This window comes from Nerophis lumbriciformis, linkage group LG25, assembly GCF_033978685.3.
Source record: "Nerophis lumbriciformis linkage group LG25, RoL_Nlum_v2.1, whole genome shotgun sequence".
Lineage (NCBI taxonomy): Eukaryota > Metazoa > Chordata > Actinopteri > Syngnathiformes > Syngnathidae > Nerophis > Nerophis lumbriciformis.
The window spans coordinates 19,040,008-19,112,096 of record NC_084572.2 but is presented as its reverse complement, the minus strand read 5'-3'; positions in this window follow the sequence as shown (position 1 = coordinate 19,112,096).

Here is a 72,089-nt window from a genome sequence, read left to right as displayed (position 1 = left end):
CTTTTGTTTCATCTGACCACAGAACTTTCCTCCAGAAGGTCTTATCTTTGTCCATGTGATGTCAGATGAAACAAAAATTGAGCTGTTTGGCCACAATACCCAGCAATATGTTTGGAGGAGAAAAGGTGAGGCCTTTAATCCCAGGAACACCATTCCTACCTTGTGGTTTTGCTGCCAGTGGAACTGGTGCTATACAGACAGTAAATGGGACAGTGAAAAAAGGAGGATTACCTCCAAATTCTTCAGGACAACCTAAAATCATCAGCCCGGAGGTTGGGTCTTGGGCGCAGTTGGGTGTTCCGACAGGACAATTTCCCCAAACACAAGTAAAAAGTGGTAAAGGAATGGCTAAATCAGGCTAGAATTAAGGTTTTAAAAAGGCCTTCCCAAAGTCCTGACTTAAAAGTGTGGACAATGCTGAAGAAACAAGTCCATGTCAGAAAACCAACACATTTAGCTGAACTGCACCAATTTTGTCAAGAGAAGTGGTCAAAAATTCAACCAGAAGCTTGCCAGAAGCTTGTGGATGGCTACCAAAAGCGCCTTATTACAGTGAAACTTGCCAAGGGACATGTAACCACATATTAACATTGCTGTATGTATACTTTTGACCCAGCAGATTTGCTCACATTTTCAGTAGACCCATAATAAATTCATAAAAGAACCAAACTTCATGAATGTTTTTTGTGACCAACAAGTATGTGCTCCAATCACTCTATCACAAACAAATAAGAGTTGTAGAAATTATTGTAAACTCAAGACAGCCATGACATTATTTTCTTTACAAATGTATGCAAACTTTTGATCACAACTGTATGTGTGTACAAAGGTTATTATGGAGAATTTAAACCATTAACGCTGTGGTTCTTAACCTTGTTGGAGGTACCGAACCCCACCAGTTTCATATGCGCATTCACCAAACCCTTCTTTAGTGAAAAATATATATATATATTTTTTTTTCAAATTCAAGACAAACGTATATGTTTTTGGTAACACTTTAGTATGGGGAACATATTCTAAGTAACAAAGACTTAATTTTGAGTTTTTTGGACACTAAGGGAACATATTCTAAGTAACAAAGACTTAATTTAGAGTTATTTGGTTAGGGTTAGGGTTGGAATGTTAGGGCCAGGTTTAGAGGGTTAGGGCTATAATAAGGCCATGCCGAAAAAGGCATTAATAAGTACTTAATAATGACTAGTTAAGAGCCAATATGTTACTAATTTGCATTTTAATAAGCAACTAGTTAATGGTGAATATGTTCCCCATACTAAAGTGTTACCATGTTTTTTTTACTGGTGCACAAAATGAACCGTGCATGAACATCACCTTGTTCAAAGAACAAAACCAACACAGTGCATAAACTCACAACAAATTACACACCTGCAAATCAGTGTGACTTCTGCTGTTGCCGCATCCGGGAGAAGTTTTTATTTACACGATGAGTCGGGTGTGTCTTGACCTCCGCCGAACCCCTGAGCCTGACTCACCGAACCCCTAGGGTTTGATCGAACCCAGGTTAAGAACCACTGCATTAACGTAACAGCATCACTAATTTATCAAGTCAATTCAGCAAATCACCGGACAAAATGAAAATAATTACATTACTACCAATTTGTAAGAGGGACACAACTTAATAAAGTACAGACCAGTTTCTGTCTCAAATTTTCCAAATTTACAGAGAAAAATGTTGAATCTGGTGCCATGAATTAGAACACTTCAGTGCAACCTCGGCTTATGAGTTTCCATGCTTACGAATTTTTTGGGATACAGTATGAGTTAACTGTTATGCTTTTGATTGCCCTCAAAAAGGTACGTTACAATCCTCCCCACCGCTAGTTGGCATAGCAAATTTCACTTTGAACTCTGTAAGATCTGACCAAAACATCCTGTAAAAAGCTAGTTAATACCCAGCAAAATATAACATAATGTGGAACGATGACTTGAGATACAAGTATTTGTTGTTCAAAGCTCTGTCAGAGAACCAATTAAACTCATAAGCTGAGGGACTGCTGTACTAAGAGGAAAGTTTCTCCAAATAAGGATGTTGTTGATCCTGTAATAAGTTTTAACAAAGAGTGCCAGTGTCTTTGGCCTCTTCTCTATTAGGTGCCCTTCTGTTGAGCGTTTTTCCGGAATTACCGTGGAGATAACGATTGCCATTCCGTGGTGGGAAAATAAAATGTCAGTTTAGATAAATTGCTGCTACTACTACTAAATTGGTACTCCTGACCCCTTCAATATCCTGCTGGGATTCCCTCAGGAGCAGCTGTTGTTGCATATGCAACTCATCACTGCACTTTTTTAAGTTGCACTTGCAACAACAAAGTTTTTCACATCTATTTGATTATACTAAGCACGATCAAATCAGCTGTTTTATTGTTCATCGTTATCATTAGTTTAATGTGGGTGTGTCTTATTGTGTTGGGTACTTGTGTACCACAAATGTGTGCAGATCAGTGGTTGTAGTAATTACCTACCTAAAAAAAAAAGTGTCCGTATCTTAACATTTTCGATCTTCTGCCTTTAATTATTGGAATTTTTTTTTTTTTTGTGATTATTTTTTTCACCTGATAAGTCCCCACTAATTTCGGCCAAACTACCAGTATCACTCAAATTGATACTTGTTAGGAATGTCAAATGCCCTCTACATAAAATATCTTTAAGCAGTAATGTATTTGATATTTTGGAAGATGTGCTTAGTAATAGTGTCCTGACAAAAATGTTTTACTTCCGATACTATACGGAGCCTTGAGTAATTGCAGATACCAATATGGATCCGAAACGATATCGTAAGAATTCATATACCGTATTTTTCGGAGTATAAGTCGCTCTGAAGTATAAGTCGCACCGGCCGAAAATGCATAATAAAGAAGGAAAAAAACATATATAGTCGCACTGGAGTATAAGTCGCTTTTTTGGGGGAAATTTATTTGACAAAACCCAACACCAAGAATAGACATTTGAAAGGCAATTTAAAATAAATAAAGAATAGTGAACAACAGGCTGAATAAGTGTACGTTATATGAGGCATAAATAACCAACTGAGAACGTGCCTGGTATGTTAACGTAACATATTATGGTAAGAGTCATTCAAATAACTATAACATATAGAACATGGTATACGTTTACCAAACAATCTGTCACTCCTAATCGCTAAATCCCATGAAATCTTATACGTCTAGTCTCTTACGTGAATGAGCTAAATAATATTATTTGATATTTTACGGTAATGTGTTAATAATTTCACACATAAGTCGCTCCTGTATAAGTCGCACCCCCGGCCAAACTATGAAAAAAACTGCGACTTATAGTCCGAAAAATACGGTACTTGTATTATTTTGTGTGGAAGTTAGAAAAGGTTTGATCGAGTGAACTTAGTCAGACGTAGAACAAGGGTGGGTATGAAAAACAATAACCCATTTATTATTAACAGTCTGGAATAGGCTTGAAGTCTTTAAGTTGAAGTGAAGTGGTAATTTGCTTTTGTCAACACCTAATGGTCCAATAATTCATGATGTTAAAAGTTAAAGTTGAAGTACCAATGATTGTCACACACACACTAGGTGTGGTGAGATTGTCCTCTGCATTTGACCCATCACCCTCACCCCCTAGGAGGTGAGGGGAGCAGTGAGCAGCAGCGGTGGCCACGCCCAGGAATCACTTTTGGTGATTTAACCCCCAATTCCAATCCTTGATGCTGAGTGCCAAGCAGGGAGGTAATGGGTCCCATTTTTAAAGTCTTTGGTATAACTCACAACCTACCGATCTCAGGGCAGACACTCTAACCACTAAGCCACAAAGCAGCATTGAGTAACTTTTCGACCTTCATAAAATTTTTCATTACTTTTGGGATGATACATCGACTTACAACAAGTTCAATGACAACTTTGAGAGGATGTGTATCGCTTTCACTGGCATTTTAGCAATTTTGAGGTGTTTCTGCCACCTAAAAAACTACAAATGTTAAGACTGCTTTACGGCATATGTCACTCCCTCTTTTCCCATTTGCTAAAAAGACGGAGGTCGATGACAAATCCTATGTGCCGCCAGAAACCTAAAAGAAGAAGAAGAAGAACGCCTATGTGCAAATTCTGCTATCATGGTAGAAGCTACAAAATGACCAAAGAAACGAAAAGTTTTTTTCTGAGGATCCAAAAAAAGAAAAAGGGAGAATTCAGGCTTTCACTCGCTGGCATGAGCTCAAAGATGAGGAGGGAATTTAGACTGATTCTGCCCTGGCTATGTTCCTGCTTAACTAGTAAGTAACTTTCGATGCTCAAATCAAAATGATAATGCTAATGTTAGCTATCAAAAATGTGTATGTTAGCAATAAATAGCCACTAGCTTGATAGTTCGCAGCTCCACACTGACACGGCCAGTCAAGCAACAACCTCAAAAGTACTGTATAAAGAAAAAACAATGCGATGACTGCATACGCAAATATAAAGTTTGAGTAAAATATATTGGTGGTGGAAAGATCAGTCATACTGAATCATTGTGGTATTATTGCGTCAGTTTGACGCTATATGCGCTTGTCCTCATGGGAAATGTGGGCTTCCTTTTGGCAAAACACTACCACTTTGGTCCACTGGTACCGCCAAAGTAAAAACATAATCTATGCAACATTTTGACCAAAGAACCACCATTACATGTTATGTAGACCACATGGAAGTGTTTTCAATTTAGAAAGAATAAATAATAATATGACTCCCTTAATGCGCCCTATAATCCGGTGCTCCTTATATATGAAAAAAGATCAAAAATAGACCATTAATCGGCAGTGCACTTTATAATCCGGTGCGCCCTAAGGTCCGGAAAATACGGTGCATGTATATTCTGCAGTAGCTTAAAATAGCCAAATTTTCACAACTGCATGTGACTTTACTACGGTATATGAAACCTGCAGGACCAAAATAGACATTATAAATAAGTGATTCCATGTACTTTTGTGCACACTTTTTTGTGTTCTTTAATGTTTCTTTCTTTTTACATTGTTTTTGTGGACTTTATGAAACTGCGCTACAACCACATATTTTCCCCATTGTGGGATGAATCATGCAAAACTTTAAAGTTAAAGTTAAAGTACCACTGATTGTCACACACACACTAGGTGTGGTGAAATGTGTCCTCTGCATTTGACCCATCCCCTTGTTCACCCCCTGGGAGGTGAGGGGAGCAGTGAGCAGCAGCGGTGGCCGCGCCAGGGAATCATTTTTGGTGATTTAACCCCCAATTCCAAACTTTGATGCTAAGTGCCAAGCAGGGAGGTAATGGGTCCCATTTTTATAGTCTCTGGTATGAATCGGCCGGGGTTTGAACTCAGAACCTACCGGGTTCAGAGTCTATATCTAAAACACTTCCTTGTGTTCTAGATGAGTGTTCCTCAACCACCAGGCGGTGGCCCGGTACCGGTCTGTGGATCGATTGGTACCGGGCCGCACAAGAATTAAAAAAAAAAAAAAAAAAAAAGTATTTTTATTTTTATTAAATCAACATAAAAAACACAAGATACACTTACAATTAGTGCATCTCCCCAAAAAACCTTCCTCCCCCATTACACTCATTCGCACAAAAGGGTTGTTTCTTTCTGTTATTAATATTTCTGGTTCCTACATTATTTATCAATATGGATCAATACAGTCTGCCGGGATACAGTCCGTAAGCACACATGATTGTATTTTTTTATGACAAAAAAAATAAATAAAATCCGGTCCGTGGGACAAATTACAAAAAGGTTGGGGACCACTGGTCTAGATAATATGTCTCGGATATGCTTTGGTGTAAATGTTGCACAAATATTTTCTTTTTATTTGTCTGCAAGACATTTGATTGTGGAGGCCTTCCCAGATCGCAAACGAAACCACATACCACCTACTCCAAAAGTATCATAATTTAAATTTGGAAAAATCACACATTTGAATAAATGAAGAATTCAGGCGCAAAAAACGATATTGAGTTGTGAGTACCGCCAACTAGTTTACCCCATTCTCTACCAAGAGGTAAAATCAAATTGTCCGCAAAAGCGACTTTTTTTTCGCATTTCACTATTGAATATTCCGTTTTACTTTAGAAATCGACAAGCGCCCTGCTGTCTTTCTGGCACAAATGGACAAATCCATCACGACCAATCTTAAAATTTAAAGACCTCATCCAATATCATGGCCCGGGTTTGCTGGCTTCGTGTCTGTTCTGCCATGATTGTAACTGAATTAAAAGATCAACAATGTGTCTCTCTCTGGTGTGCAATGCCAGATGTGGGCCTCCACCAACTACCGTATTTTCCGCACTATAAGGCGCACCTAAAAACCACAAATTTTCTCAAAAGCTGACAGTGCGCCTTATAATCCGGTGCGCCTTATATATGGGTTAATATTAATATTAATTTTCATAAAGTTTAGGTCTCGCAACTACGGTAAACAGCCGCCATCTTTTTTCCCCGTAGAAGAAGCGCGCGGTGCATGCTGGGATATGTGACGTTTCATTTCCATTTGTGTGTTTATGTAAAGACCCCAAAATGGCTCCTATTAAGTGTGTTGTCTGTCTAATTATAAATAATGCAGACGAGGCGTGTTAATTGAGTTCTCAACGTTTACTCACAGCGTGCTCATAACCACATTCTAACTCCCAGCATACAACAACGCTTCTCAGGGCTACCGCGCATGCTCGTCACTATCGTTGCATGCTGGGTAGTGTAGTTGTTATATTTGCTAGCTCATAACATCACATTAAGAGACACGCTTACGCGCTTAATTCAATACTCGCCGTCATTCCGGGTGGATTGACAAAAGACCTCCAGCCGCTAGATATTGGTGTCAACAGGGCATTCGAAGCTAGACTGCTAACTGCGTGGGAACAGTGGATGACAGAAGGCGAACACACGTTAAAGTTAAAGTTAAAGTACCAATGATTGTCACACACACACTAGGTGTGGCGAGATTATTCTCTGCATTTGACCCATCACCCTTGATCACCCCCTGGGAGGTGAGGGGAGCAGTGGGCAGCAGTGGTGGCCGCGCCCGGGAATCATTTTGGTGATTTAACCCCCAATTCCAACCCTTGATGCTGAGTGCCAAGCAGGGAGGTAATGGGTCCCATTTTTATAGTCTTTGGTATGACTCGGCCGGGGTTTGAACTCACAACCTACCGATCTCAGGGCGGACACTCTAACCACTAGGCCACTGAGTAGGTGACGTTCACCAAGACAGGGAGACAGCGCCGGACGACATACGCCAACATCTGCCAGTGGATCGTAAATGCCTGGGCAGATATTTCGGTCACAACTGTGGTCCGAGCTTTCCGGAAGGCAGGATTCACAGAACTGCTAGACAACAACAGCGACACTGACTTCGATTACTTCGACGAGACGGAGCCGGCCATTTTGGATCCCACATTCGCCCAACTTTTCAATTCGGACACCGAAAGGGAAGAATTCGAGGGATTTATGAATGAAGAATAACTTCAGAAAGTGAGCGTTATGTTTATTTTGTGTGTTGTGACATTAACGTTCGAGCAACATTATTTTGCTATTGCTCTGCACTATTTTGAATTTTACTATGTTTGTGATTGCACATTTGCGTACATTTTGGGAGTGAACAGAGTTGTTAGAACGCTGGTTTTTAATATATTATTAAAGTTTGACTGACCTATCTGACTGTTTTTTTGACATTCCTTTAGCGCAGTTAGATGCGGCTTACAACACGGGGCGGCTTATAGGTGGACAAAGTTTTGAAATATGCCGTTCATTGAAGGCGCGGCTTATAACCCAGGGCGCCTTATGGTGCGGAAAATACGGTACATGGCATTTGAACCTGAACGCAGCACGTCGAGGTCTTTCCGATGGACTGCTGTGTCTATCATGGTTCTTGCGTTGGCGTTGTATTGCCTCAGAAATTGTAATCTTTGTCCTCCGCTGGCTTTCTTCCCGGGAATTTTCCCGTTGAGGCAGAGATCTTCTATGGCTTCTTTGCGGATGATGTGCCCCACGGAAATTGTTCTGGCCGCATCTTATATTTTGGAGGAGCTGTCTCTCCTTCTGGACTCGCTTTAGGACTTCGTCATTGGTAACACTTTCTTCCACTAATGAGTAACTTTGATTAAATCAGTGAGCGTGTGGTGCCCTCGCCTACTGGTTGCAAAAAGAGACGCTGTCCAAATACATCTGAACGTTCTGTGAGCAAGAAAGTGGAAAAAAAATCCTGTCTACTGCCTGTGTACATAATGTACAGATATGTGTGTAGCCACTTCTCTCTCGAATGACAAACTGAATCATGTGTTTACTCTGCTGTTGTTGTCTTATGGTGCAGCTGTCAATGTAATGACGTCAGAAATCACCAAACAAGGTGTTTGTTTGAATGAAATCAATTCATTAAAGTGATAGAATAAGCATTTCTCAGGAAAAACATACAGTATTTTTCCGACTATAAGTCGCAGTTTTTTTTCATAGTTTGGCCGGTGGTGCGACTTATACTCAGGAGCGACTTATGTGTGAAATTATTAACACATTACCGTAAAATATCAAATAATATTATTTAGCTCATTCACGTAAGAGACTAGACGTATAAGATTTCATCGGATTTAGCGATTAGGAGTGACAGATTGTTTGGTAAACGTGTAGCATGTTCTATATGTTGTAGTTATTTGAATGACTCTTAACATAATATGTTACATTAACATACCAGGCACGTTCTCAGTTGGTTATTTATGCGTCATTGTTACGTTCCACGTAGTGGTGGTTTGTTTGTTTTGTGTTTATTCTTCTATTTGTTTGTACAGGTCACACTCATTCACTGCCTCTGCTGCCAATCAACCGGTTCCTGTTCCCAGCTGCTCCTCGTTTCACCTGTTAATCAGCCAGCCAATCCCGGACCACCATTCATCCTCCCAGCCTGTTTAAAATCACCTGCTCACCACTGGATCAAGGGGGATTCTTTTTCTGACATGCTGTGTGGAACTTTGAGAGACGCTACTTTGTCTTTGGCGCTATTTTGTTTTGTAATCATTTTTGTTAGGCTTTTTGCTACACTTGTGTCGCTTGGTTTTTTTTGTCTTCATTTTTCTTGACCTTTCAACTTTAGTAAGTATCTGCAGCCTAGTCTTGGGAAAGGTTAGACAGAGGCCTCTATACACTACACACTAGTGATGGGTTGATGAAGCCTCATGAAGCGTTTCGACACATTGCAAAACTGTATTGATACTGTGTCGATACTGTGTCACTAAATACTGACATCTGCTGGACATTAAAAATCCCTACAGGCAACCTATGGACCGACTCAACTGACACTGATTTTATGACCTAGTACAGTGGTTCTCAAATGGGGGTACGCGTACCCCTGGGGGTACTTGAAGGTATGCCAAGGGGTACGTGAGATTTTTTTAAAAATATTCTAAAAATAGCAACAATTCAAAAATCCTTTATAAATATATTTATTGAATAATACTTCAACAAAATATGAATGTAAGTTCATAAACTCCGTGAAACACAAGCTCAGGTTTGTCACTAAAATGTCTGTCAAAAAGAACTGTGAAAATAAATGCAACAATGTAATATTCAGTGTTGACAGCTAGATTTTTTGTGGACATGTTCCATAAATATTGATGTTAAAGATTTATTTTTTTTTGTGAAGAAATGTTTACAATTAAGTTCATGAATCCAGATGGAGCTCTAATACAATCCCCAAAGAGGGAACTTTAAGTTGATTATTACTTCTAGGTGTAGAAATCTTTATTTATAATTGAATCACTTGTTTATTTTTCAACAAGTTTTTAGCTATTTTTATATCTTTTTTTCCAAATAGTTCAAGAAAGACCACTACAAATGAGCAATATTTTGCACTGTTAGACAATTTAATAAATCAGAAACTGATGACATAGTGCTGTATTTTACTTCATCTTTTTTTTTTCAACCAAAAATGCTTTGCTCTGATTAGGGGGTACTTGAATTTAAAAAGAATTCACAGGGGGTGCATTGCTGAAAAAAGGTTGAGAACCACTGACCTAGTGTATACAATAATATAAACCAAGTCATTGTATTTCATTTAAGATTATTTCATAACTTCATTTAAATAAAAATATATTTTTTGTCTTTTTTTAGATACAGTCAATAAATAATGTGAACATGTATCATAACATGGAAATCTAAGAGAACGTGTTGTGAATGAGGATGCTTGTGGACCTGGAAATTATTATTATTTTTTTTTTACACATTTTTATTTTAAAAAAAAAACAGTTTTTCCAATGTATTCAATTTTAGACGCTTTCTCTTCTTAGTTATTATTTCTCCGGCTGTAGAAAAGACCCGCTCACAGGGCACAGAGGAGGCGTCAGTGCGACACAGTTCGCGTATCGGTCACGTGACCAAAACAGCTCATGATCGGTCACGTGACTTTCTAAAAGCGATACGCGCACCGACACAGGGTTTCGCTCTATGAGCTCGACGCACGCGCCGATGCATCGGTGTTGCCGGACCCATCACTACTACACACGTAGGATTTGTTTGTGTATAGAGACACCAGGCTTAGTGGTGGCTGTCACCCTTGTATGTTTTGGACCCCCTCTTTGGCTAGAGTAGATAGGTAGGTTTTTGGTTTGTGCTAATTAAATAGCTTCAGTTAGTCAGCTTACCTTTTCTTTTCTTGAGGTGTAGTTTGGTATGTTTTGTTCATTTCTTTGACAGCACCTGTATTCCCAAGCTAGGCTAGTGTTGTCTTGTTGTAACCCCCCCTTGGTTACTTTTCAATAACACTAGTTTTTGTTTTCAATTCTTGGCTTCGGTGTCTTTAATTTACAACTTATTTGGTTTATACACTTTTATGTTGCGTTCCCCTATAATCCCTAGACGCTGAGCCGTCAGTGAACGTAACGTCATATAACGTACACTTATTCAGCCTGTTGTTCACTATTCTGTATTTATTTTAAATTGCCTTTCAAATGTCCATTCTTGGTGTTGGGTTTTATCAAATAAATTTCCCCCAAAAATGCGACTTATAGTCCAGTGCGACTTATATATGTTTTTTCCCTTCTTTATTGTGCATTTTCGGCCGGTGCGACTTATACTCCGGAGCGACTTATACTACGAAAAATACGGTATCTGTTTTTATACATTTTTTAGGGGCATGCTGGCACCATATAGGATTAGTCTGTTTTTTGGAGTTAAAAGTTCAAGTTAAAGTGCCAATGATTGTCACACACACACGAGGTGTGGCAAAATTAATCTCTGCATTTGGCCCATCACCCTTGTTCACCCCCTGGGAGTTATCTTTTTTAGCAGGGAAATATGTACACAATTATCAAAATTCCATCTTTGTAATAAATGTGCATTTTTCAAATTGAGGCTATCATTTTTGGTTGTTAGAAAGAAGTTAATTGCAACCCACATCAGTAGGACGGATGTCTCATGAAAAGCCCCACAAAAAGCATTGATTTTAGACCAGTTCATCTGCCGTCTCTTTTCTGCTCTGCCCCCTTCTCCTGCGTGGAGAGGTTATTAGGTGACCACAAATGACGCGCTAGCTGTTCAAAGTCGGGACCCGGGGGTGGGGTGGATCACTCCTCTGTGAATCAGTTGGGGACGTCTCTGCGCTGCTGACTTGTCTCCACTCAAGATGATCCCCTGCTGGCACCACTATGGACTGCACTTTCACACTATTAACTAGATCCACTCGACATCCATTGCACCGGTTGTCCAAGGTTTTTCATTGTTCCCATTAGGTTGAGTTTTTTTCTCGCCCTCATGTGGGATCTGAGCCGAGGATGTCGTTGTGGCTTGTGCAGCCCTTTGAGACACTTGTGGTTAAGGGCTACATAAATAAACTTTGATTGATTGATTGATTGATGATGTACTAAAAACAACAAACATTGAGATACCGTGTTTGCGTCTGAACTCTTCATATATCTTAAATCATCACTGCTATGTTGTTCAAGACACAATCAAAATTAAACTAAATAAACATTACACAGATTCACCCGGTCACAACATTAGGCACACCTGCACACTCTGATCAATTCGGACTATGCCAGAAAAGCTTCTTTTAGCAGCGTTTATGCTCCTCCCCCTCTGAATGTGAGCTCAACCTAAAGTCCAAATAAAAATGTCTACCTTGCTGTGATGTCACAACGTAGCCTGTAAACGTAGGCATCCAAAACGGCATGCGAGCTCATGCCAAAATGCATGAACCTTAGGATGTGATGCTTTGGCAATGTTTAAAACAAGAGTATGCAACAGTGTAACATTTATAGATCACAAAAGACGAAATGTATCATCAGTTCCCTTTCATTTTAAACATTAATGTTGAAACAACTGACATGTTTTCAACTTTATTTCATTATTGAACTTCAAATGAATATCAATGTTGATGCCAGCTGTATGTATTGAATGTGTGTCTGTTTATTAGTCCTGGAGTATGTTTGTGTTGACTGAAGGGTTAAACCAGTGTTTTTCAACCACTGTGCCGCAGTACACTGGTGTGCCGTGAGATACAGTCTGGTGTGCTGTGAGAGATGATCTAATTTCACCTATTTGGGTTAAAAATATTTTTTGCAAACCAGTAATTATAGTCTGCAATCCAATCCAATCCACTTTATTCATATAGCACATTTAAACAACAAAATGTTTCCAAAGTGCTGCACAACAATATTAAAAACAATATTCAAATATTATCCTTAGCTCCACCAATGACTGAATAAAAACACAAAAAAAAAATACATATAAAAGCAATATAAAAACCAATATAAAATAAATATGATTAAAAACGATTTTTAAGGGTAAAACCAATTAAAACAGTAAATAGAAATCAAAACAGAGGACCACACAACTCACGTAGTGTTAAAAGCCAGAGAATAAAAGTGAGCCTTAAGACGAGACTTAAAACACTCCACTGTGGGAGCAGTTCGAACATGGAGGGGCAGAGTGTTCCAGAGCTTAGGGTTGACCACAGAGAAGGCCCTGTCTCCCCTGGTTTTAAGTCTGATCTTGGGCACCACGAGTTGGAGCTGGCTCTCGTGTGATGTGTTGTTGAGTGTCGGTGCTGTCTAGAGCTCGGCAGAGTAACCGTGTAATACTCTTCCATATCAGTAGGTGGCAGCCGGTAGCTAATTGCTTTGTAGATGACGGAAACAACGGGAGGCAGTGTGAAGGTAAAAAGGTGTCTAATGCTTAAACCAAAAATAAACAAAAGGTGAGTGCCCCTAAGAAAAGGCATTGAAGCTTAGGGAAGGCTATGCAGAACGGAACTAAAACTGAACTGGCTACAATGTAAGCAAAAACAGAATGCTGGACGACAGCAAAGACTTACTGTGGAGCAAAGACGGCGTCCACAACGTACATCCGAACATGACATGACAATCAACAATGTCCCCACAAAGAAGGATAAAAACAACTTAAATAGTCTTGATTGCTAAAACAAAATAGATGTGGGAAATATCGCTCAAAGGAAGACATGAAACTGCTACAGGAAAATACCAAAAAAAAGAGAAAAAGCCACCAAAATAGGAGCGCAAGAGAAGAACTAAAACACCACACACAGGAAACAGCAAAAAAATTCAAAATAAGTCAGGGTGTAATGTGACAGGTGGTGACAGTACACCTACTTTGAGACAAGAGCTATAGTGATGCATGCTTGGTTATGCTTTAAAATCATATCCAACAATTGCGACAACAATGTTTTACTGTCAACTGCGTTTCCTTTTTGAATGATGTCTGCTGGTGGTGTCCCTCGCAGAAAATGTGCCTTGGCTCAAAAAAGGTTGAAAAACACTGGGTTAAACGCACAATCCTCTCCGTTTTACTTAGCAAATAACAAATAACGCTTGCACAGTATTTCTCACACCTCCAAGCCGTGCCAATTAGTAACTGATAAAAAAGAAAAAACAACAACAATATGTGAAGTACCTACTGAAGAATGTCAAGCAAATATTCCTCAGTAAAAGCATGGGATTTTAGGTAATCATGTTCCATCTCAGAGCAAGCTGTTTGCTCCCTGATCTCTGTCAGACTCCAAGTCCGACGATCTTTCAGGGTTTTCCTCCCTCTGCTCCAGTCAACCGGCTCTCAGTTAGCCTGTTGAACTGAGGACTGATGCCGCCCAAGGGTTCTGCCAGCATGCGTTTAGCTGAAACGGATCACTCTCTGCCTGCATGAATATATTAAGCCCTTCTGCTGCTATTATCCTTAACAGGGTTACTGCAATCGAGTGCTCCTTCTGTGCTTTTTTTTACTGTACCACACAATGAGCTGATTCTTGCATTCTTGTTGCACGACATCTGTTCATAGCTATTATTTTTACTGGGTTATGTGATGATGCATTTGCAGGCCGAAACCACCGGCAGCTTCCCCTTTGCATCCAGTCTTAATTGATTCGTACCATGCATCCCCCCCAGTCACATTTTAACATGATCATGTGCTTTCTGTCCGCTGGATTTAGGACAGCGCCCAGGGTGGCCCTAAAGACACTTGGTACCTTGAAAATGCACATTCTGCCGCTCTCCCCCAAAAGTTTGTGGAGATCTGCCCATCTGTCATCCTGTGTGTCATCACTGCCTGCGAGCCACACGAAAAGAAATGTGCATGATTTCATGCACGAGGAGCCTTGCGTCTGCACTTATTAATACGTGGTTTAGAGTGTGTTGTACCCCACTCGCTGACAGATGGGAACCTCAGGCACATCGCCGGGGGTCTCTCTTTGAAGCAGCCAGCCTCGCCTCCCTCCTCCTCCATCATGTGTGCTCGCCAGGCAACGGCGGAGACGGCTCCAGCCCAGTGTTAGACATAATAACGCAGAGTGAGATGGTAAAGAAGCGCAGATGCAATATTCATGTGAAAATTACAAGGCTGTCAGCAGTGTAGCGTGGCACTGTGGCATTTAGGAATATGTTAGCATTCTTAATATACCAGCGTGCTGAGGTGTTTTGTCTTTAGCGCAGTTGCTGTGTTGGCCAATGCCCTCATATTGTTTCGACTTCATTTTGTATTTCGTAACAACTGTTAGCATGCAAGTGTACAAAAGTGAAACACACACAGAATTGTCCTATTTGCATGAGAAAAATGGCTAGCAGGTAATAACACCAGCAGCTTTGCCATCCATCCATCTTCTTCCGCTTATCCGAGGTCGGGTCGCGGGGGCAGCAGCCTAAGCAGGGAAGCCCAGACTTTTCTCTCCCCCGCCACTTCGTCCAGCTCTTCCCGGGGGATCCCGAGGCGATCCCAGGCCAGCAGGGAGACATCGTCTTCCCAACGTGTCCTGGGTCTTCCCTGTGGCCTCCTACTGGTTGGACGTGCCCTAAACACCTCCCAAAGGAGGCGTTCGGGTGGCATCCTGACCAGATGCCCGAACCACCTCATCTGGCTCCTCTCAATGTGGAGGAGCAGCGGCTTTACTTTGAGCTTCTCCCGGATGACAGAGCTTCTCACCCTATCTCTAAGGGAGAGCCCCGCCACCCGGTGGAGGAAACTCATTTCGGCCGCTTGTACCCGTGATCTTGTCCTTTCGGTCATAACCCAAAGCTCATGACCATAGGTGAGGATGGGAACGTAGATCGACCGGTAAATTGTGAGCTTTGCCTTCCGGCTCAGCTCCTTCTTCACCACAACGGATCGATACAGCGTCCGCATTACTGAAGATGTCGCACCGATCCGCCTGTCGATCTCACGATCCACTTTTCCCTCACTTGTGAACAAGACTCCTTGGTACTTGAACTCCTCCACTTGGGGCAGGGTCTCCTCCCCAACCCGGAGATGGCACTCCACCCTTTTCCGGGCGAGAACCATGGACTCTGTGATTCCCATCCCAGTCGCTTCACACTCGGCTGCGGACCGATCCAGTGAAAGCTGAAGATCCTGGCCAGATGAAGCCATCAGGACCACATCATCTGCAAAAAGCAGAGACCTAATCCTGCAGCCACCAAACCGGATCCCCTCAACGCCTTGACTACGCCGAAAAATTCTGCTCATAAAAGTTATGAACAGAATCGGTGACAAAAGGCAACCTTGGCGGAGTCCAACCCTCACTGGAAACGTGTCCGACTTACTGCCAGCAATGCGGATCAAGCTCTGACACTGATCATACAGGGAGCGGACAGCCACAATCAGACAGTCCGATACCCCATACTCTCTGAGCACTCCCCACAGGACTTCCCGAGGGACACGGTCGAATGCCTTCTCTAAGTCCACAAAGCACATGTAAACTGGTTGGGCAAACTCCCATGCACCCTCAAGGACCCTGCCGAGAGTATAGAGCTGGTCCACAGTTCCACGACCAGGACGAAAACCACACTGTTCCTCCTGAATCCGAGGTTCGACTATCCGGCGTAGCCTCCTCTCCAGTACACCTGAATAGACCTTACCGGGAAGGCTGAGGAGTGTGATCCCACGATAGTTGGAACACACCCTCCGATTCCCCTTCTTAAAGAGAGGAACCACCACCCCACCACCCAGCAGCTTTGTTTTAGTCAAATCAAACTTTCTGTCATTATCTGTGGTCTGGATCATGTTTTTGCTATTTTTTGTTAGTTTTAAGACTCCATTAGTTCCTCTTTTTGTTCACCCTTGTTTGCTTTAGTTTCCGTGGCGACTTATGATTTTCACCTGCCTCTTGCGTTCGGGACACACCTGTTTCTAATCAGGAGACCATTATTTTATTTAACTTGCGGCGTTCCCCAGGGTTCGGTTCTTGGCCCTGCACTCTTTAGTAAGTACATGCTACCGCCTTCACTGTTATGCTGATGACACCCAACTCTACATGCCCCTAAAGCTGACCAACACGCCGGATTGTAGTCAGCTGGAGGCGTGTCTTAATGAAATTAAACAATGGATGTCCGCAATTTTTTGCAACTCAACGCCAAGAAAACGGAAATGCTGATTATCGGTCCGGTAAAGAATCTGGGTATTATCTTCGACCCAACTCTCTCGTTTGAGTCACACATTAAGAGTGTTACTAAAACGGCCTTCTTTCATCTCCGTAATATTGCAAAAATTAGTTCCATTTTGTCCACTAGCGACGCTGAGATCATTATTCATGCGTTCATTACGTCTCGTCTCGATTACTGTAACTTATTATTTTCGGGTCTCCCTATGTCTAGCATTAAAAGATTACAGTTGGTACAAAATGCGGCTGCTAGACTTTTGACAAGAACAAGAAAGTTTGATCATATTACGCCTATACTGGCTCCTGCACTGGCTTCCTGTGCACTTAAGATGTGACTTTAAGGTTTTACTACTTACGTATAAAATACTACACGGTCTAGCTCCAGCCTATCTTGCCGATTGTATTGTACCATATGTCCCGGCAAGAAATCTGCGTTCAAAGAACTCCGGCTTATTAGTGATTCCCAGAGCCCAAAAAAAGTCTGCGGGCTATAGAGTGTTTTCTATTCGGGCTCCAGTACTATGTAATGCCCTCCCGGTAACAGTTAGAGATGCTACCACAGTAGAAGCATTTAAGTCCCATCTTAAAACTCATTTGTATACTCTAGCCTTTAAATAGACCCCCTTTTTAGACCAGTTGATCTGCCGTTTCTTTTCTTTTCTCCTCTGCCCCCCTCTCCCTTGTGGAGGGAGAGTTACACAGGTCCGGTGGCCATGGATGAAGTGCTGGCTGTCCAGAGTCGGGACCTGGGGTGGACCGCTCGCCTGTGCATCGGTTGGGGACATCTCTGCGCTGCTGACCCGTCTCCGCTCGGGATGGTTTCCTGCTGGCCCCACTAAGGACTGGACTCTCACTATTATATTGGATCCACTATGGACTGGACTTTCGCTGATATGTTGGATCCACTATGGTCTGGACCTTCACAATATTATGTCAGACCCACTCAACGTCCATTGCTTTTGGTTACCCACATATGCGGTCCTCTCCAAGGTTTCTCATAGTCATTCACATCGACGTCCCACTGGGGTGAGTTTTTCTTTGGGCTCTGTACCGAGGATGTCGTTGTGGCTTGTGCAGCCCTTTGAGACACTTGTGATTTAGGGCTGTATAAATAAACATTGATTGATGATGATTGATTGATTTAAGCCTGTATTTGCCAGTTAGTCGTCCTGGCGTCATTGCTTGTTTTCATGCGTTACCATAGTTCATGCTGCTCGTTTCTTACCACAGTAAGTTTTGTTCTTGCTATGCCATAGTTCATGCTAAGTGTTAAGTTTTTTGTTCTTTAGCCTCTCGTGCGGACGCCACGCTTTCCTTTTGTTTTTGTCTTTTGTAAGGTGTAAGATTTTGAATAATTAAAAATGTTCTTACCTTTGCGCCTTGTCCGAAATAGTCCGATTGCATCCCGGGAGAACAATCATCGTAGTAAGTTGCGTAAACCCCCTCGTTTTGACACTTACTCGGGTTCAGTGACATGTATTTACTATTAAAATAATGGTTTATTTTAAAGAACGTGCGGAACAAAGTCACATGAAAGAACAACACGCTGACACAATTCGTAATGTCTCAAAAGGAGTAAGAAAAAGTGAGGCATATTTAATCTTACCCCTTTTTCAGAGTCTCCACAGTTTTATCAGATAATAAACGAGGTGTGTCCCGATCCGATATTGATATTGAATAATGGTCCAATATTGGCCTGCATGTACAAAACCCAAAACCAGTGAAGTTGTCAAGTTGTGTAATTCATAAATAAAAATAGAATGCAATGATTTGCAAATCCTTTTCAACTTATATTCAATTGAATAGACTGCAAAGACAAGATACTTAAGGTTCGAACTGAGAAACTTATTTTGCAAATAATCATTAACTTAGAATTTAATGGCAGAAACACATTGCAAAAAAGTTGGCACAGGGGCATGTTTACCACTGTGTTACATGGCCTTTCCTTTTAACAGCACTCAGTAAACGTTTGGGAACTGAGGAGACACATTTTTTAAGCTTTTCAGGTGTAAATATTTCCCATTCTTGCTTGATGTACAGCTTAAGTTGTTCAACAGTCCGGGGTCTCCGTTGTGGTATTTTAGGCTTCATATTGCGCCAAACATTTTCAATGGGAGACAGGTCTGGACTACAGGCAGGCCAGACTAGTACCCGCACTCTTTTACTAGGAAGCCACGCTGTTGTAACACGTGACTTGGCATTGTCTTGCTGAAATAAGCAGGAGCGTCCATGATAACGTTGCTTGGATGGCAACATATGTTGCTCCAAAACCTGTATGTACCTTTCAGCATTAATGGTGCCTTCACAGATGTGTAAGTTACCCATGTCTTGGGCACTAATACACCCCCATACCATCACAGAGGCTGGCTTTGGAACTTTGCGCCTAAAACAATCCGGACGTCCACAGTGTCCAAAAATTTAAATGTGGACTTGTCAGACCACAGAACACTTTTCCACTTTGCATCAGTCCATCCATCATCCATACTTGCGGCATTTCTGGGTGTTGTTGATAAATGGCTTTCACTTTGAGTAGTAGAGTTTTAACTTGCACTTACAGATGTAGCGACAAACTGTAGTTACTGACAATGGTTTTTGAAGTGGTCCTGAGCCCATGTGGTGATATCCTTTACACACTGATGTCGCTTTTTGATGCAGTACCACCTGAGGGATCGAGGCTCCGTAATATCATCGCTTACATGCAGTGATATCTCCAGATTTTCTAAACTTTTAGATGATATTACGGACTGTAGATGGTGAAATCCCTAAATTCATTGCAACAGCTCATTGAGAAATGTTGTTCTTAAACTGTTTGACAATTTGCTCACGCATTTGTTCACAAAGTGGTGACCCTCGCCCCATCTGTGTTTGTGAATGACTGAGCATTTCATGGAAGCTGCTTTTATACCCAATCATGGCACCCACCTGTTCCCAATTAGCCTGTTCACCTGTGGGATGTTCCAAATTAATGTTTGATGAGCATTCCTCAACTTTATCAGTCTTTTTTGCCACTTGTGCCAGCTTTTTTGAAACATGTTGCAGGCATCAAATTCCAAATGAGCTAACATTTGCACAAATTAACAAAGTTTTTCCAGTTCGAACGTTAAGTATCTTGTCTTTGCAGTCTATTCAATTGAATATAGTTTGAAAAGGATTAGCAAGTCATTGTATTCTGTTTTTATTTACGATTTACACAACGTGCCAACTTCACTGGTTTTGGGTTTTGAATAATGTCCGATACAAGCAGTGCTGCGGCGTGTTTACTTGTGCAAAGCTAAATAGCCAGGTAACATCTAAATGTCCTCCAATAGGCACACAAGGTTGGTCTTCTCCTGTATTTTAGTCAAGTCATTTACAAAATGTAAACATGGTAGGCTATAAGCTACTACGAGCAAGCAGCTGCACAACAGCTTAGCACAGAATAGCACACAAACTAGACATATGTAGTAACTGTCCTTAATTGAACAATATTCCAGTGTAAAACAGCACATTTGACAATATAAACATGTATCAAATAATTATAGTTGTATATTACGTACACATACAAAATATCCTAGGCAGAAGCGAATTAAAAAATATTCAGTAACAAATATGTCTGCGTCATTTAACTCACTAACTTACTTACCACTCCACTTCAACGACAGCCATTACAGACTGTTAATAATACATAGGTTAGTGTTTTTCATACCGACAATTGTTTCTCTGTTTAATTAATTTCTCTTGATCAAACATTTTAACATACCACATGACAAAATAAAACTGCAAAAAAGTTGTATCAGGATACCAATACTGCACACGACAGCTACAGTAGGAAAGGGATTCAAATGGCCCCAGTTCTGGGTGGACCTCGCGTGAGGGGAAGAAAGTGGCTGAATCATTGTGCAATGCAGTGTGCTGAAAATGATGGAAAGCACCACTATACGTAGCAACTGATGCTGTGGTCAAAGTTGGAGTTGCCACACAAAACACATTTTAAGATATTTAACACAAAGTGGATAGTGCACCACACTAATTTGTCACATTTCGTGTGTCAGGGAATGCGTGACAAATGGGGCCACATGAATCCCTTTCCTACTGTACAAACATAAACACAATACTTAATTAACACTCCGGAATATCTCAACCAAAACTACATAATTTTCCATGTAAAGACTGAATATTAGTCTAAACTCCTGTATTGGATTATTAGACTGAAAAGTATAGAGAGGGAGGGCTTAAGTGAGCTTCCAGGTGCTTGTTGCTATGATCTCTTTTTAGAGAAGAAGCAAGTGGTTTTTTTTATTTATTTGTCTTATTTTTTACAATTAGTAGTGCAAATGTGTCAGCTAGGTATCAACAAGTAATATAAGAAGTTGGTTTGTTCAACCAACAAACTGTGTTACATGCTGTTTTCTTTCCTCGGTGGTGCCTTTAGGTCAACCATCAAATATCCACAGCAGGTAACTTGCCAAACAACATAAAAGAGCAATTTTCAGTAAGCAATTTTCAGAGAAAGGAAGAGAAAGTGCAAAGTTAAAATAAATGCCTTTTTTTTTTTCCAACTTGAGGAAATAAAAGCAGAATGGAAGTGTATTTCGACAGCACTGATTATTAATGAAAATTGTCCAGGGCTGAAACACAAAGGACGTGTGTTTTGAGTGTGGGCGTTTAAAATAAGAAGAGTGAAACATACAGTGTGTGGACTTCAAATCAGAAATGTCCTTGTATCATGCTGGGCGCCACATTGCCTGCAAGCCAAACTCCAAATGTGTCATTATTAATACCGCGGAGATGATTGAATTGCTTTGATTTTTGAAGATCAAAACGGACAAGTATTAATTGCCGCGGCCAATCGAGACTCCACCATATTGGGTTTTCCAGCAAAAAGTCTGTATTCACTTGGCAATAGTTTTCACAAAGTAAAAGTTACAGCTTGAGTTAGATGCTTTGGTTGGTAACAAAGCATGTACATTAAATGAAAACATTAATAAACTGGCAATTGAAGTAGTTTTTCATCTTAGCAGGTGGTGGACTTTTGAATGCAGCAGATTGGCTGTACAATTATGGAAAGCATGAACATCTAAATGGTAAAAATATGTTTGAGATTCTTGGGCTTGCAAATATGAGGTGTGTCTTAAAAGTTCCAGGACTGGTGTCCCAAAATATATGTTTCCAATCAAAAGTAAACGTTGCCCCTTTGGATCTGTACAACGTGGATGTGCATTTTAATTTTTTCCCAACCCTAACTGTCAACTGGAGTGGTCTGAGAAGATCTCAAAGGAGCCGAAGTGAACTCAGTAGCAAGAAACATCAGCATCCCCTTGACTGTTTGAGTTCATTTCGAACTTTTTGCAGCACCAATACTTTTAGGGAAAGTCTGTTTTTGGGTACATTGGAACTAATTGGAGTTCTGTTGGTGGTAATTTGGGAAATTTGGCCATTCTTTATTTCCTGAGTCTCTGGACCATTTTGGTTAAAGGTAGATAGGCCCTGATCTGTTTATGGGCATTTCTGGTTAAAAAGCACTCCTGAAAGTCCCAGACTCATTTTATAAGTGTTTGGTTTAGTTTTTAAGGAACGTGTCCTGGCACTGTAGGACTTAGACATACGTTGTCATGTTTTCCAAACCTCAACCCTAATCCAGTTTTCCAAGAATAGCTGGGGCAGTCTGCTGAAGAGGCCTTGGAAGGGTCCCAGAAGGTCCGAAACGGACCAAATAATGGCCCAGCCCCCCGTCCTATGTGAGCACATTCTGCTGGGGCCACCCGGGCTTTTTTTGGTGGAACCTGGTACTTTAAGAGTTTGGTCCTCTTTGGCATTATATCATTTCGGGGAGTGATGGCCCATTTCCCTATATGTCACTTTGAGGCTGGAAGACTACAGATAAAAAGAAGATTAGGCCCTTTAGAGTCCGAGCACCCTTTTAGAAATGTACAAACTCCTGCTCAGATTTTGTCTTTCCTTGAGGGAAGACAAGTTCCTTTGGAAATTACAAGTTTCTTGGACAGGTTGGGGCACTTATCCACTTAGAGCTGGAGCTTTCAGGGTCATATTTTTCCCCCCAGAAGTGTCCCCAAACAGATCGATGCCTATCTATTCATATACAAGATAGCCTATGGACTCAGGAAAGGATGAACAAACCCAAGGTCCCAAATTCACCCCAAAAAGGACCGTTTTTTTCCAAAGATCCCAGGAATGAAACAGCCTTTTTGAAAGAATCCCAGGTCAATCAAGGGCTAAGTCCTTTTTGGGTGAGCCTGTGACCTAGGATTTTCTTGGATACAAGTAGACAGGCCCCAATCCCAGTGGATTGGGGCCTCTCCATCAACCTGCGTCCATTCTCCCTTTTCTGTCAAACACTGTGTCTGCTTGTAAGTACCGCAGGATTGTGCACTGCCGAACATGCTCCTCTGCTTGTAAACCAGCAATGTCATGACGTGACGGTGCTTTTCAAACAGAGTATAGTACCATTTTTTATTCATTAGTATCACGATACTATACCAGTTCCGGTATACCGTACAACCCTAAATTGTGGTTGTTTATGTTGCACTCATACATACTCTGCTTATGACTGGATTTGGGGGGCATAGCTTGGTTGGTAGAGTGGCCGTGCCAGCAACTTGAGGGTTCCAGGTTCAATCCCTGCTTCTGCCAACCTAGTCACTGCCGTTGTGTCCTTGGGCAAGACACTTTACCCACCTGCTCCCACACTGGTTTAAAAATATAACTTAGATATTGGGTTTCACAATGTAAAGCGCTTTGAGTCAATAGAGAAAAGCGCTATATAAATAGAATTCACTTCACTTCACTTCACTTTTACTATCATTCTACTTTTGAGTGTATTCCACATTCCATCACGTTTTTCAAAGACAAGTAACACATCTTTGAGAGCATTTGAAATGCAAAACTCACCCATCCTTCCATTCATCCTTTCATCCATTTCCTACCGCTTGTCCCTCTGGCTTTCTCGCACATCCAAAAACATGCACTTGAGGATAGGCTGATTGGCAACACTAAAAATTGCCCTTTGTGTGACTGTGAGTGTGAATGGTTGTCTGTCTATCTGTGCTAGCGCTGCAATGAGGTGGCGATTTTTGACAAAGCACACATGTGTCTATCCCCAAACAAGTCAAAGCTGCATTCCTACAATTGTGCATACTAGCTCAGTTAGTCTGGATCAAAGTGAAATCCTGGGTGTTTTGAAAGTCAAAGCAAAAACAAGAATACCATCTGGTGGTAGTTACACAATTACTCAAAACATGCATTGTTCTTGACAAACTAGTTTTTGGGTGTGATGCGTTTTCAACTTTTTCACTGCCAATATTAGAACCTTAAGTATTGAATAATCCGCGACCCCAAGAGGTACAATGGTAGAAAATGGATGGATGGATGGGTGGATGGATATCAGCATGAACCATACACACCTTTATTATTTTGTAGTGCGGAATATTAGAAAAGGCCCAGTCAAGTGATAATACTGTACTCAAAAAACATTAACCGGCAACAGTAGGTATGAGAAAATCGGAACCATTGTTAAAGTCAAAGGCTTTTACTTTGGCTGCTGACGTTTGCGGTGTCATTTCCGGTTTTCAGAGGTGTAGGCCTACATTCAGAGTAGTAGCTGTATTATTATCTATCGAAACTCTTTAAAAACATACTTGTTAATTCCCTGTTCGTAACTGCTTACTCTTTGCTGTATAGTAACACTTATCCAGCTACACTTATGTTAAAGGGGAACTGCACCTTTTTCAGAATTCTGCCTGTTGTTCGCAGTCATTATGAAAGACATGACGACAGATGTATTTTTCCTTTCATGCATTCTAACTAGTAAATAAACATAAATAAAAGTCATTGTGTAACGAAGCGAATGGGAGGTCCGCTATTCTTCCCATAAAACCCAATAAATAACCATCCAAAAACAGCCAACAATATTCCACTTATTTATTGTGACTTGAATATCAACCAATTATTAGTGGGTTTGTTATTATAAACGCTAACGCAGACAAACTATTTATAGCCCGATGACAAGCTTATGTGCCTACATTGACATCATCGAGTGGTAAGCTACTTCTTCGTGTTCTTGCTTGTGAAAGTTTATTCTCGATCATAAACCATGCCTCTCACCTGAATAGTAGAATAATGAGGACTTATTGCGATAAGTTGGTACACATTAACAGTCAATTTAGACCTGGAAATGACGAGAACGACACAAAACGACGCTTGGTTCCACCCGCTTCTCTTCGCAAGTATTATGAGTCTTTCTTTATCTAAATGGAACTATAACAACATTCTATCTGTCTGCATCCTAATGATAGCAGACATTGTACAGTAAGTGATGTTTTATCATGTCTGTTGGCTCTCATGAATTCTGCAATGAGTAGTAATCAGTGATGTTGTTGGGAAAAAAAATACAAAAATATTAAATGTCCTTATAAATGTGCTCATTACTACATTACATATATACTGTACCTACAGTATGTATATAAAACGTTAAAGGAGTTGTTTGTATGTTTTTTTAAGGGCTTTTATAGGCAAAATAGAGCGACTCCCATAGGCTCCATTGTAAGCAAACTTTTGATCGCATTAATTTACTATTTAGAATGCATAAAAAAAGACAAAACATATGTATTCTTTTCTTGCATTAAAATTGTGAACAACAGGCAAAAATCCCCTAAAAGAGCAGTTCCCCTTTACAGTATACTAGGCAATTATTTTACTGTTGTTTTGCTACGTAACATTAAAGCTAGCTTAGCGGTTAGCATGGCTTCTTTTCGCTTTGCACTCTCTGGCTCAGGTTGAGGGTATTGCTTGCTTAGCTTTTCCTTGTCCTTCAGGCAAACTTTTAAAGACATGTATTTTGTTTGCTGCCATGGAGCTGAGGATTCAAAACTTTTACTGTAGGAGCGGCTTTGCATGGACTACTCATATTGAGTGTTAATATTGAATATTTTAGATGCAGTCCAATATAATTCTACACTGTTTTGTGTATGCTAATATCGGACTAATATCAGCAAACAAAAAACAGTGTAGATACCCCTTTTTATTTTTAAAATAGATGCATTTTTGAATAAGTATATTGTGCTTAGTGTCAACATGCTGTTGGCATAAATGCAATGTTGCTACATTTGATGTATTTTCTAATTCTATGATCATTCTTGTCACTTTCAGTCTTTAACTTCATCGTCTTCAGCTTAAAAACTTGGTACAAAATTTAAATCATGTTTTCTGAGATGGGCCAACACACATTTTGAGTAGTTTAATATGTGTATTCTCAGATTTGAAAACACAAATATATGTTTATTTTGAGAGATACCAAAAGCAAATGACACTGATTTGTTGGAATAAAGCTGATGAAAAAAATGGCCTTCACAGCCAGACACTTAGTTCATACTAATGAGTTTTCTTCTTGGAAATAATGGAGATGGGTGTGCTTCCATTAAATTGTTACATTTGTTGTCTCATGCTGTCCAGTTCATAATAACGTCAGCCTGAGTTGTTGAATGAAAACCACCATCTCTATCACAATAATTAATAAGACAGACCCCAGAAAACAAATTAGGGAGAGACAAGCCAATTAAAAGGTGTCACTTTCTGTCCCAAAATGTGCCAGCTACACCACTGTGCAACATTGTGCCAATTATTTGCCTTCCAGGACCAAAAGGGTGCAAGTACGGAATGTTACTGAGTTCCAAAACTGGCAGAGGATCATACCCCCAACGGTACAAAGAACAGGTGGTACTTGGTCTTCTTGGGTTTTGTTTCTACGACTGTGATATATGTTGCGTTTTAGTGTAAGTTGGATTTTCTAGCTAAGTGAACACCTTAGTCACTATACACAGACCACATAAAGTACATATAAAATATAGTATTACAAATATCCAATATGAGAATGAAGTAAACAGTAATGAAAAAGAGAAAAAATCTTACTTTTATTCCCACGGTTCTTACCGAATTGGTTCAAAGTGAAGTTGGAAATATTTTTACATTTTGCCAGTTGTATTCTCAAAGTGTTGTCCCTATATATATTGCACAATATCTGAAGTACACATTTCTATAAAAAGAACAGAAAACTTGTATTTTGTATTTTCAGAATATTTAGGAATGCTTGTCCTCTCCCCAAATGTGTCACTACCAAATCATAGCCTTCAAATATGAATTTAAAATATTATATTAATATAATGCTTACTTACCTTGTGAAAATAATATTTTTTTTAAATAATTACTGAGGTTTTTCACAATAAAATACAAAAACGGTCTAGCTCCATCCTATCTTGCTGATTGTATTGTACCATATGTCCCGGCTAGAAATCTGCATTCTAAGAACTCCGGCTTATTAGTGATTCCCAGAGCCCAAAAACAGTCTGCGGGCTATAGAGCGTTTTCTATTCGGGCTCCAGTACTATGGAATGCCCTCCCGGTAACAGTTAGAGATGCTACCTCAGTAGAAGAATTGACGTCCCATCTTAAAACTAATTTGTATACTCTAGCCTTTAAATAGACCCCCCTTTTAGATCAGTTGATCTGCCGTCTCTTTTCTCCTCTGCCCCCCTGTCCTGCGTGGAGAGGTTATTTGGTGACCACAGATGAAGCACTAGCTGTTCAAAGTCGGGACCTGGGGTAGTGCATCTGTGCATCAGTTGGAGACGTCTCTGCGCTGCTGACTTGTCTCCACTCAAGATGATCCCCTGCTGGCCCCACTATGGACTGGACTCTCACACTATTAACTGGATCCACTCGACGTCCATTGCACCGGTCGCCCAGCTGGTCCCCTCTAAGGTTCTCATTGTATCCCATAGGGTTACGTTTTTTGTTGCCCTGATGTGGGATCTGAGCCGAGGATGTCGTTGTGGCTTGTGCAGCCCTTTGAGACACTTGTGATTAAGGGCTATACAAATCAACTTTGATTGATTGATGTTTTTACTTCAGTATATGAAATTCTTCAAAATCGACGTGCAATCTTTCTTTTTAAAATGCATAACTGATCAGATTGATTTCAGAGTTAATGATTTATGAAATTGAACATACATGTAACTTGTAACCAATCAGTATTATAATATTTTAGTTGATAACTCAATAGACTTTCTTTTCTTTGTTTGCAAGGTTGTATCATATTCCCTCAACCGTATTTTTTAATATTAACTTACAACATGCTTGTTGTTGGAAATGTTGCAAACACTTATGTTTTGTAGTCAAGACAATCATTTATTTTTGGAGAAGTTTTAATGTTTTTCCCACAGCTGTGTGAGTTCTCTGCGGAAACTCCGGCTTCCTCCTACATCCGAAGACATACAAGTGGGGATAGGCCCTTCCCACCTCCACAGACATGTTAGATTGGCAACACTAAATCGACCCTAGTGTGTGAATGTGAGTGTGAATGTTGTCTGTTTATCTGTGTTGGCCCTGTGATAAGGTGGTGACTTGTCCAGGGTGTACAACGCCTTCATTCATTTTTTTACCATTTATTTATTTATTTCAGGCAATGACATAAAAAAGTACAAAGTTGACAACACATAATAATATAAATTAATATAGTGCAAAAGGTAATGTATAGTATGTAATGCATGATTGTCCAGTTTTGCCTGAAAGGGAGTGGGAAGAAGATAATTTATTTAATCCCACCCCCAGTTCTCCATTCAGTGATTATTCACATGAGTTTCACTCTTACTTTGTTCAAGGATTTTAATACAGATGTTGTATCATAGTGGCATTACCACAGGTAATAATAATTATTACACTGTAACAATAATTTGTATCAACAATATAGGAATAATGAATATACCAACAATGGTAATAGACAACATAACAATGATAGTAATAGACAACATAGCAATATGGTAATAGACAACATAGCAATAATTGTAAGGAAACATTGAGCACATGTTAACACTTTGAGACAGAGTACAGCAGCAGGTCAAATTAACCCTGTAAGATCCAAATATAGAAAAACCTAAAAAAAAAAAATATTTGACCTTTCAGATGTTGTTGTAGGTGGCATTTGATGCAGAAATTGAAGAGTTAAAAAAAAATGTTTATGTAGGTTTTTAGAGAAATGTTGTAATATTGCAACATTGGGCTTCGATGGGAGCAGAATTTCTGTATTTGTACTCACGTTGTCTGAACAACTAAGGGTTCATTTGCAGGGTTGATTGCTTACTTATCCCCCCAATGGTATATACCATTAATAATAATCACACATTAGTTATATTTTTATGAAGTCATCTATTACAAATATAAAAAGTATGAAACAAGATAAAACTCTTAAACGCTTTTTCCCCCTCTTTTTTTCTTTTCATGACATTGGTCATGAAGACTTTCATTGATGGTGAAAGTCCTAAAAACAGTCCCTGTCGTCTGTAAAACAAAGGGGAACATCACACTTTCTGCATTGTGTGTTGGTGTATCCTGTATTGCAGTGTCTGCAGCATCATCATCTCATCCACAGAGTTGTGCTCTTCTGGTACCACCTGCAGGCATTTCTCTCTGAATGAATCAAGCCAGAGTCTGAGTTTCCATAGTTTGTCTTTCTTTTCCGTCTCAGATACTGTCATGTTGTTTACCAAATGTAATGACGTCAACAGGGATTGGAATCTGTTGCGTGGCATCACATCAGCAACAGGTGGTGGACCAAGTGCTCAGGGTAGACAATAGTGTCTGCCTGGTAAGTCGCTTTGGACAAAAGTGTCCAAATTCCATCAAAATAAATGGCTTAATGGCTCTAATTATTATACTAAAAGGAAAACATGCATACCCCCATTACATCCACACAGTCCGCAAAATTCCTTTCCCCAGAACTGAATTCTGAACTGAAGTTATGGGAGTTTTAGGTCAGGCTGATCATTTTTTTGAGATAAAACTTTTAAATCAGTCAAATTTGACCAGAACACAACACAAGGCTAGAATGTTTACTATCTATGTATAGAGAAAATACTTCAGGCAGTGGTGTAGTGGAGGGAATACAACCTGTTTGAGCCCACTGCAACAAGCCAGCTATTTGACCACCACATTCACCCAATGTTGTATAATTGCGACAATTATATAACAAGCTCTAAATGAAATTTGATGCATCTGTTCCACAAAAACTACATATGTACATGCTCTAGACATTGTAATAACAACCAAAAAAAATATAAAAGACATTTTACTTACTTGAATCTGATGAATCAGGTCCAATGAAACAAATAGATGTTGAAGGAAACCTTGAGAGGATGTGTAAGTTCATGGCCAGAAGGCGTGACTTATAAAAAATGTGTGATCCAATAGCATTGTGAGACTGAACAATAGGACCCAATGACCCTCATCTCTATATTTGAACCAGACCCCGTGTTTGTATAATAGTTTAAATCGATTAATAATTTGGCATTGCTTGTGTTGTAAGTCCAGTTTGTTCCATAGTTTTACTCCGCATACAGACACACAAAAACCTTTACGAGTGGTTTGAGCTCTCGGCAATAAGAAATATCCAAAGCCTCTCAAGTTATGAGCCTGCACTCGTCTTATAAAAAAACGTTGTAGGTTAGGCGGCAATAATTTGTTAAATGCTTTATATGAGATTGGCCTTCTGCCCAGATGCAGCTGGGATAGGCTCCAGCACCCCCGTGACCCTAAAGAGGGACAAGCGGTAGAAAGTTGATGTATTCAGTATTCAGAGAAGAAGAAAACAGCACACGGCACAAACCTACTAACATGCTGATCTGTGGCGGCCATGTTTTCTCCTTTAGTAGTGACTTCCTTGCTCATTCAAAGAATCCGGTCGAATTCCTTTCTTTTCACTTTATCCAAATGCACATGTGACATCGAGGACACATTGGGGCCACATTAGGGTGTGTGCACGTTTATACCGGAGTCCGATTTGGTCCACTTTGGCCTATAGTCTTAGACCTCCAGGTCTAGGGTTAGCCTTCCTTTGCTCCCTGGCCGATAAATCATTGATGACTTCAAACTTTATTTCCTTATTTCTTTATTTTTCCTTCTTCAAATATTCTTGGTGTTAATTGGGTCAGCCTTCATTCTTTGTCCGTATTCTCTCAACCTTTCTTTTCCACTTTTTTAAATTTGGTTTTGGCATGTCGGTGTCTTGATTATTTCTTCCTGAACAATTACAGATAGAAACCAGCATTACATTAAAAGCCATGCCTCTTTGCTTTAAATATATGATTAAAACAATGAACTCAATCTTATTTTAAGACTTTGTGAACACAATTATTTCAAAATGGTAGGATTAAACTACTTTCCATTTCATTTTGTCATGACTGAAATTATTAGGTTTTGGGTGTGGCTATTTTAGCTAATTTTGACCTTAACTAAATAACCATAACCATAACTCCTAAAACATAATATGTTGAATGAAAGCTGAAAAAGTTAACATAATTTAATAGAATATGTTTTCGGTTGTGACAATTTTTAAAGATACACATTAATGTTCAGACTTTGGAACACATTTATTTAAAAACTAATGTGATCAAGTTATTTACCATGCAGCCATGAGGGGCAGAAATGTAATGTCACTTCCTGGTTAAAAAATTAGGGGTGTGGTCTAAATTTTGAATCAGCCACACCTCTAAAACTCTTGTGTTTCAATAGTGACATAAAAACTAGGGACATGATTATTTGAGCACAGCTTTTTCATTTTAAAATTAAACCTACAATAAATCTAAGTTTAAATTGAATCTTAAGTATCCATCCCATCCATCCATTTTCTACCGCTTGTCCCTTTTGGGATCGCGGGCGGTCGCTGGAGCCTATCTCAATATTTTAAATGATATAGTTGAAATTAATCTAAAAAATTGTTTTCATGAATTGAAAATTGAGGCATCACGATTTGGGACAGCTACTTCTCAATAGAAAATACCATATAAAGATGATTTTGTATTTATTCATCTTATCACTATCTCAATTAATGCCCTGGATTTAAACAAATCATAATATAAAGTAAGTACAAATGCTTGTTTGAATACTTAAGTGTTTTATTAAACCCTATTATTGGTTAAGGGACAGCACTTTGCTTTAATTCGGTAGAATGCCGTTTTCAAAGATACCATCATTATCCTTTATTGAAGGTCATGGCTCAAACCAAACATGCAACTAATATTGATTCGTACACTTTCTCAACATTTTACCATGTCAATTTTCACAGCTTGGTCGACTGCAGCTGGAGAAATGCTGAAATGCAAAATAAAGTTGCTCCTATCGCATACAAATGAAACTACCGGACGAATATTGCTTCGATGCATAAATATTTAAACTGGTTATTGCTCAAAGACTGTATTATACTCACTGATCATTTTCACTAGAAATATTTCTGTCTTAAAAATGCATTTTATGTTTTTTTAACATAAGCAAAAACAAACACCATTAAACACACAGTTTCTAATAGAGGTATGAAATAATGGACTTTATAAACATATCAAACTCACCACTAGCATAGATACATTTTGGCAAATATATATGTATGTATGTATATGTACAGTATTATATATGTTCATGATGTAAAATATTAAACATGTATGTATGCGTTTGTATGTGTGCGTGCGTTTGTATTTGTGTGTGGATGTATGCACTGTATATGTACATTTAGAGATGTATGTTGTATACTGAGAAAATATGATGTTTGAAGGTCGCAATGTTTTGTTTGGTTTTATTTTCAAATTATTTACAATGTTTATTGGATTTTTTTTTCCTGGAGAAGGTGATTTTTTTGTATTTTTCTTTGATGCATAATTTTTCTAATAGGGGTCTTAATAAACTAAACTTCACTTTCGTTTTTTTTTACGCACTGCATCAGAAGACTTGTGAGACACATTGAAGGGAAACAAGTTAACAAAAAAGAGAAGTGACGTTGAAAGTTCTTCTGAAGAATCTTTGATCGAGCTCAGAGAAATTACGTATATCCTGCCGTATTGGCAGGATAGAAAGTGAGTGAGTTAGTCTTTCATTTTGTCAGTTATTTAAACTATATTAGATAGCTGTTGTGTGCCAGAATAAACATGGATATGGGAAAGAGAGACCAATTTACCGGATTCTTAAAGATCCTGAAATACTATATAAGTGGATTATATATTTTGAAATTCAAAACATGCAAGAGGTATCTGTGTAGAACAATTCAGGTATGGAATATAACACTTTCTACACAACAATATTGTGTATTTCATTGTCTGTCATTGTGGTTTTTTGGCAGATTTGTTAATTGTTGTTAATAAATAAAAACCACAAGGAGACCAAGATGGTCACTACCTGGTTGGCAAGACAGAGGTTTTTGACATACTGTCCCTGCGTTGCACCACTGAATTTCAGCGTGTTGCACTTGGGATTAGTTTTTGCCAATTTCTGGAGATATTTTACATGTGCCGAATTGGCGCCCCAGCTAAACCGGCTTGCCAATGACATTCAGTGGAGCTTTCTCCGCTTCGGATGACGTACTGGCTCCCCAGTGTTTTTTTTAGGCTCGCTGTGGCGCTGGCAAAACAGCAAGGTTGTTCCCTAAAAATCCAATATTTATCTTTGTCATAGCTCTGGACTATGCACTCAGATAAGCCATTACTGGTAGTGAAGTGCAATACCACTGAGTTTATTTCCGATCCGATAACAAGTAAAATTCAGGCTGGAATCGCCAATACTGATACAATACCGATAATTCGTGCAAATATACCTAATGTGTCTGCTAAAATTTAAAGAGTTGTGTGTTGTCAAATAGTAACATCTCCATCTAAAAAAAAAACATTAACAATGTATAAACTAATAATTTATAATTATATACTTAATCACCTATAACACAACATGTTGTCTTTAAATATATATTATATTTGTTTTTAGCATTTTTTAAATAATAAGAAAATGCGATGAGGTGGCGACTTGTCCAGGGTGTACCCCGCCTTCCGCCCGATTGTAGCTGAGATAGGCTCCAGCGCCCCCCGCGACCCCAATGGGAATAAGCGGTAGAAAATGGATGGATGGATGGAAGAAAATGTAAAAAAATGCACTGTTAAGTATTGTTTGCAGATGTCTTTATAGCGCAGTTGGGGTCTACCAATTGGCCTCTTACCAGACAATAGTTCGCCAAAGAGAATGTCCTTTGGGATGCGCCCATCATCCATGCGAACATGTCCCAGCCAGCGCAGACGTTTCTGTTTAAACAATGTGAACATGGAGGAGATGCCTGCTCTCTCAAGCCCTGTGAAGTTGGTGATGCGATCGCTCCATTAGAAGCCCTGAATTTGCCTCTAACAGCGCATGTGGAAGGCATTGAGCCTTCTTTCCAGGTGAGAACACAGTGTCCAAGTTGTGCTGCCATAGAGGAATAGACCTGTGCCTTGGTATTTTCTGTTAGTTCATCATTTAGCCAGACGCGCTTTGTGAGTCTGGCCAGTGTTGTTGTTGCCTTCCCAATTTGCCTGATCAGCTCGCTGTCAAGTGAGAGGCTGTCTGAGATTGTTGAACCCAGGTACACAAACTTATGGACTACTTCAAGGTTATAGTTTGCAATTATTGCGGAAGGCGGCATGGCGACATATTGTCCCATCACTTAGGTTCTCTTCAGGCTAATTGCTAGGCCAAATGCACTTCATGCTGCTACCAAGCGGTTCAAATGTTGCTGTAACTCATCTTCCGTGTGTGCAACAAGTGCTGCATCGTCTGCAAAAAGAAGGTCACGGAGGACCCATATCAGAACTTTGGTTTTGGTTTGGAGACAAGAGAGGTTGAATAGGTTTCCGTCAGATCTTGTGCGGAGATACATACCCTCTGTGGCTGTTCCAAAGGCGTGTTTTAGTAGTATGGAGAAAAAGATGCCAGACCAGGTTGGAGAAAGAAAGCAGCCTTGTTTGACTCTCCTTGTGATGTTGAATGGCTCGGATGTTCTACCATTGTACACAATGGTGCCTTTCATGCCATCATGGAATGAGCGTATCAGGCTGAGTAGCGTAGGTGGACAACCCATTTTGGCCAGGATCCTAAAAAGACCAAAAGACTTTGTCAGGTCTTTGAAGGCAATATACAGCGGCTCACTCTGTCTCTGCATTTTTCTTGAAGTTATCTTACAGAAAAAAACATGTCAATATTTGACCTCTCAGCTCGGAAGCCGCACTGACATTCCGGATACACTCTTTCAGCAAGAGACTGCAGCCTGCTCAAGGTCACTGTCGCAAACAGTTTGCCAACAGTGCTGAATAGAGAGATGCCACAATAGCTGTTACAGTCGCTCCTGTCCCCTTTATTTTTGGAAAGAGTGATGAAGTTTGCGCCTCATGTCTTATGGCACTACACCTTCTCTCCAGCAATTACACAGAAGTTCATGAAGGTCTGTGATGAGTGTCCCTTTCGCGGACTTGAGGTCTTCAGGTGGGATACCTTCCCCTCCCGGGTCTTCCCAGAAGAAAGAGCATCAACCTCTTTAATTGTTGGCTCCAGATGAAGTTCTTCCAAGGTGGGCAGGGACTCAACGGCATTTCTCACGATCCAAAGTTCTATCCACTCGGCATCCATTGTACCGGTCACCCAAGGGGGGGACCCACATCTACGGTCCCTTCCAAGGTTTTTCGTTGTTCCCATTGGGTTGAGTTTTTTGTTCCCCTGATGTGGGATGTGGGCCGAGGATGTCGTTGTGGCTTTTGCAGCCCTTTGAGACATTTGTGATCAAGGGCTATATAAGTAAACGTTGATTGATTGATTAATTGATTGATTGATTGATTGATTGATTGATTAATAAGTGCTTCATATGCTGTTTTCGGTCCTTATTAGTTCTCTGGTAGATGACTTAAGAGGAGGTGTCTTGTTTTGTGTAGGACCTAGTGCCTGCTTAATTCCTGCATACATCCCTCTTACTTTGCCAGTGTTGGCGGATGACTGTATACTGGAGCTGAGTTGAAGCCAGTAGTCGGTTGCGCAGAGCCTTGCAGCTGGTTGAACACGTAGAGCCTGCAGGTTCCTCTCAGATGGATGAGTCCTATATGCCATGGGGGACTTTCCTTTTATTCTCAATGAGAGAGAGCGTTTTCTTGCATTTGCCTGAAACCAGTCAGCTAACTTGTACTCTCTTGCCACAAGTCGACATCATTCTGCTGTATATGGTATGACCATCTGTCACTGACGTTTGCACTGGGTGGTCCGGTGAGGGCGTTTTCTAGTGCCTCCACAACTTATTTCATCTTTTCCGGAATGCAGGTCTTGTTGATGTCAATTTGGCCAACTTTCTTTTCTCTGTGTATTTTCTTTGGCCAGAGCTTATCTATGCAGCACACAAGAGAATGGTCGGTGTCACAGTCTGCACTCTGGAAGCTTAGGGTCAGTTTAACACTGCCCACATTGTTTCAGGTTTAGCACTAGATCGAGCTGGTTCCAATGCTTGGACCTGGTCTGTCTCTAGGAGACCTTGTCTTGAGACTTGGTGTTGGGGCGGTATAGCTCGGTTGGTAGAGTGGCCGTGCCAGCAACTTGAGGGTTGCAGGTTCGATCCCCGCTTCCGCCATTCCAGTGCCACCCACACTGGTTTAAATGTAACTTAGATATTGGGTTTCACTATGTAAAAGCACTTTGAGTCACTAGAGAAAAGTGCTATATAAATATAATTCACTTCACTTGACTTGAAGATAGTGTTGGTGATGCACATATTGTTGTGACAGCAGAACGCTAGGAGGTGCTTCCCGTTTTAATTTATCTTTCCAATTTCAAACTGGCCCATGCAGGATAGCTAAGAGCTATGGTCTTGACCGACTCTGGCGTTGAAATCTTCTAGAAGAATGACTAGTTGTTGTTGTGAGATGTCTTTAATGACCGAGTTGAGGTCATCATAAAACCTGTCATTTATTTCTGACGCTGATGTCAGTGTGGGAGCATAGACACTGGTTAGGCTAACCTCTCCAGTTGATGTTTGAAGCTGGATCTTGAGTATACGTTCGGATCCCTCTGACAGTGATGCAATGGAGTTCAGCAGTTTCTTCAGGTGGCTTGCTCTCCTGGAAGAAAGTTAACTCCTTCTCTCTGATGGTACCGTGTGATGAGAGTCGTGTCTCCTGCTGGCCGAAAACTTCCATTTTGAGCCTACTCAGTTTGTTCTTGATCACAGCAGACTTGCAGGCATCATTTACTTCGCTAAGATTGTGTGAGAGGCCTAACGTATTGGTTTGTACGATACATGTGCCCAGCCTAAGTGCTGGGTTGATTGGTTTTCTTGTTCTTTTTCCTGGTGCAATGATCATTTTTTTTGGTATATGACCAAACCTTACGCACCCTGTGGAGCAGGCGAGCCGTGGCAGGAAAGCACCTATTTGGCTGACTGGCTTGAGGCGGGCAGTAGCTGTCCAGTGAAATCCTAGGATTTCTCCCACCTTAAGTAGCAACACATTGGCACATCACTCTACGCCAATTGAGCAGTATGACCGGTAACTCTTGCTTCTCATGTTGTTTTGATGCTAGGAAGCAGTAAAAGACTTTTCTCTCCAGTGCAAAAGCCTGGAGGATTTTGGTTGTTGCCCATGTAGAGGATCCCCCCTCTCTACGTCACCAATGTACTCCAAGGGAAAGGCAGGCGCCGATACAGCTTGGTATTAGTGTCGTCGCAGGAGTTTTTGGAGTGTAGTTGTGTACAACTGCGAACCCCCTTTAGAGACTCCATCTTCTGATTTATACTGTGGTTTGTAATCAGGGTGTTCCTTCCCCAAGGTGAGCTGCCATCCAAGACTGTCGAGTTCCACCTACCCATCTCGCTACCAAGCCAGCATGGGCTGAAATGGTGAGTGCCAGGGCGCATCTACATGTCGGTGGGCCTGCACACGGCACATCTGGGGCTCCAGCTGCTCTGAGATTCCCCTTATCCACCACGGTGTGCCCCGAGGAGGCAATATGAAGGTCTTGGTGTAGACTGTAGAGGAAGCTTTAACGAGCAGGGAGGACTTACACATTTTTTCCCCCTGTGTATTTACACGCCACACTATATGTATATTTTCGTTTGTCTTGTTTTTTTGTCTTATCTCCCTCTTGTCCCCACAATTTCCCCCTGTCTTCTTTTTTCTTCTTCTTTCTATTCCCTCCTGCGTTGGCCCAACTGGGCCAAACACTAAATATATTCAAACATTTAATAAAATAAAAAACAAATAGGGCAACAAGATAAGTATCCCACACTTTTATTTGTCTAGTAAGGCCATGTCCTAACAAATGTGGAGAGTTTAAAAAATGCATATTTGGGGTTCAAACGATCTCCATCCACACAAGTGTAGTTTCAAAACTGTCTGTCTACACCAGTGGTTTTTAACCTGGGTTCGATCGAACCGTAAGGGTTCGGTGAGTCGGGCTCAGGGGTTCGGCGGAGGTCAAGACACACCCGACTCATCGTGTAAATAAAAACTTCTCCCTATCGGCGTATTACGGATACGGCAACAGCAGAAGTCACACTGATTTGCAGGTGTGTAATTTGTTGTGAGTTTAAGCACTGTGTTGGTTTTGTTCTTTGAACAAGGTGATGTTCATGCACGGTTCATTTTGTGCACCAGTAAAAAAACATGGTAACACTTTAGTATGGGGAACATATTCACCATTAATTAGTTGCTTATTAAAATGCAAATTAGTAACATATTGGCTCTCAACTAGTCATTATTAAGTACTTATTAATGCCTTATTCAGCATGGCCTTATTATAACTAGGGATGTCCGATAATGGCTTTTTGTCGATATCCGATATTCCGATATTTTCCAACTCTTTAATTACCGATACCGATATCAACCGATACTGATATCAACCGATATATGCAGTCGTGGAATTAACACATTATTGTGCCTAATTTGGACAACCAGGTATGGTGAAGATAAGGTACTTTTAAAAAAATTAAAAAAATAAGATAAATAAATTAAAAACATTTTCTTGAATAAAAAAGAAAGTAAAACAATATAAAAACAGTTACATAGAAACTCGTAATTAATGAAAATGAGTAAAATTAACTGTTAAAGGTTAGTACTATTGGTGGACCAGCAGCACACACAATCATGTGTGCTTACGGACTGTATCCCTTGCAGACTGTATTGATATATATTGATATATAATGTAGGAACCAGAATATTAATAACAGAAAGAAACAACCCTTTTGTGTGAATGAGTGTGAATGGGGGGGGGGGGGGGGGTGTTGGGTTGGTGCACTAATTGTAAGTGTATCTTGTTTTTTTTATGTTGATTTAATAAAAAAATAAAAAATATATAAAAACCGATACCGATAATTAAAAAAATGATGCCGATAAATTCCAAAATTACATTTGAACGCATTTATCGGCCTATAATATCGGCAGGCCAATATTATCGGCAGGCCAATATTATCGGACATCTCTAATTATAACCCTAACCCTCTAACCCTGACCCTAACCCTAACCAAATAACTTTAAATTAAGTCTTTGTTACTTAGACTATGTTCCCCATACTAAAGTGTTACCAAAAACATAACTTTGTCTTGAATTTGAAAAAAAAAACATTTTATTTTTCACTTAAGAAGGGTTCGGTGAATGCGCATATGAAACTGGTGGGGTTCGCTACCTCCAACAAGGTTAAGAACCACTGGTCTACACACAAACGCATACACCTGCTGTCATGCACATTTTGTCCAAAGAGAAGCCTGAAAAAAGCAGCAAGGTGACATTACACCTTGTGTATGTTTGTTTTGATATACTAGATGTACAATGACATGTACATTATTTTTAAAACCAGCCTGCACGTACACAGAGCCCTGGGAACATTATGTATTTTTTTTTCAGTGTTTAAAGCGCACATGCACGCCTGTGCTGCTGAAACCCAACACTTATAACATTATAACATGTTCGGCAACATGGTGATGTATTACATGAGCAGTGAAGTGTGCATTATTTCTGAAATCAGCACGCAGTTACGAGCCAAGGAAAACCTTTTGCATGTTTAAGTGCCTACATAAAGCACACGGACGTGTGTGTGCCGCTGCAAAACTCTTGTGGAAATAAAAAGCATTTAATCATCGAAATAGTGATATACCGTATTTTTCGGAGTATAAGTCTCACCGGAGTATAAGTCGCACCTGCCGAAAATGCATAATAAAAAAGAAAAAAAACATATATAAGTCCCACTGGAGCCCGGCCAAACTATGAAAAAAAACTGCGACTTATAGTCCGAAAAATACGATAGCACATGTGCAATAAAGTGTAAATAGTTTTTAACATCAGTACACACTACAAGGAGGACGCTAAATCCGTTTTTTTAGTTGCTTGGTCGCTTTTTATGTGCGTGCACGGGTGCGCCCGGCTCCTTCTACAAAAATGAAAGCAACACATGTAAGTTAACTTCATGATTTGTAGTTAAATAGGGATTAAAAACATAAGATAATGTTGCACCTTTCTTATGACACAGAGTAAAAAATCTTGCTTGTCAAAGTTGTTCCATCAGGTGGAGGTCCGACAGCGATCGTATCCAAAACAACTGACTGTCAGTTTGCTGCCGCAAAACTAATTTTGATGTGTCTTGTTTATTATGTTGAGTGAAAATAGCAGCATGTTCACGTTCAAACATACAGTAGGTGCTCTTATAGAGTGTTTCCAGACCAGCAAGGCGTGTTGTTGAGCTTTGGAACTCTTTGCAAAAGTCTGCGTTTTTAAAGACAAAAGTATGCGTGTGGACAAGAGGCCTAAAGGCCGAAAATGCAAGTTTGTGTTTGTGCTATTGACACCATAGTGCATAGTGTATTGTACACCATTTATGAATGTATGCATCTTACAGCTCAATCAATATTGTAAATTTTTATTTGATAAAACATGTATGGGTTCAAGTAAACATGGACAATCTTACAGTAAAGTGAACAAAAATATTACAATCACTTGTTTATTGCAGTTAATTGGTTGTGACAATTTTATTTCTGCTATGTATAAATCAAATATTGTAAATATTAAAGCATTAAAAAACCTGTTTAGAACTTTTTAAGTACGTTTTTAACATTAGTGGAAATAAAATAACACTCCTATAGTCACCTTTACACTTTTTCACCAATATAGGTGACCAGGCCCGGCCCTAACCAATCTGGCGCCCTAGGCAAGATTTTAGGTGGCGCCCCCCCACATCGGCAGTGAAGTGTATATACTCACAAGAAACCGAATAGCTTTGTCTTTGACTTTTTTTTTTAACTTAAAGAAAGCAAATTAACAATCAGAATAGTTAACAAGATAAAAAAAATATGAATAATAAATGAATACAAAAAATAAAAAATGATTATATGAAATACAATATTTTTACATACATAAACACAAAATAAAATGTGTCAACAAGTTGCATAAAATAAATTAAAAATACAATATAAATAAGGCACTGCACAAAACAAGATATCAAACCAGTATGACTTTAACAACTATATTACAAAAAAGGGGATCCTACAGAGTTCTCTATTTGTGCTATTTAATATTGCATTAACTAGAATGACTTACAAATTACTGTACACCACCCCCTCATCAAACTCACATCACCTGCTACAGCCTTACTCTCCTAGTCTTTCTTGCAGCAAAGTCATCGACAACATCATCATATGACAACTGATTTGAGACCACATGATTTATGCTTATGATGGAAAGTCCACTGAGACGTTCTTGCTTCATAGTAGATCTCAGGTAGGCTTTAATGAGTTTGAGCTTAGAGAAGCTTCTTTCAGCAGCAGCCACTGTAACAGGAAGAGTGGCAGAGATTCTCAGAGCAACCCACATGTTGGGGTAAATTTCTGCCAGCTTCTTCTCATGCAGGAAGGTCAAGAGTTCCATGTTTGTCATGTTCTTTGATGGCAATGGTGGAAAATTCTGCATTTCCATTGCAAGTTCTGTGTCATTAATGTCCAGCTGGCTGTCATGGGTCTAGGGTAGTACTCAGGGTTTGGCACTGTTGTAGCAGCTCTTCTTTTTGTAAGTTGTGGAAATTGAAGAGTACTCCAAACTTGTCATTCACCTCTCCAAGGCTCTGAAATCTCTCATCAAGTGAAGAGATGGCTGTATCCACTACCACGTTAAAAAATGTGGTTTCCATTTTTTTAAGTGCATCTTGTATGGGCTCATCTGGAGACTCATAACCGAAGTGCCTTTTGGTGGTTCTCAATCGCTTTTGTTTGAGTTTAGCCTCCACATTCATTTCTTCACACATCTCCTTTGCTTTTACGGATACTTAATAAATAAGTATCCGAACACGGATACTTATTTATTAAGTATCCGTGTTCGTGTGGACTTGGCCTAAATCTGTACAGCAGATATAGGCACATCAACAATATGGTTTCCCTGAGCGGCCGGACAGGACAGATTTTTTTTTTAAAAAGAGTTTTATTTTTTTACTTGGGCACCTCTGCACTAAATGGATTGTGTTCCTAATACTGCTCACTATAGAGACAATATCCTCTGTGCACACGTTAAGTAAATCGGCTTTGCATGTGCTACATAGACAGTCGTGGTCAAAAGTTTACATACACTTGTAAAAAACACAATGTCATGGCTGTCTTGAGTTTCCAATAATTTCTACAACTCTTATTTGTTTGTGATAGCGTGATTGGAGCACATACTTGTTTGTCACAAAAAACATTCATGAAGTTTGGTTCTTTTATGAATTTATTATGGGTCTACTGAAAATGTGACCAAATCTGCAGAGTCAAAAGTATACATACAGCAATGTTAATATTTGGTTACATGTCCCTTGGCAAGTTTCACTTCAATAAGGCGCTTTTGGTAGCCATCCACAAGCTTCTTGCAAGGTTGAATTTTTGACCACTCCTTTTGACAAAATTGAAGCAGTTCAGCTAAATTTGTTGGTTTTCTGACATGGACTTGTTTCTTCAGCATTGTCCACACGTTTAAGTCAGGACTTTGGGAAGGCCATTCTAAGACCTTAATTATAGCCTGATTTAGCCATTCCTTTACCACTTTTGACGTGTGTTTGGGGTCATTGTCCTGTTCGAACACCAAACTGCACCCAAGACCCAACCTCCGGGCTGATGATTTTAGATTGTCCTGAAGAATTTGGAGGTAATTCTCCTTTTTCATTGTCCCATTTACTCTCTGTAAAGCACCAAATTCCATTGGCAACAAAACAGGCCCGGATCATAATACTACCACCACCATGCTTGACGGTAGGAATGGTATCCCTGGGATTAAAGACTTCCCCTTTTCTCCTCCAAACATATTGCTGGGTATTGTGGCCAAACAGCTCGATTTTTGTTTCATCTGACATCACATGGACAAAGATAAGACCTTCTGGAGGAAAGTTCTGTGGTCAGATTTTCTGGTGCATTTAAAAATCAATAAAGCCGCATCAGCAATTAAAACCTATCTTATGTGGTACTGTCAAAATTTAAATTGCAAAAAACATATTAAACATGAAAAAATAAAGAAATAAAATATCTAAACTCACAACTTGTAGAACCCATTCGAGCTTCCGGGGTTGGCCGACATCATATCACAAGATGTAGTTTCTCTTTAAATATCCTTCTTGTAAATGGCCTTGCAAATATATGTGTTGTCTTGTCTAATCATAAAATATGCTGACGAGGCGTGTTGAGTTCTTAAAGTTTACTCCACAGCGTGCTCATCCAAAACATCCCGCTGCGGTGCTACTGGCATGCTCTTCACTACTGTGGCATGCTGGGTAATTGAGTTCTTATCATACCGAGCTCATAACATCACAATATATATCTGCCTTAGGCCAGCTAGAAGGCCTTACTGACAACAACCCGTGATCTGATTGGCTATCGCAACTGTTTGTCAAATGTTTGTGTCCGTTCACTTAAAGTGCACGGACTCCCGCATTGTTGATTCTGAAGGCCTCGGGCAGATTTTGTACATCATGGCAACATAAGCAAGCTGAATTCTGATTGGATAAAAACTCTATAACCTAAAAACAACAGCGCTGGAAGGAGCATAATATGACATGAAGAGAATATGAATACTTTTAGATATTTAGGGAAAGTAAATTAAAAATTACTTTTATCTTTAATTATGATCAGGATTTCTGGTTATGTTAGGCAAGCAGAGAAGGCCTGGCTGGACCTGACGGCACACTACTGATATATATGCATATATATATATATATATATATATATATATATATATATATATATATATATATATATATATATATATATGCATATATATATATATATATATATATATATATATATATATATATATATATATATATATATATATATATATATATATATATATGCATATATATATATATATATATATATATATATATATATATATATATATATATATATATATATATATATATATATATATATCAGTGACGTGCGGTGAGGTTCATGACTGGTGAGGCACTGGCTTCATCACAGTCAGATTTACAAACATATGAACCCTAAAGAGTATCTTATTCACCATTTGATTGGCAGCAGTTAACAGGTTTTGTTTAAAAGCTCATACCAGCATTCTTCCCTGCTTGGCACTCAGCATCAAGGGTTGGAATTGGGGGTTGAATCACCAAAAATGATTCTCAGGCGCAGCGCCGCTGCTGCCCACTGCTCCCCTCACCTCCCAGGGGGTGAGCAAGGGGATGGGTTAAATGCAGAGGACAAATTTCACCACACCTAGTGTGTGTGTGACAATCATTGGTACTTTAACTTAACTTTAACTTTACACATACAAACTGTAGCACACAAAAAAGCACATTTGATTAAAAAAAACTTTATTATGGTCTTACCTTTACTTATAAATGAAGTCCATGCGCCGCTCCTTTTGAACAAAAGCATCGATAACTTGTTTATAGAAGTCTTCCTTATCTTTCTTCAGATTTAAAAGTATGTCTGTCTCGATGGAGATCTTCCTTTAAGTATTACCTCCTGCTTCGATTGAAAGTCCAGTTTAGAAAACTGTTTTATTTTAGATATGTAATCCTCCATATTAAAAGTTCAGGCGAGAGGAAAAAATAAACGATTGCTGCTAACTGTTGCTGCTTGTTGTCACTTCTTCTGCAGCCGAGTAGTCGCAAGAATGATCGCTGGGATCACGACCGCCCTCTACCACCAGGAGGCGGGATTACTGCGAGCCTCACACAGTGCGTCTTCGCAGCAGTTTTATGATTGCTCAGCACAAGAAATACGTTAAACACATACAGTGTTGACAAAATATACTGTACATTATATACCTCAGCTAACTAAACTATGGAAATGTATAATATAATTCATATAACAATACAGTCTCACTGCACAGCAGGCCAGCAGTTAGCCGAGTCATTGCGCAATCCATGGCGAGGCTCAACTGGCTGGTGACTCACCGCAAGTCTCTTCTCAGTATTTGAACGGCAAATGTGAAAATTCAGCGATTTTGAATACAAATAATCTAAAACTGGTGAAGTTAAATGGAAAATAACTTTATAGTATAATCACTGGATACATATAACAATTTAAAACTTTTTTTTTCTTTTTACATTTTTTTTCTTTCAATGATGACACGTGAGGCCCCGCCTCACTTGCCTCCCCTGACTGCACATCGCTGATATATATATATATATATATATATATATATATATATATATATATATATATATATATATATATATATATATATATATATATATATATATATATATATATATATATATACGCCCATAAATCTGTCACGATGAAGCAATTCTAAATGAGCAATTAGCTCCATGGGCTTTTGGAATGGGCACTCTTACAAAAGACATGTTGGCTCACCACTGAAAAGAAGTTTAGCAGAAAAAATATATACTTTAACGCCAAGGTTATTCAGTCCATCAAAACAGAACAAGCAAACACCTGCAAAACACTATAACCACGTTGATGATCAGCTACCGAAGTGACTGGTCGCCATAATCAAGTGGCCCAAAACAACCTCAAAGTGTTTATGCCGGCTCTGGTGCAAGTACCATTAATTCTATTCTGCCTTGTTACTGCAATTTCTAAGACTTAGTGGACTATGTGACAGTTGTATATGGGGTCATTCTAATACGACTGTATATTATGTGCAAGGTTGCCGCTGTGGTTAATTTTCTCAAGAGCGGCGATGGCATTAATTAAATGACACGTCTTTATCACACACACCCACGGTATAATAATTTTGAGTCCTGGCATTTTATTGACTTAGTGGCAACTACAGGTGTCCTTTCACAACAAAGCGCTAACGGCTGGAAAAACAAAAAGTGAATCAGAATGAAGAGAAGTGGAATACAAATTTGTAGCAGAGAGAGATAGATATGTCTGCCCATCTCGACAGCACATTTGCTTGCGGTGTTTTAGGTTGTTTTTTTTCCCCCCCAGTGTTGCCGTGACAACCGGAACAATAATGCTGAAAGGCTCTTTCACTCCAGTGATGGATGAAAACAATTTCCTCAATCATGCATTTAGTGAGCAATTAGCGAAACAGAATTTAGTTAAAACCTGGTGTGTCATTCCTGCTTTTAGTAAACGTAGGGGTGGATGCAGGACATTTGAGTAGAATTTTAATGGAGAGAGGAGAGGGAATACTTAAAAAACAAATCAGGTTTAAAATCATGTTTAAGAACATGATTAAGAGGAAAAATTGAGTAGCTGGAAGATAAAACCGAACATTTACTAAAGCGTGCATGTGTGACAAAAATAAATATATACTGCATCAATATTTTAAACATTTCACTGTGACGGGTCTTTATTTGTTGTCCATGTTTTATTCATGCACGCCGACAACCCCGCTACAAACACATCCATTAAAGCCCTACTGAAATGCGATTTTCTTATTTAAACGGGGATAGCAGGTCCATTCTATGTGTTATACTTGATCATTTCGCGATATTGCCATATTTTTGCTGAAAGGATTTAGTAGAGAACATCGACGATAAAGTTCGCAACTTTTGGTCGCTGATAAAAAAGCCTTGCCTGTACTGGAAGTAGCAGACGAGTAGCGTGACGTCACAGGTTGTGGAGCTCCTCACATCTGCACATTGTTTACAATCATGGCCACCAGCAGCGAGAGCGATTCGGACCGAGAAAGCGACGATTTCCCCATTAATTTGAGCAAGGATGAAAGATTTGTGGATGAGGAAAGTGAGAGTGAAGGACTAGAGGGCAGTGGGAGCGATTCAGATAGGGAAGATGCTGTGAGAGGCGGGTGGGACCTGATATTCAGCTGGGAATGACTAAAACAGTAAATAAACACAAGACATATATATACTCTATTAGCCACAACACAACCAGGCTTATATTTAATATGACACAAATGAATCCCGCATAACAAACACCTCCCCCCTCCCGTCCATATAACCCGCCAATACAACTCAAACACCTGCACAACACACTCAATCCCACAGCCCAAAGTACCGTTCACCTCCCCAAAGTTCATACAGCACATATATTTCCCCAAAGTCCCCAAAGTTACATACGTGACATGCACATAGCGGCACGCACGTACGGGCAAGCGATCAAATGTTTGGAAGCCGCAGCTGCATGCGTACTCACGGTACCGCGTCTGCGCATCCAACTCAAAGTCCTCCTGGTAAGAGTCTCTGTTGTCCCAGTTCTGCACAGGCCAATGGTAAAGCTTGACTGTCATCTTCCGGGAATGTAAACAATGAAACCCCGGCTGTGTTATCCGGCACAACAGTCAAGGGGTGCATTCTACGGCGGGGTGCGTTATCCGGCACAACACCTGCCGCAATACACCGCTTCCCACCTACAGCTTTCTTCTTTGCTGTCTCCATTGTTCATTGAACAAATTGCAAAAGATTCATCAACACAGATGTCCAGAATACTGTGGAATTTTGCGATGAAAATAGACGACTTAATAGCTGGCCACCATGCTGTCCCAAAATGTCCTCTACAATCTGTGACGTCACGCGCAGACGTCTTCATACCGAGACGTTTTCAGCAGGATATTTTGCACGAAATTTAAAATTGCACTTTAGTAAGCTATATATAGCCGTATTGGCATGTGTTGCAATGTTAAGATTTCATCATTGATATATAAACTATCAGACTGCGTGGTTGGTAGTAGTGGGTTTCAGTAGGCCTTTAAGAGAAATGTGGAAAAACTAAACAAAATAGAGCTACTAGGAAGTTAGCCCTGCCACCATGAAGTGAGCCATGCTACCAGAAAATTAGGTAGACTACCAGTAAGTTAGCTTTGCCACAAGGAAGTTAGCTGGAAAACTAGGAAGGTAGCCCAACTACCAGGAAGTCAGCAAGCATAGCAGGTACCGTATTTTTCGGACTATAAGTCGCACTAGAGTATAAGTCACATTTTTTGGGGAAATGTATTTGATAAAATCCAACACCAAGAACAGACATTTGAAAGGCAATTTAAAATAAATAAAGAATAGTGAACAACAGGCTGAATAAGTGTACGTTATATGACGCATGAATAACCAACTGAGAACGTGCCTGGTATGTTAACGTAACAAATTATGGTAAGAGTCATTCAAATAACTATAACATATAGAACATGCTATACGTTTACCAAACAATCTGTCACTCCTAATCGCTAAATTCGATTAAATCTTCTCCCTCGGTGTCGCCTCTGGTATGCGCCGCTCCCTTTCTTTCTGCTGCTCGATCGCCGTTCTCTGCAGCATATTTCACTACGTCCGGCTTGTAATCTGCAGTATGTGATTTCCTTTTCGGTGCCATTTTAGTTCAGCCCTTCTCAGTTTTTATAAGTTACCGCCAATGTTGATGTGATCCATTTTAATAGCTCCGGCAGTAGCATATAGCATATAGCAGTTAGCATTCCATGACCCACAATGCACTTCTGCCATGACCCGCCCCCGCCGAATTGTTATTGGTTGGCGTGTGAGCGACGATTGCTGACGTGTGTGTGATGATTGCGGACATTTTCTTCGTCGCTCACGCGAATGAGCTAAATAATATTATTTGATATTTTACGGTAATGTGTTAATAATTTCATACATAAATTGCTCCGGAGTATACGTCGCACCCACGGCCAAACTATGAAAAAAACGTCGATTTATAGTCCGAAAAATACGGTAGTTTGCCGTGTCACCAGGAATGTAGCCATGGTCCTATAAAGTTAGCCATGCTGCCAGGAACTTATCCAGACTACTAGGAAGATTGCTGGATACCAGCAAGTTGACTTTGCCACCAGGAAGCTAGATGTAAACCTAGGAATTTAGCGGTGCCAACGGGACGTTAGCCGATATACTAGGAATTTAGCCAGGCTACCAGGAAGTTAGCTTGCAACCATGAAGTCAGCTGGGCTACCAGAAAGTTAGCCTTGCTACCAGGGAGTAAGACAGGGTGCCAGTAAATTGGCTGGGACTACAGGAAGTTAATAGGACTAATAGGAAGTATTGTTGTCCCGAAACCAATATTTTGGTACCGTTACCGGTACCAAAATTATGTCGATACTTTTCGATACTTTTCTAAATAAAGAGGACCACAAAAAATTGCTTCATTGGCTTTATTTTAACAAAAAAATTAGGGTACATTAAACATATGTTTCTTAATGCAAGATTGTTCTTACAAACCCCGTTTCCATATGAGTTGGGAAATTGTGTTAGATGTAAATATAAACGGAATACAATGATTTGCAAATCTTTTTCAACCCATATTTAATTGAATGCACTACAAAGACAAGATATTTGATGTTCAAACTCATAAACTTTATTTTTTGTTTGCAAATAATAATTAACTTAGAATTTCATGACTGCAACACGTGCCAAAGTAGTTGGGAAAGGACATGTTCACCACTGTGTTACATGGCCTTTCCTTTTAACAACACTCAATAAACGTTTGGGAACTGAGGAGACACATTTTTTAAGCTTCTCAGGTGGAATTATTTCCCATTCTTGCTTGATGTACAGCTTAAGTTGTTCAACGGTCCAGGGGTCCCCGTTGTGGTATTTTAGGCTTCAAAATGCGCCACGCATTTTCAATGGGAGACAGGTCTGGACTACAGGCAGGCCAGTCTAGTACCCGCACTCTTTTACTATGAAGCCACGTTGATGTAACACGTGGCTTGGCATTGTCTTGCTGAAATAAGCAGGGGCGTCCATGGTAACGTTGCTTGGATGGCAACATATGTTGCTCCAAAACCTGTATGTACCTTTCAGCATTAATGGCGCCTTCACAGATGTGTAAGTTGCCCATGTCTTGGGTAATGTTGTGTCGTTCGCGAACGATTCGTTCGAACGAACAAATCTTTTGAGTGAACGTACTGAACCGAATCACTTCATGAACTGATTTGTTCCTTTCTCAGTTCAGTTGAGCTCCGCCGCGACCATGCCGGTATGAGTGGAACTGGCACATTCTGTGACTCACTGAACCCTTGACGTCGGCGAACGACGCAGCCAGCTACTCATCATGGGGGCGGGGGGAGGGACTGAGCGAACAATTCGTTCACCGCGGATTAACGACATGAATCACTCAGTGAACGACAGAATCAGGACTCGCGAACCTACTGACACAGAGAACTGACTGTGTCGCGGAGGAGGACGTCACATTGAGGCTCTCGTTCAGTCACTGTGCGCGTCGTTCATTGGGTGCTGAGGGCTTGTGTCGTTCGCGAACTGACACACACCGAGATCTGCCGCTGGGGAAGCTGTTACTGACTGACTCATGATTCACCGACCTGCACACAGAACTGCTACTGCAGAAGTGATTCAGGTTCACGTACTGAACTGTGCTGACTGTGGCGCTGTGTCAGTCACTCACTGCCTGGTGTACTGCATGCACAGAGCTGTGTAGGGACTCGCGTTCACCCTATTTGCTGCTTCTCCTGCAAATGTCTGCACTGTACTGTACTACGCCCCCCCTATTTATTTATTTTTTTTTGGGGGGGGGGATTTGGTGAACACATTTTTTGAACGACTCAATTTAAGGAACTGATTCTAGTGATTCAGTACAGTCAAAAGAACTGCCGATCCCATCACCAGTCTTGGGCACTAATACACCCCCATACCATCACAGATGCTGGCTTTTCAACTTTGCGCCTATAACAATCCGGATGGTTCTTTTCCTCTTTGGTCCGGAGGACACAACGTCCACTGTTTCCAAAAACAATTTGAAATGTGCACTCGTCAGACCACAGAACACTTTTCCACTTTGTATCAGTCCATCTTAGATGAGCTCAGGCCCAGCGAAGCCGACGGCATTTCTGGGTGTTGTTGATAAACGGTTTTCGCCTTGCATAGGAGAGTTTAAACTGGCACTTACAGATGTAGCGACCAACTGTAGTTACTGACAGTGGGTTTCTCAAGTGTTCCTGAGCCCATGTGGTGATATCCTTTACACACTGATGTCGCTTGTTGATGCAGTATAGCCTGAGGGATCGAAGGTCACGGGTTTAGCTGCTTACGTGCAGTAATTTCTCCAGATTATCTGAACCCTTTGATGATATTACGGACCAGAAATGGTGAAATCCCTAAATTCCTTGCAATAGCTGGTTGAGAAAGGTTTTTCTTAAACTGTTCAACAATTTGCTCATACATTTGTTGACAAAGTGGTGACCCTCGCCCCAACCTTGTTTGTGAATGACTGAGCATTTCATGGAATCTACTTTTATACCCAATCATGGCATCCACCTGTTCCCAATTTGCCTGTTCACCTGTGGGATGTTCCAAATAAGTGTTTGATGAGCATTCCTCAACGTTATCAGTATTTATTGCCACCTTTCCCAACTTCTTTGTCATGTGTTGCTGGCATCAAATTCTAAAGTTAATGATTATTTGCAAAAAAAAAAAAGTTTATCAATTTGAACATCAAATATGTTGTCTTTGTAGCATATTCAACTGAATATAGGTTGAAAATGATTTGCAAATCATTGTATTCCGTTTATATTTACATCTAACACAATTTCCCAACTCATATGGAAACTGGGTTTGTAAATAAAATAGTGAACATACAAGAAAACTTATCTTTTATAAGTAAGCAAGCAAACAAAGGCTCCTAATTAAGCTGCTGACGTATGCAGTAACATATTGTGTCATCTTCCATTCTATTATTTTGTCAAAATTATTAAGGACAAGTGATAGAAAATTAATTATTAATCTACTTGTTCATTATACTGTTAATAACTGCTTATTTTCTCTTTTAACATGTTTTATCTACACTTCTGTTAAAATGTAATAATCATGTACTCTTCTTTTGATTGATACTTTACATTAGTTTTGGATGATGCCACAAATGTGGGTATCAATCCGATACCAAGTAGATACAGGATCATACATTGGTCATATTCAAAGTCCTCACGTGTCCTGTCCAGGGACATATTTGCTGAGTTTATAAACATAATATTAATTTTTTTTTAAATCGAAAAAAGAAACTGCGATTCCAAAAAATAGACGTAATAATAGTAGTATGGACTAGATACGCTCCTGTACTTGGTATCATTACAGTGGATGTTAGGTGTAGATCCACCAATGGCGTTTGTTTACATTTTGACGCCGGTGAGCTACGGTGTGTAGTGAAACATGTTTAGCTATTCCTCGTCCTGCAGGGATGATACTTGTAAGAAACGTACTTTATTTGTCGCCATGGAGACCAGGATTAGTGATTTAGAAGTAGCTAAAACACTGCCGACTGTGGCTGAACTTTAGCCGCTAGCTAGCTAGCCATGTCTTAAAGCACCTCTTCTGGTGGGCGTTTCCGTGTTATAGCTTCACCTTTATTGTTAGTTTTTAAGCCAAAATGCATCCGTTCTCCCTTTTCTGTCTACACACTGTGTCTGCTTGTAAGTTCTCCGTGATTGTGCGCTGCCGATCATGCTCGTCTGCTCGTAAACCAGCAATAACACGACGTGACGACGACAGGGGCGTGGGAAAGTGGGGGACCGGTACTTTTCAGAGGCGGTATCGTACCGAAAATGATTCATTAGTATTGCGGTACTATACTAATACCGGTATACCGTACAACCCTACTAGGAAGTTAGCCTTGTGACCAGGATGTTTGCCGGGATACCAGGAAGTTACCAGGGCCACCAGCAAAATGGCCGGTTGCTCTTTAATATTGTAACGTAAATATTACGTTTTAGGTCTTTAAGGAAGGTCACCTCTTCAGGTCTGGCGTCCATGGTAACCTGGCTAACTTCCTCCTGATAGCCAGTTAAATTCCTGGTAGTCTGGCTAATTCCTTTATAGTCCAGCTAACTTCCTGGTATTTTTTTGTGTGTGTTTTGTATATCTTTATTGTGTAACATGTAACAATGCACATTAATGGAAATTTAAAAAAAATAATTACCAAGATTGTAGCCAAAAGCCAAGGGAAGATAAATTGGCTCACTTGCTGAGCAATTTTTCTGGTAAACCATCTGACTTCCTGGTAGTCTGGCTAACTTCCTGGTAGACTTGCTAACTATCTGGTAGTCTGGTTTGTCACTACACGATCGGTACTGGAGGACACAATCGATCCACTTCTACGTCAATTCCTGTACTTGAAAATGTTTACGACAGAGCTTTTTTGACGTCATGTTCTGTGATACTGTCACGGCGGGGTTGCAGCTTGCTGCGAGGTTCGTTCCCCCGGGATGCAAACGGATTACTCCGGACAGGACTTGCAGGTAGGAGCATGGTTTATTCTTGACAAAAATCAAAGCACCACCAAGAACAGAAAACAAGTCGAAAGAAAACACGTGCCAATTGCACTCGAAGCTAACTTAGCATAGGCTCGGAGACAAACAAACTTACGTGACGAGAGCATGAAGCAAACAATGACGCCAGGCCGATTGACTGGCAAAGGCAGGCTTAAATAATGCCTCTGATTAGTGCTCGGGTAGCAGGTGAGCGGGCGAACACTAATCAGAGACAGGTGAACACAATGAGCAACCATGGCAACCAAAACAATCTCAGAGGTGCACAAACAGGAACTAAAGGAGTCCAAAACTAACAAAAAATTAAAAAAAACATGATCCGGACCACGGATCATGACAGATACTTGATTGTTTTATTAATGTTTGGTGTAAAAAAAAATAGCTTACCTCTGAGTAAAAGGAAGCAAACAATATAAACATGAACACGGGGTGGATTTGAAAAAAATCGAATTATTACCGCCACATTTTCAACCACTTTCACTCTTCTGTCATTGCAATGAATGATCCATGGGGGCGCCAGACTCCCATCACGTAATGTATTTTTTTAAATGTGGATTTTTTTTTTAAAACAAGCCACTTACTGTAACGTACATCTATATTTGCGGCCTAACAAAAAGTAGACTTTCAAATGATCAGTGTTGTGAATTAATGTATTTCATGTAAATAAAGTAGTCCAAAAAAGAGTTTCTGTATGATTCTGTACGGTTTCAAAATATATACTTGTGGAGGGGGGCGTGGCCTGCGGGCCTGCAGTGAAGCTGGGTGTGCCAGGCATACTTGCCAACCCTCCCGATTTTCCCGGGAGACTCCCGAATTTCAGTGCCCCTCCCGAAAATCTCCCAGGGCAACCATTCGCCAGAAATTCTCTCGATTTCCACCCGGACAACAATGTTGGGGGCGTGTCTTAAAGGCACTGCCTTTAGCGTCCTGTACAACCTGTAGTCACGTCCGCTTCTCAAGGTTGGCAAGTATGGTGCCAGGACCAGCCTCGAAGTCAGCGACAGGTGCGTAGATGGCCCACCTGGGCCTTGTTATCTAATCACCTGTCGCTCTGTATAAGCGGCAACCGGGAGGAGAAAAGCTGTTGGAGCTGGTGGAGAACGAGAGCGTGCCTGTCACAACCACAAAGGACAATTGCTGGAAAGCAACCCACAGACTTTTATTGAAAAATAAAATTGTATTGAACCGTGAAACGGGCTCGCATGGAAATACTTGGTGGTCTGGAGGACCCACGGGAAGGCGACTTCCACAATATTGTATTCTTAAGTAACATTTGTTTTGTTTTGTACCATTTTTTTATATGACCTTGTTTTTTAAATACAAGTAAGCGAGGTACTTTTGCGCATGCATGAACCAATCGTGTCTTTCTGAATAGATCGTGTAGTGACATGGCTAACTTCCTGGTAGTCTGGCTAAATTCCTGTTAGTCTGGCTAACTTCCTGGTAGCATTTCTAACTTCTTTGTGGTCTGGATAATGTCTGTTTTGTTCTGTGAACATTTCTCTCTAAATGTTTTTGACGGTGTATCGATCTGTTGTAGTGAAGAAGGAGCTGAGCCGGAAGGCAAAGCCCTCAATTTACCGGTCGACCTACGTTCCCATCCTCACCTATGGTCATGAGCTTTGGGTTATGACCGAAAGGACAAGATCACGGGTACAAGCGGCCGAAATGAGTTTCCTCCGCCGGGTGGCGGGGCTCTCCCTTAGAGATAGGGTGAGAAGCTCTGCCATCCTGGGGGAGCTCAAAGTAAAGCCGCTGCTCCTCTACATCGAGAGGAGCCAGATGAGATGGTTCGGGCATCTGGTGAGGATGCCAGCCGTGTTTAGGGCACGTCCGACCGGTAGGAGGCCACGGGGAAGACCCAGGACACATTGCGTAGACTATGTCTCCCGGCTGGCCTGGGAACGCCTCGGGATCCCCCGGGAAGAGCTGGACGAAGTGGCTGCAGAGAGGAAAGTCTGGGCGACCCGACCTTGGATAAGCGGAAGAAGATGGATGGATGGATGGATGTTTTTGACGGTGTTTGGATGTTTATGATTTTTTTGGAGGGAAGCTTTACTTTGTGTTTGCAACCGTATTTTAGCCTGTGCAGAAGCCAAGTCAGGTATTTAACGTATATTTCTGGAATGTTATTGTTATGTGCCGACAGTACCACTGAAAATTGAGATCCTAGAAGTATTGTTCCAGGACGACATGAAGGTTATGAAGAAGATGACTTCCAAGGGGAAAACTTTTAGTGTGTTTAAAATATATCTGGAACTATTTTTGACACTTCTCGTGGAACAACAACCTGCATTTTTTTAGACTGTTGGCATGACAGAAAACAGTCAAGTGCAAGGAAAACACGCAAAGTCCACCCACAAAGATGAGAGTTACATAGAAACTCATTATATCATGCTGCCGTACTGCTCTTACAGCACACTAAAGTGCCTCAACGCAGTGATTACGACTCCTTGGTCTCGTGTACATGTTTCTAAAGTGGGTTACAGTGAGCCTCCCCTCACTTTGTGAAGTTTTCTGCTTATTGGCTCGCTATACTTAAATAAACACTATTTTGCCTTTAAACACAACTGAATAACACCACTGTTAGCCTAGCGGGTTTAAAAACAATGTATTTATTTATGATAGCATAAATAAATGTAAGTCTACCCGGGCCTCCTAGGGGGGGCTTACCTTAGCTTTTGAATAAAAACACTGGTCAAGCATATTTCTGGGTTGGCAGCGTATCTAAAGAATGGAGCTGATTATGGAGTCCTTGTTATTCTGCCCAGCGCCAGCATGTGTGCCACCTACAAAGAAAACAAAAGACAATTAGAGGAGGCAGGAACGCAAACAGAACACAATAATACCTAACTCAGGTCCACACAAATGTTAATAACAGACAGAGGCTTCAATTTATTTTTGCATAAAAATCGATTTTCTATAACAACTGAATGATTTTGGGAAAAAATCAAATTGAGATTTCTTGACTCAATATTTAATACGCAGTATTTTTTCAAGAACCACAAACAAAAAGTTGATCTGTTATTAGATGAAAGCACGGCTGTCTTCCTTCCTTCATGTTGATCTTTCATATAACCTCAGCATCAAGGGTTGGAATTGGGGGGTTAAATCGCCAAACATAATTCCCGGGCGCGGCCACTGCTGCTGCTCACTGCTCCCCTCACCTCCCAGGGGGTGAACAAGGGGATGGGTCAAATGCAGAGGACAAATTCCACCACACCTAGTGTGTGTGTGACAATGATTGGTACTTTAACTTTATAAGGCTCTCGCTTACATGAACTCATAAAGACGGTGCAGAGCTAGCTAGCGATCGATGCTGTATGCTCGCTAGAGATGGGTAGTAACGTGCTACATTTGCTTCGTTGTATTTACTCAAAGAGTATGTTTGTAATATTTACACAGATTCCTCGAGCGCGCCAACTTTTCACTGTCTTTTACACAGTATATCCCGCCCTCTTAAGACTTCTCGTACGTGATGTACGTACCGCTGGAAACATACAAGATGCTCTTGGTTAGCTTTAGCTTAGCATAGCAATGAAAGAGTACAATATTGTTGACAAAAAATGAGCCCAAAAAAAGCACATTTTGCCGCAACATTTGAAAATAAGCTAAGCCATTTTAAGCCGCAACAATCACAAAACAAGCTCCAGAAAGACTGAATTCTTAGGAATGCCTCGGACTTTAACGTTTTAACTTTAAGAAAGCATTATTGGTCGCTTGGTTCAGTTTGCAGCCAAATGTGAAGGAGGATGGATGGAAATCAACAACTCTAAGTTAGAGTCCATGGTTCTCATCCCGTAAAGAGTTAGGTGCAATCTCACAATAGGGTAAGAAGGTACGTTGTTGAAGTTGCAAGTTCTTTGCGTGACTGAGTGGGTTTCCTCCAGGTACTGCGGCTTCATCCCACCTCCAATGCACCTGGGAATAGGTTGATTGGAAAAACTAAATTGGCTCTAGTGTGTGAATGTAGACTGTCTATCTGTGTTGGCCTTGTGATGAGGCAGCGACTTGTCCAGGGTGTACCCTTCCTTCTGCCCGAGTGCAGCTGGAATAGGGTCTAGGGCAGTGGTTCTTAACCTGGGTTCCATCGAACCCCAGGGGTTCGGTGAGTCGGGCTCAGGGGTTCGGCGGAGGTAAAGACACACCCGACTCATCGTGTAAATAAAAACTTCTCCCTATGGGCGTACTACGAATACGGCAACAGCAGAAGTCAGACTGATTTGCAGGTGTGTAATTTGTTGTGAGTTTATGCACTGTGTTGGTTTTGTTGTTTGAACAAGGTGATGTTCATGCACGGTTCATTTTGTGCACCAGTAAAAAAACATGGTAACTTAGAATATGTCCAAAACACTCTAAATTAAATATTTGTTACTTAGAATATGTTCCCCATACTAAAGTGTTACCAAAAAACATATAACTTTGTCTTGAATTTGAAAAAATACATATATATTTTTTTCACTAAAGAAGGGTTCGGTGAATGCGCATATCAAACTGGTGGGGTTCGGTACCTCCAACAAGGTCTAGGGGGACAAGTGGTAGAAAATGGATGGATGGATAGATGGATGGATGGGTACTCTGTTGTTTTTTTTCCGCAACCCTTACCCTAATCAGTTTTTCTAAGCGTCTATGAGGTCCGAATATAAACTATTTACAGGGTCTAGAAAAGTCCCAAGAGAGGCTAAATGGTGCGAAATATATTGTAAATGTGATTGCCGAAAAGGTCAGAATTACACCCAAGGGGCAGTGCTCACCAGTGCTCATACTGGTCCCACCCCCAGAATGAGCACATTTCGGATCTTTTGGGGCACCAGGACTTGTTGGGTCATGTCATTTCCAGGGTACTTAAGGACCTTCAAGACTATTTGTCTTTTCTGGAGTTCATGGACTTTTTTCAGCAAAAATAGACACGCCCCAATCACTTTGGGGGCACTTCTGGTAAAATATAGCGCCCCTAAAAGTCCCAGCCTCCAATCCGTCTGAGAAACCTGTTTTTCCTCACTCCAAAATGGTGATGAAATTCTAGCCCACCTGGAAGAGTTAAAGTCTATTAGTGTCCTGCTAACGAGTGTGTAAAGAATGAGGCAGATTGTTGTGTCTGCAGAATTGCAGACTCAGCATCGACCCACCATGGTGAGGGGCAAACTGAAAAGGCAAACTCTCAGTTAATCTAATTTCCCAACCTTCACCTACTAGATGAGCTTTGGGGAATGACCTGAAGGTTAAGCTCACAGGTACAAGCGACCAAAGTCAGTTTCCTCCCCAGGGTGACTGGGCTCATAGTAGGGTCAGAAGAGTTTTTTCCCCAACCCTAACCCCATTTTTTAAGTATATCTGAGGTCCAAATTGAATCTATTCAGGCCCTGGGGAGGTCCGGGAAGGCCCCAAACCAACGCAAGTAGTCCCAATGATACATGGGTTTGCCCAAAAGGTCTAAAACGGTGCTTCTTAACCAGTGGTGCGCAACCCAAAGTTGGGCCGCAAGCGCCACCTGGGAGGCCGCGAATAATTGTCTGTTGTGCACACATGGACACGAGGGCCGCGGGACTGCACAGGAAATGGAGACATATGGAAGTATTATTGTAGCAAAATGATTTGCAAATGCAAAACTCAATCTGTGCGTGTGTAATCCAATTCACGTGTGTGTATATCAGTCTGTGCGTGTGTTTTAAGTTGTCTGTCCGTATTATAAGTTGTCTGTGTGTAAAAGAAAATATCTGTCTGTCCGTATTTCGATCGGCCTGTGTGCGAAAAAAAAATGGATAGTGTTAAGCGGGAAGCCTCTATTGGCTGTGTACGAGTTGTCTGTCTGTACAGCGATTTGAACGTGTAAAATGAGTTGTTGTAAATCCGTCTTGCCTTTCCTTTTACTCACCACTACTCGGTGCCACTCATACTAAAAAACAATGGACTTTTCATCACTTGTTGTAAATATAAAAATTATCTTTTAGCAGTAACTTGTGGTCAAAAATATTTTTGTATTCAAATAAGTGATCATGTAATGACATAGAGGCCGAAATAGTCACGTTTCCTCCACCAGGGCCGTATCTTTACCCATATATCAGACCTGGGCATTTATTTTGACTCGGGCCAGATTTACAGAACAAAATGTGTCTGGGGGGCCGGTATATCAAACCAAGATGCAGCAGGAACTCCGGAGGCAAGGTGCAGGTAAGGAAATTATTTATTCCTCATAAATCATTCAAAATACCAAAAGACAAGATACAAAACGAAACAAAAGAGACGCATGCCGATCGCACGGGGAGCTAAGGCAAAACTTAGCACAGGAATCGTGAGCAAAGAAGTCAGAAATCATCAAACGTAACTGTTGCGTATAGCAAACAACACAGCCAGACAGTGTGTTGCGAAAAACAGGAATAAGTTAGACTTAGACATAGACTTAGACTTCCTTTTTATTGTCATTCAAATTTAAACTTTACAGCACAGATAAGAACAAAATTTCGTTACATAAGCTCATGGTAGAGCAGGATAAAAAAGCAATAAGGAGCATATATAAATAAATAAATATATATAAATAATATATATAATACATATATATAAAATAAATAAATATATATAAATAAATAAATAGATTACTGTACAGATAAATATGTTGCACTTTTTCACATGCGTCCACGTTTATGGATGTATGTTATATTGTCTGTTTTTGTTCCAGCGAGTTAATCCATTTTGGGGGGAGTTGAGGGGATAATTTAATTATTGTTGTGTTTTTATTTCCCTGCCTTCTCTTGTGTTGTGATGTGTTTCCGCAGCTCATTAGTCTCCAGCGAGGGGCGGACACTAAGGCACACCTGCAACCTATTTCCACCGAGGACTATTTAAGCTCACCTCCCACAGCTGGCTCTTGTCGGTTAATTTATCCTGCACCTTCCACGTGCACGAGCCTGCTTCGCCTCGTCAGTCCTGGTATGTTGTTTTTTCCTAGTCCTGTAATTCCTAACGTTGTTGTGTTTGTTTTCCTAGCCTCCTTGAGGCAACAAGGACTTTACCCTGTGTTCTAGTGTGCCCTGGCTTCTCCCCCTGCCGACCACTGAGGAACCTGTTTTCATTTGAGTAATTCATGGAGTGCACTTCTGCCTCCATCGCTTTTTGTTACACTTTTTGGACTCATTAAATGTATTCCCTTTTTGTTACTCTAACTTGCCTCTCATCTCTGCATCCCGGGGTCACCCCCTTGACCAGTTCCTAACAATTATGATGCGTTCAAGAGTCTTACGGCTTGCAAGTAGCTCTCTGATTAGTGCCCAGGAGCGGGTGAGCGTCCCGAACACTAATCAGAGGCAGGTAAAACTAATCAGCACCCATGACTACTAAAACACAAACCCAAGGGTGCCGAAAACAGAACTGAGGGAGTCAAAAACTAAAAAAAACATGACTTTTCCACATGTGATCCTGATGTAGTGGCCGGGTGATGGCCATGGCAATGACGCTTGAAGAATCTTCCGGGTTAATAGTGAGTGCTGTAATCTACAGTAGAACACACTTAAGGCTTCTATATTGGGTGAAAAAAGTGTAAAGGTGACTGTATGGGTGTCATTTCATGTTTAGAGGGCTCTAACCCAGCAGGCGCAAGACATTGATACAACATTGATTATACATACATGTCCTTTAAAACTGACTTTGAAACAACGTTGCAAAATAGTTGTATTTGTAAATTGAGACAACGTTGATGTCCACGTTGGATCCACCTCCATCCGCCTTGGGAAAAGCCTTATCCCTGCAGCTATAGTCGCCCTAAACAGCTGGCCCGGCCGACCTGTCTGACAAGCCTGTAAATGCGTTGGTCATGTATGATGTCTTTTTGTTATTTTTGTTCGTGATGTGTCATGTCTATTGTTTAAATGTACGGCAGTGAAAATGAATTTCCCCAACGGGGACCGATAAATCTAAACCAAATCAAATCAAAATCCACGTTGTTGGTTGGGAAATAACCACATTTCAATGGTCAAATCAACGTCACAACCTGACATTGAATAAACGTCAAAAAGCATGTTGCATCATTGTTGTATTTGAGTTTTAGGATATTTGCTTGCAAATTACCAACATTCAATGGTCAAATCAACGTCAGAACTCAACATTGATAAAACGTTGTGAGTTGCTAAACGTCAGGACCGAGGTCAACAAGTTCTCGACATTGTTTTAATGCCTTGTGCCTGCTGGGAATTCCATTAAACCCTATTTAGAAGGTTATAAACTGTTTTTTGTAATGTTCTAACTATGAAAATATTTGATTGAGCAATAATAAACCTACTTCACGGAAATCGTTATATCACGGTCATATCCGGTCCCAATTGAACCACAATAAATAAGACACGGCTGTAAAGAGCACATGTGTAAAGAGAGGAAAAAATATTTGATCAGCTGTTTTTCAATGTTCGTCTTCATGCACCATGAAGAAGGTCGTGTTTCAGGCCCGTCTGCAGGACAAAAGGCGGCAGAAGTCTTGGGTGGTGGGCAGTCAGGAAGCTAATAATGGGGAGGGGCGTGCTGGCATTCATGGACGAGGGGTAGCAGAAACAGATGTCTGGGTGGGAGTGTGGGTGTGTGGGTGTGCTTTTGTGCAAGATGCGGAGGGTAAAAGAGAATACAGATAATGCTCCAGCAGATATATGGCAAGGTAATGAAGAGCCGAGTAAACAAAACGGAGAGAAAGCACAAAGAACTCCATGCCATCAAATAAAAAAGGACTCAGCTGATATCTCATCATGGTAGGAAAAAGAGGGACTAGGATGCATTAGTATAAGGCAATAGTCTGGATCAGTGGTTTTCAAACTTTTTTTCTCCAAGTACCACCTCAGACAACCCTTCTCCAAGTTCCACAATAATACCCACATTGAATTACAGTAGCGTGGTAGGCCTAAAGATTAATTAAAAACAAGGCAGAGTTTATTTAACAAGTTTATTTAATATTGTAGGCCACTGTAACGCTACAAACAATTTGAACAGTAACACTGTGATTGAATAAGTAATTACCGTATTTTCCGAACAATAAGGCCCACTTAAAATCCTTTTTTTTCCTCAAAACTCGACAATGCGCCTAATGTACGGAATAATTCTGGTTTTGCTTACCGACCTCGAAGCTATTTTATTTGGTACATGGTGAAATGATAAGTGTGACCAGTAGATGGCTGTCACACTCAAGAAATATGTGTAGACTGCAATATGACTCAAGTAAACAACACCAATATTTTATATGTTCCATTGAAAATATAGAACATTACACACGGCGCTCAAAAATCCATCAAAATGTTTTAGTACGACTTTGGTAAGCTTTGAAGCCGCCCTGCTTGATAGATTGTACTGTGCTTCAACATACAAGTGTTATTATGGTGTGTATAAAGTAAGACATATTTTCTGGAATGTTGTTTCGCAATGTTATGCAAAAGCAACTTTTTTTACCTTCTGGTACCTGCTGATGTGTATTTGTGATCTGCATAAGTCCTGAAAAATTGTGCATGTCCGCCTTTGTAGTCCGTGCCGACGCCATAGTCGATAAGCTTCTTCTTTTTCTCTATCTTCTTGTTATGGGACATTCATCCTCCGCTGTTGCCATTTCTAATATAAAGTAGTGTAAAGTTCTTACTTATATTTGTCAGTAAACTCGCCATGAAAGTGCTATAACAAACCGGTGTAGTGAGTTTACATTATTCACCCAAGGAACTTTAGTTATGAGAGAGTTCCGGTCGGACGGTTTTTCACGGGACACATTTCTGGCGTTGTCCACGGATGAGGAGATGCTGCTCCGTTATTGATTTAAGTAAAGTCTGAATTTTATTAAAACAGTTAGCTCCATCTTTTGACACTTCTCCCACTCCCGTCCTACAAACAAAGATGAAGGGGAGAAGACGCTGCCGAAGGTGAGCCACGTAAATAAGACCACCCACAAAACGGTGCATCCTGAAGCGACTGTCAGAAAGCGGCTTGAAGATGATCTGTAAATATAATCTATGCAACATTTTGACCAAAGAACCACCATTACATGTTATGTAGACCACAAGGAAGTGTTTTCCATTTAGAAAAAAATAAATAAATATGACTCCTTTTATGCGCCTTATAATATATGAAAAAAAGATCGGAAAAATAGACCATTCATCGGCAGAGCACCTTATAATCCGGTGTGCCCTATGGTCCGGAAAATACGGTAAGTGATTATTTGGCGTACCATTAGATGGAGCTCGTACCACAGTTTGAGAATCAATGGTTTCTATTGGTCGGTGTATCAAATAAGAGGTTCGGAACGTGAAATAAATCTTTGTTTGTACCCTTGTCCATGTTGTTTTGTTATGATTTTAAAGCATGTGTTCTTAATGAAAGACTACCAAACACATCTCCGACTGAGCACAATGACAATTCTCTCTCTATTCCTCCCTTTTCTCATCTCACAAAACATCTTGTGGCACACGCACACACTCTCTCTCACACACACACACACGTGCACGCTACTCTCTGTAGCCTTAACGGCCTTACGCAACGCTCTGTAAAAGTGAAAACATTATGGAGCAACTTTGACGCGTTGGGTTAACGGGTCAAGAAACCGGCAGACTTCCTTCAAGTTTTTATTGCGTGAGCTATCCCACATTTACACATGTATGACGATTACTGGGACAGAGAATCACTTGGAATGCGACAGAAATAGATGGGTAAAAACAACATGATAATTAGTAGTCTTTTGACACTTTTCTACCAAAAGTTCAGGAACTTTAAGTGACTGGAACTTTTAGGTACCCGCAAAAGCGTGTGGTTTGTTTTTCCAAAAAATTTCACAGCTCAGAAAAATGTATACAAATTCGGCTGATAACTTATGGATGAGTGGTACAGTATACTTATACTTTGATGCCATGTAAAAAAAACAGACAATATTAGATCAGATGTATTTACTTAAGTGTAAGTAAACAAAATACAAAAAAATAAGATACAAAAATTATGATTTAAAACAAACTGTGCATACTTCATACTTGCCAGCCTTGAGACCTCCGATTTCAGGAGGTGGGGGGGTGAGGGCGTGGTTGGGGGTGGGGCGGATGTCGTGGTTGGGGGCGTGGTTAAGAGGGGAGGAGTATATTTACAGCTAGAATTCACAAAGTCAAGTATTTCATATATATATGTACCGTATTTTTCGAACTATAAGTCGCAGTTTTTTTCATAGTTTGGCCGGGCTCCAGTGCAACTTATATATGTGTTTTTCCTTCTTTATTATGCATTTTTGGCAGGAGCGACTTATACTCCGGTGCGACTTATACTCCGAAAAATACGGTATATATATATATCCATCCATCCATTTTCTACCGCTTATTCCCTTCGGGGTCGCGGGGGACGCTGGAGCCTATCTCAGCTACAATCGGGCGGAAGGCGGCGTACACCCTGGACAAGTCGCCACTTCATCGCAGGGCCAACACAGATAGACAGACAACATTCACACTCACATTCACACACTAGGGCCAATTTAGTGTTGCCAATCAGCCTATCCCCAGGTGCATGTCTTTGGAGGTGGGAGGAAGCCGGAGTACCCGGACGGAACCCACGCAGTCACGGGGAGAACATGCAAACTCCACACATATATATATATATATATATATATATATATATATATATATATATATAAATGAAAGAAATACTTGAATGTCAGTGTTCATTTATTTACACATATACACACACATAACACTCATCTACTCATTGTTGAGTTAAGGGTTGAATTGTCCATCCTTGTTCTATTCTCTGTCACTATTTTCCTAACCATGCTGAACACCCTCTCTGATGATGCATTGCTGTGTGGCACGCACAAAAGTGCTTTCATCAAATGCACTAGAGTCTGGAATTGTGCTTGGCAGTCCACTACTTCTTCCCGGAGGCTTTTCAGGTCCAATCGCAGCTGCGGCTTGGAACTTATAAGCTATTTCTTCATCTTACACGTCGTCGGCGTCGCCATGGCTGTATCGTCCTCGTTCTTCTGCTTCGTCTCCTTGTTGTGTGCGCAGTTGTGCACTGCACTCTCTAAAAGCCCTAGATGTTATTGTCACATATGCATGTACAGTAGATGGCAGTATTGTCCTGTTTAAGAGTGTCACAACATTGCTGTTTACGGCAGACAAACTGCTTTACGGTAGACGGAAACGTGACTGCTGTTGTTGTGAGTTGTTACTGCGCTGGGAGGACGTTAATGAAACTGCCTAACAATAAACCCACATAAGAAACCAAGAACTCGCCCTCGATCATTCTACAGTTATAACGTGATTGGGCAGGCACGCTGTTTATATGGTGGGAAAGCGGAAGTGAGAACAGGCTGTCGACACGTCACTCAGGTCCGCCTGAATTTCGGGAGAAAATTTGTCCCGGGAGGTTTTCGGGAGAGGCGCTGAATTTTGTGAGTCCCCCGGAAAATCCGAGAGGGTTGGCAAGTATGGCATACTTACATACAAAGTCCGGCTTTTTGTCACAAAGTCAGTAAATGATGAATTTGTGAGGGTCAGGCGTGTCCTTATGATCCATTTCATCTATAAATAATAAATAAATAATAAATGTCAGTGTTTATCTCATGGTGACAAGGTGATCAAATGAGATTTAGCATTAGTCTGTTAGCATTAGCATTTGGTTCACTCAGTTTGAGGCTAATAACTACACAAATGTCATGTCGCTGACTACTGTTACAGAAAGTAACAAAGTAATAGTTGATGTTATTTACCTTCGTTCCATTTGTTTAATGTCTCCTTTTTTTCACATTTATCCTCAAACAACGAGGTCGTCGTGTCCCAATGAGAAGCTGGAGTCGCCACTTCAAAGTGTGTTTGAATACTGGGTCCTTTTTGGGGAAATTCAGGTGTGTTAGTTATTTTCTGAATCCATTGACTTTTTCCAGGTAAAGTCCCTTCTGGGGCGAGTTCCCCTTAATGTCCCAGCCCCATTTTTATATTTCACCGCAAATCACTGAAAAAAAGCTGCTGTGAATTCAAGAATTTTAGGCTATCACAACGAAACAAAAATTGAGCTGTTTGGCCACAATACCCAGCAATATGTTTGGAGGAGAAAAGCATTTAATCCCAGGTACGTCAAGCATTGTGGTGGTAGTATTATGCTCTGGGCCTGTTTTGCTCCCATTGGAACTGGTGCTTTAAATGGGACAATGAAAAAGGAGGTTTACCTCCAAATTCTTCAGGACATCCTAAAATCATCAGCCCCGGAGGTTGGGTGTTCCAACAGGACAATGACCCCAAACACACGTCAAAAGTGGTAAATGAATGGCTAAATCAGGCTAGAATTAAGCTTTTAGAATGGCCTGTTCAAAGTCCTGACGTGTGGACAATGCTGAAGAAACAAGTCCTGTTACGGCTGGGTTTACGCAGCTTGCTGCGTGGTTCGTTCTGCAAACGGACGACTCCGGACATGACTTGCAAGTAGGAACATATTTTAATCCCAAAACAACGAAGCACCAAAAACAGAAAAACAAGACTAAGGAAGAAAGTGCCGATCGCACTGGATGCTAGCCTAGCATGAGTTAGGAGGCAAGCAACTTACGTTACAGTGGCGTGAAGCAAACAGAGAAGCCAGGACGAGTGACCAGCAAAGGCAGGCTTAAATAGTGTCTCTTGATTACAAACAGGTGAGTGTCCCGAACAACAGAGGCAGGTGAAAATCATAAGTAGCCATGGCAACAAACTCAGGAGGTGCACAAACAGGAACTAAAGGAGTCCAAAACAAACAGAAAACACAAAACATGATCCGGACCACGGATCATGACAAGTCCATGCCAGAAAACCAACAAATTTAGCTGAACTGCACCAATTTTGTCAAGAGGAGTGGTCACAAATTAAACCAGAAGCTCGCCAGAACCTTGTGGATGGCTACCAAAAGCGCCTTGTCAAGGGACATGTAACCAAATATTAACATTGCTCCTCAGTGGCCTTGTGGTTAGAGTGTCCGCCCTGAGATCGGTAGGTCGTGAGTTCAAACCCCGGCCGAGTCATACCAACGACTATAAAAATGGGACCCATTACCTCCCTGCGTGGCACTCAGCATCGAGGGTTGGAATTGGGGGTTAAATCACCAAAAATGATTGCCGGGCGCAGCCACCGCTGCTGCTCACTGCTCCCCTCACCTCCCAGGGGGTGAATAAGGGGAGTGATCAAATGCAGAGGACACATTTCACCACACCTAGTGTGTGTGTGACAATCATTGGTACTTTAACTTTAACTTTAACTGTATGTATACTTTTGACCCAGCAGATTGGGTCACATTTTAAGTAGACCCATAATAAATTCATAAAAGAACCAAACTTCATGAATGTTTTTTTGTGACCAACAAGTATGTGTTCCAATCACTCTACCGCAAAAAAATAAGAGTTGTAGAAAGTATTGGAAACTCAAGACAGCCATGACATTATGTTCTTTACAAGTGTATATAAACTTTTGATCGCGACTGGATGTTATATTTTATATTGCTACTACGGTACATGTTTAGTGTACTTTATGCCTGCATTATCCTTTCCATCCTTACACTTTCCGTCCTTTGTAACTGAGCTACTGTGTGGAACAATTTCCTGTGTGGATCAATACAGTTTGTCTAAGTCTAAGTCTAGGTCTAATGAAGCAGCGATCACAATAAGAGTTGCAAGCTGACGTTGTTCGGACCTGTTACTTCCCAGATGCCTGCTGGGTAACACGCACTCAGACATGTCACATGACACACAGTGGACCCTGAGAGTCTTGTCGACGCACACAGGGACCCGCTGGTCTATTGTTGGTCCGGGTTCACCATCTTATCCCACTGACGCTCAGCAAGCAGCTCAAAACATGCATCATCTCCTCGCTCATGCTTAAGCTTCGTAAATCGCCCACTTTTTCTTTTTTCTCCTGTTTTCTCTCCCACTCTCGTCTTAATCACAGCCGTGCCACCAAGCGTCTTTCTCCGTGTCTCTCCTAAGCCCCACCAACATTCATCTCACTAATGCCCCGTCATCCAGACGCCCCCCCACCCGCCGTCATCCCTCCGGAGACGACTTCTCCACGGCTTCTGCTCTCCCATTGAGTCTGCTTGTCCTCATGTATTCATAGACATCACTGATGGAGTGGGGAGCCTTTGTCCGGGGGTCTGCCTCCTTACGACCCCCCTCCGACCCTCACGGTTTAGCCACACATACCACCTCACGGCAGCTCCTTCTCACTTGCCATATGGCGTGGCCGACAAAAGAGAGCTAAAGAGGTGTCAAAGAGGTTTATAAGTGGGCGTGTTGCGTCCAAAACAGGGCCGATCATTCAGCCATTGGGCAGGGTCCGGTCGATGGAATTGATTGCTGTTTTTTTTGGAGGCATTCAAAACACGGGCGACAGAAGGAGGGGTCTTTCCGCCCCCCACAATCAGACCCGTCGACTGAATGAAGAGTAATGAGAAGAGCCCCCGATTGGAGCACAATGGGGGCACACTTGATGGAGTGTTGAGCAATGCCGCTTGATCTCCATCACTCATTCTCCACGGCAGATGTGTTGTTATGACAACAACGTCATCATCCTGTCATCATCAGCTTCATCATCAGTGCAATTTTCAAAGTCACGATGTCATCTTGACCATCTCCGCTTCTCATTAGTAGGCGATTGTCGGCGACAAAGACGATGCCCTTTAAACGGCAGTCACAGCTTTTGTATAAATAGTAAAAAAAATTCATATATTTCAAGTTCAATCAGTGCAAACAACATTTGAAATAACATGGCGATGCAATAAGTAAGCAATCAAAAATAATGAAAATCCAATAAACGTTCCCGACACCCAAAAATACAGACAACCTGCAACCAAACCTCGATACCGTTCAAATTTGAACCGATACGGTACCGATGTAATTAATGATTAATGATAAACCACTGTGAAACTCCCAACAGTTAGTGTTAGATAGATCAGTGTTTTTCAACCACTGTGCCGCGGCACACTAGTGTGCCGTGAGATACAGTTTGGTGTGCCGTGGGAGATGATCCAATTTCACCTATTTGGGTTAAAAATATTTTTTGCAAACCAGTAATCCGCAAATAATGTGTTGTTGTTGAGTGTCTGTGCTGTCTGGAGATCGGCAGACTTACCACGTTATACTCTTCCATATCAGTAGGTGGCAGCAGGTAGCTAATTGCATCGTAGATGTCGGAAACAGTGGGAGGCAGTGTGCAGGTAAAAAGGTGTCTAATGCTTAAACCAAAAATAAACAAATGTGAGTGCCCCTAAGAAAAGGCATTGACGCTTAGGGAAGGCTATGCAGAACGAAACTAAAACTGAACTGGCTACAAAGTAAACAAAAACAGAATGCTGGACGACAGCAAAGACTTACTGTGGAGCAAAGACGGCGTCCACATCCGAACATGACACGACAATCAACAATGTCCCCACAAAGAAGGATACAAACAACTGAAATATTCTTGATTGTTAAAACAAAGCAGGTGTGGGGAATAGCGGTCAAGGAAGACATGAAACTGCTACAGGAAAATACCAAAAAAAAGAGAAAAAGCCACCAAAATAGGAGCGCAAGACAAGAAGTAAAACACTACACACAGGAAAACAGCAAAAAAGTCCAAATAAGTCAGGGTGTGATGTGACAGGTGGTGACAGTACACCTACTTTGAGACAAGAGCTATATTGATACATAGTTAGTTATGGTTTAAAGTCATATCCAACAATTGCGACAACAACTTTTTATTGTCAATATCGGCTGCTGAGTTTCAGTTTTTAATTATTTCTGCTGGTGGTGTTCCTCCGCATTTTTTCAATGGAAAAAATGTGCCTTGGCTCAAAAAAGGTTGAAAAACACTGAGATAGATAGATAGATAGATAGATAGATAGATAGATAGATAGATAGATAGATAGATAGATAGATAGATAGATAGATAGATAGATAGATAGATGGATAGATAGATAGATGGACAGACAGATAGATAGATAGATAGATAGATACCACACCATACCATACCAACTTTATTTATAAAGCCCTTTAAAATTTACCACAGTTGAAGAACAAAGGACTGTACACCACAAAGAAATAGAGGCAAAGGACAGACTAAAAAATAACATTTAAAACAGAAGTAAAATACACATTGAAAAAGCAAATACAAAATACCCTTAGAACAATTTGTTAGATAAAAAGCAGTTAAAAAGTTAAAAACAGTTTAAAGTCTCATGCTGGGTTAAAAGCCAGTGAATAGAAATGGATTTTAAGTAGGGTCTTAAAAGTAGCCAAAGAAAGGGCCCGTTTCACATGGAGAAGGAGATCGTTCCAGAGTTTGGGACCCGCAACAGAGAAGGTTGATAGATAGATAGATAGATAGATAGATAGATAGATAGATAGATAGATAGATAGATAGATAGATAGATAGATAGATAGATAGATAGATAGATAGATAGATACCATAACATTTTTACAACAATTCTAAAGCTTAGTGATTTATCAGATATAATAGATTGTAGGTGGGGTTTTTTTTACCCTTCGCGTTCATATTTCGCTGTGTTTGTTGCACATTTGTTGCGTTTCGCTTGGTTGCAAAATATGTCGATCGAGAGGGGGTGTGACGTTTATATGTTGTCAATATTCAGTGTTTTATCGTTCATAGTTAATATTGTATATCCCACATTCTTTATTTTTATGTACGTTCTGGGTGTCTCGTTCAGTAAAAAAGTATTGAATTCCATTCCGTTTTTTAAGGTGGTCTGTCATAACGTTTTTAGCATTCAATCAGACATTATTGTGAGGTTTTGTATTAGTGTTCCTAAAAAATAGGACCAAGCACACGTACTGTACAGCATATTTCTACAGCTTACATATATACATATATATATACATATATGTCATGTCTGTTGATCATGTTTTTGTTTGGCTAGGTTCTGTTTGGTTTTTGGACTCTTTTAGTTTCTGTTTACGCTCCATTGTTTTTGTTCCCATGACAACTTATTAGTTTCACCTGTTCACCTTTGGACTCACGCACCGGTTGTTAATCATGTCTTTATTATTTAAGCCTGTCACTTTCTGTTGGTCGGCAACATTACCCTTGCTGACTTCTGCTACCCCTGTTTACCTGATGTCATTATTCATGCCTGTTCATAGTTTTCATGCTGATGTTAATTTCATGCTATGCTCATGCCACAGTAAGTGTTCTTTGTCTTATGATCATAGTTTTGCCTTTGTGCTAGTTTATTGTTTTCATAGCAAAGTTTGTACTTCCGCTTTTTGTTCCTTTTTCATAGTAATATTAAATCATGTCTTTACCTTCACGCCATGTCCACTCCAACTTTACTTGCATCTCGGGAAAACAAACACCCGAGATATATATACTGTATATGTATATATATATATATATATATATATATATATATATATATATATATATATATATATATATATATATATATATATATATATATATATATATATATATATATATATATATATATATATATATATATATATATATATATATATATATATATATATATATATATATATATATATATATATATATATAGATAGATAAATAGATACATAGATATACCAATCCCCCAGACACATTTTTTTCTCTAAATTGGCCGCCCGAGTCAGAATAATTTCCCAGGCCTGATATAGAGAGACTTTCCCAGACATATTGATACACTTCAGAAGAGGACAAACACCAATTGAAAGTGAGGACTTCCAGGCCCTGCCAGACAGAGCCAAAATAACCGAAGAACACATGAATATTTATGAGGTAGAGGCTGAAATTCTAGTTAGAAT